Source organism: Gasterosteus aculeatus, chromosome 17 (assembly GCF_964276395.1).
Source record: "Gasterosteus aculeatus chromosome 17, fGasAcu3.hap1.1, whole genome shotgun sequence".
Classification (NCBI taxonomy): domain Eukaryota; kingdom Metazoa; phylum Chordata; class Actinopteri; order Perciformes; family Gasterosteidae; genus Gasterosteus; species Gasterosteus aculeatus.
The window spans coordinates 5,049,951-5,121,265 of record NC_135705.1 but is presented as its reverse complement, the minus strand read 5'-3'; the positions used below and the strand labels follow the sequence as shown (position 1 = coordinate 5,121,265).

Genomic DNA, 71,315 nt, shown 5'->3' with positions numbered 1-71,315 from the left:
AACAGACATGCCATTACACATTTTTCACACTTGATTAACAGCACAAGTAATTAAAGGAATTGTTATGTGCGACTCAAATGTCAAACGTCCCACCAGAAGATGAGTCTTCAGAGCATCTCGTTACCCACTCTATGAATGTCATCATCAGAATATTCTGATTTAACTAAATAAATCCTGTTATTTCCTTAGTTTGACATTTGTAAGAGCTTAGAGAAACAGTTGAGGGATAAAGTACAAAGAGGGGAAGGCATGTGCTCATTTTGTCTCTGTTGCAATACACACAGTTGCAGTGGCAAGCACCGATACACAACCCCGCACACACACACACACACACACCAAGCCTTTGCAGTCACATTCACAAAGACACACACACACACACACACACACACACTGTCCCATGTGGATGGAAGTAATTAGAGTAGAACAAAGCTGAAAAATTAAAGTGGGAAGGAAATGTTGGAACACAAGTTTGGTAAATGACCTCATAAACACCCAGTCCACCTCTCTCTCTCCCCCTCTCTCTCTCTCCCCCTCTCTCTCTCTCTCTCTCCCTCTCTTTTCCTGTGTTACGGTTCGTACAATCACTTCAGTTTGTTTTCACTCCGTTTTGTTGTGAGATGTAAATGAAGGACATCAAAAGACTGTGTCCCTCTCTTCTCTTTCTCTCTTTTTCTCTCTCCCACCGTCAGTCCTGCTTGGCTGTTTGCTCTCTTCATCTGGTACTCATATGGGCTTCACCCCCCCCCCCCCCTCCCCCCACTGCAATCCAGCCCAAAACTATTTCCTCTTTCAATTTCCAGGGGAAGTTGTTAAATGTTTTCTCGACCAAACAAGCCTTTTTCTCTCTCTATCTCTCTCTCCCTCTCTTTTTCTTTTCTTTCTCAGCTCCCTTTTGTAAGGCAACTCATATGGGGGCCACAATGAACCCCAGCGTTGTTTAGCCAGCATAAATCAACTGCCAAGCCGTAAAGCAGGGCCAGAGGAAATAAACATTTCCACGCTAAAATGATAACAAATTTGGGGAAACTTACCATTGAGAAATCTATGCACCTACATACACTTAATACGTATCGCAAACATGGAAATAGACCAAAGTGAAAGCGTCAAGTAGCTGGAGCATCCTCTCAAGCTTACACACACACACACACGCCGCCTCTTTGTCACGAGTATGTAGTCAGGCGGGAAGGCGAGCTATAGCCACAGGGCCGAGCATGCTCATCTGAAGGACGAGCGCTAACCGGGCGGACTTTCCTCATCGCCCTCCACCGCTCTCCCTCCTTTCCATCCCGCTCGCCGCCTGCTCTGTGCCCTCTAACCTCGCTACCAGTACAGAGAACAGAGAAAGAGAGGATCTATAAATCCACCCCCTCCGCCCCTCTCCTCTCCTCTCCATCTCCCCCCCTTATTTGTCGGTGGAGAAGACGAGGCCAGGCGAGGCTGGAGGTGGTGTGTAGCAGGTCTTCATAGTAAGCTGTGATGACAGGTGTCACTGAGTCTCATGGGCGGACCTGTGACGAGTGTCCTGCTCACTTACAATCCTCACTTTGGCGCTTTTCACAAGTCGCGAACTGATGAGTGCCAAAAAGAGGTGGTACGGGGGATTAATTCGCCCGATTTGTCTTCCTTTACGCTGGTGTCTGTCTGTGTCTGCGCGCGCGGCGCATACGAGCACGTGCAGATGGGAGCGCATGCAGGCCCATGATGCCAAGCGTCTGAACCCCTTGCATCTCGGCACCAGGGAGATTTAGATACGGGTGTACGTGAGTCGGAATCCACACACACACACACACACACACACATTTTCCCTCAAGCCTGGCACTGCACACACGCCGGCTGCCAAGCCAGTTTAGTGTAGTCCAGGAGAGCTGCTCTGTCTCAGGGCAGGGACACTGCAAACAAAGCCTGTGGCCCCCTCGATGCAGTGGATGAATTTGATGTGCCGGAGGAGCAGAGAGAAGAAACTCCCAGACACGTCCGTGTTGTTTAACGTGACGTACAGAAAAGCTTCGGCCGGGTGCAGAGAGGTTGTTCACACTCCCTAAAGTCTCAGTCCGATGGTAAGCGACGACCAAACAACTTCGATTAGGGCCGTTTGTGTTCCTAAATGTACAGCGCTCCATGTGTGAGCTCCTCGGGAAGGCGTACAATTGGCTCCATGAACCAGATTAATTGTAAAAAAAAAAAAAAAAAAGAAAACAGCATTGACTTGTTGCCACTCCTTTAAGCATCAGGCATCCATTGTTAAACCCATTTGTGTTGTTGTCATGTGAGATCACAGGGCTTTCATGCTGTTTTTCACACTATAGCATGTGATGAAAGACGGTAGGATGGAGGAAGCTTGACCAGACTCAAAAAACAACTGTCACACGTCTGTCCAACTGGCTGGGAATGTGCACACGGTTTTCACTTTCTCAGCTTCGATGCAAGGTCCTGAGGGCCAACCTGCGCGTTTCTTCTGCCCCAAGGACCGCGGGTCCCTGTGCCTCCAATCACATGGTCACAGCAGGAGCTGGGAGGAGCTGACCATTCATTAGATCATGACAATCCCCTGCATTTCCATATCACTGGGACCCCAGTGGGGATACACATACTCATGAAGACCCCCTCTTTTGTACGTCCAACAGGGGCTGCCCTGCCTCCTTTTATCCCGCAGCCTTGGATCGAGCCGGCTAATGAGCACAAGCCCCGTACGTCTGTTCTCCAGCAGGGAAGCTCTCATTCATCCACCAGTCCTTCTGTGAAATCCCGTGCACACACGCCACTCCTCCCTCGCTTTCCCTCGCCCCTCCGCCGCTCGCTCTCGCCCCGCAGAGGCACACAAACAGCCAAAGCCCAGTCCCACCTTTTTCACACTGTGCCGGGCTCAGAGGGAGGCTGGCGGGGGGGGATGTAGAGTGGAGCTGTGTTTGTTTAAACGTGTCTTTAAAAAGCAAAGGGGGAGACTTGTTAAACGCAGGCCAGGCACCGCACACCGGGACATGAAGGAGGGAAGCTGCAGCGCCGGGGCTGCTGCTGAAGGCCTCTCAGGGTATCACTGCCACTCAGGCGCTTCGTAAAAAAACCTTTAAATGCCACCAAAGCTATTTAACACATCTGTGTGCTGTGCGCGCGTGTGTGTGTGTGTGTGTGTGTGTGTGTGTGTGTGTGTGTGTGTGTGTGTGTGTGTAACAGAGAAAGAGAGTGGTCAGGGAAATCAATGTAATCTTCTTCTATTATTTTCTTTGCATTCACTTTTCCTACCCTTATTAATTTGTTTATTTAATTGATGACGTGAAAACAAATGAATGATATCCTAAATTATCTATATTTTGATGGATAAATATTTTATGAAACTTCTGAATTTTAAAAACAACATTTTTTTTACTTGAAATATGTTTTCAGACAGATTATTTCTGCCTTTTTCTGCAGGCTTATTTTTAGTTACACATCCAAAAGGTCACACATATTATTTCACTAATTAATTTTCTCATTTGATAATCAAATACATATCGTAGTGCCTGTCATGACTTGTAAAGTGAAGTGAACTCAGTATTTTGTGGCCTTTCACATTTCAATATGTGTTTCATCGCAATTTCCAAGAATAACTGACTGAGAGTTAATACGGCCAGTGACATTTTCACCATCCACTGAGTGCAATTCATTAATGTCTCCAAATGCCAAGCAAGTACTTACCACCATGTTTTACGTAATCTCTCTGCAATAAATTCTAATTCATTCAATTAATCATTTTTGCTCCAGAAATTCAGCATTTGTTTTTATTTTATTTTATTCAGTGTTTTTTATTCATTCATCTTCACGTGTTTTTCAGACTAAATAAAAATGCAAAAAAACTCTTAACTCTGTTTGACAGATTCACTGAAGATATTCATGTAGATTACATTTGCTTTCACTTAAAAAATCCCCCTCTTTGCGTTGATGCAGGCTATGAGAGTAAACATGTGTTTAGTTATTTTGCATGTCTAATAGCGGTAGGTTTTCACGGTTGACTTTGTGCAGCGCTGCAGGAAGACACAGACATGTCCCGTTTGTCACGCCTGCACTCTGTCTCAGACTTGTCACTGCTTTGATCTGCGACTGCACAAGCGCCTTACAGGAACCTCAAGAATTAGGTTAATTTGCCCCAATAACGAGGCTGTTTTAAATGCCCTAATGAGGGTCAGTGACGAGTGTCCATTGTCACAAAATAATTAATGATGGGCCCGGCTCAGATGTGTCATACGACTGCATGTATAAAGGAAATCAATTATATACAACTGCCATGCTGCAACTTTACTGTAACATACCTAATGAACCAATCATGTGCTAATGACTTTTTTTAAGGTTTATTTGTCCTCTGGTGCTTTCTTATTTATTTTGTCTGCTATAAACGATAAAAGGTCTCCCTTTTATTACATATTTGCAAAATGATATCAAACTATTTTTGAAGTTTTCAAAAAAAAAAAAAAATCAATGCTTTTGTTTTATGTGTGCCGCGTTAAATTGTATACAACTCTATTGTACCATAAACGTTGCTCGACTCTGACTCTTGAGCAAAGCATCTCCACGCACGCGCAGGACGCTCAGAGAGGACATTTGCATTTATGCAGATTCAATTAATCTGTTGATCTTTGTGTCTGTCTAATGAAGGAGGCATTGTGGTGTGTGGATATGAATGTCTGTATGCATGAGGAGGATGGGTTAATTAGGGAAACTGCGCCCGGGCTTCCCTTAAAGGCCACACGTTGCCAAAGGCTTGAATACATTCTCTGTGCTTGACATGCAGCAAAGTGACAAGTGCAATGACAGATTTTTATTTTTTTTTACTTCAGAGAAAGAAGGCGAGAGAGGAGGAAAATGTTCAGGGCTTGGATAATTGTATGTATATATATATATATATATATATATATATATATATATATATATAGGTTGTGTTCCAGTGGTCCCTCTCATTAATATATCGCCCATGGAGAGTTAATTCATTACTTTAATTCATTCAGGCCTATTATGTGCATTGTTGGAGGACTCCAGTCATTTAAAAGAAAAAAAGCCATAGTCTGCCTCAGATTAAACAATCTTCTAAATAACAACATGTCTGCTATTTGAGAACACAAATGTCAAGTGTTGAAAGCGCACAGTAGTCATCATAAGTCTCAAACATTGGTGTGAAAATATTTTTGTGACCTAATGGTCAGCGACTGATATTCATGCACATATTTGTGTGGCTTCCTACCAACAAATGCAAAGGAATCTAAAGGCATGTAAACTTGATTCAACAAAATGAGATAATGAATAGAGCATAGTGTTGTTTAAAACATGTGTACCATTCGGTTATGACGTGCAATATTGCAGTGAACCCCCCTTTTCATAAACCATCAGCCCCAGATGGAAGGAATGATGAAAATGTTCTTTCTTTCATAATGTCTGCATTAGTCTGTTGTCATGTGTTGGACCACAGCTTTTTGATTCCTCCCAACCTTACTGTAACTTTCGCAGAGAGATGTAACCTCTTTCATGGTTTAATGTTTACGCCCACATGATTGCTTCTAAAGACCTGTGACAGAGACATGGACTTCTATAAATATCCCTTCTGGTCTCATGGTGGAGGAGCTCCAGCCATGTTGGTTTGACTACTAACAGATACTGTTTCTTTGTGATCGAACACTGATGTGAGTTGTTGCCTCATCACATGTTTACAAAACCGTATTCCGCGCACAAAGAGACGGTATAATGAACCTATTCTTGCCTTATTCTATCATCCTAACACTTCTCTGGGCCATTTTAAACTCACTCATACTGTACAAATCCAAAGCGAAAACACAGTTGCTCACTTCAAATGATGTTTTGTGAAGCATTCAGTCACAACAGACGAGCTGCATACAGTTTTTATTTAACAAGGTCAAGAAGGAAACTCATTTTTGCTTTTCTTTAGTACATAATTGAGAACATGTTGTAGCCTACAATAAAGCATCTTCAGTGCTTCAGTAACGGAGACACATAAGTGATCAATTCTACAAATGCTTTTGTATTGCTTGGTATTGCTATAAAACTACACTCCTATTGTGAAGCTCATAGAAGTTGGTAGTCAGCATGTGGTGAAAATTAGAGGCACGACACAGAACCAATACCAACTGAACCACACAACTGTCACACTGTTTCTTCTTACATTTCTCTTTCTCTCAGCCCTCCCCGCCCCCCCACAAACCAAATTGGCAGAAAAAACTTCAAAGCTCACCGCTGCTAAATACCCTTCAGTGCATCCGACTGTTGTCTTCAAACAACATGAAAAGTTGCATTCAGACAACGAGTGAAAAAAACACAGAGACAAAGAACTCGTCGCAACAAACAAGTCGTAACAATCCTGCTCGGAGAGTTCGTGAAATATATGAGAAACGGTTTACGTGTAATAGTGTACACACAGACAGTAATTTGATGTTATTTCAGTGTTTCACTTTAGATTAAGGATGCAATCAGCAGTGTATCACAATTGACCTCAGCGTTGATTTGTTGATAGATTTCTGTCAGTCAGCTGCAGTTTAAGTAAGTCGGGCTTTTCTAAACACACTTCTAATCATCCTTAAAGAATTGCTTTGGCCCCGTCGTGGACTCCCACTGAGCTTTGCACCTGAAAACACTGCGATGGGAACAAGTGGGCTGGTATCAACACATTTCATGCGCGCTATTGTGACGCTCGGTGGATCTGGACGAGCCAAATCCCTGTCCGGGCCGAATTAACCCGACCACAGTGTCTCACTTTGTTTGAATAATAAAAAAAGACAAGTTCGTGCTGACACTGAATATGACACAAGGTAAACAAGCACAGTGTAAGTGACACAAAGGATCCAAAAGATAAACACGTATGGCTGAATAAATGGATTACACGTTCCCCTTGACAAAGTAGCTTTCTGCACCTCTGGGATTTTGGAGTTTGCCAAGTGTTGACTGCCACGCCCGGTCGAGAGAATAGATTTGGAGGGAAGGGGGATGTGCTGACTGATTCCTGCAGTTGCGAGGGCACAGTTAACTCTCCGCTGGTCATCAGATTCATGTCACAGCATCACTGCTTACATCAACTGCTTGGGCACGCAGGTTTTTGGTGTTGATCTTATTGGACCAGCATGACACACGGTTGGGCCTCTTGCAGCAGCGACCGTGGTCATTGGCCAAGATTTGATTAGAAAAATAGTCGTTTCTGGATTTTAGTAGTGCAAGTGGGCCCTAGTGTGGAGGTAGAGTGAAGACAGTGGCCGTATGGGAGTTTGTCAGTATTGGCAGCTGCACTAGCGAAGATGAGATCAGGACGCGCTGCAGCTTGCCTCTTTCACACATGCATTATTTAAAGCACTGGGAATTTGACACAGGAGCCAAGCAACTGCAGGCTTCACTATATGTACTTAGGCCGAGAGAACTGTAACTTGTTTGAAAAATGTTTGAAAAATGAACCTGGAGGCTTCAGAGCTCGTTTCACCCCTTTGTGCAAACTCTGCTCTTCGTAATGTGAACTGAGAGGCAAATTGTTTTAAACTCATCAAACTAAACATGCACACACCATTGAGTGCACGCGTACACACAAGCTCAGTCTGCTGCTAAGACCCCCCCCCCCCCCAAATCCCCCCTCCCACCACCACCACCACTCCCTACTGTCCCTTTGAAGTGTGGACCTGGCAGTAAATTCTTGGGTTCTTTTATGCTCATTCCCTTTTCGATTAGTGGGGTTAACAAGCCGCTGCAGTTGGGGCTAATGAGACTGTACCACGGAGAGGGGTCATCGGAGGTGGGGCGAAGGATGGATGACTCAGTCTCCTTCCTACCCAGGAGTTAAATGAGATGCAGGGGAATCCGCGACATGATGTGTCGTTATAACTGAACAGGCTCCATGTTTCAGGAATAGGCAGAAAGTGACAGAATAAAAAGGCCCCAAAAACCGGAGGAGGGGGGGATCCTCCGGGGACATTATCTGTCCTACAATCCGAACATCATTACCTCTAAAGAGGATGCAGTTGCTCTTGCTTCAACTGAATCAATTACTCCCAAGCACATCTCCCCTGCGCACACACACACACACACACACACATACCTCCCCACTAACACGGGGGCCCTGTGCGGCCAATCCCGCTGGGGACAGATGGGCAGACAGAGAGGGGGGCCTCATTAAGGCAGGATGTACCGGGAGGTAGTAAAACCTCTACTTTCCTTTCCTCTCCTTCCCCTGTGTTTTCTTCCCCTGCGCTCCTTCATGGCACACGGTGCCCTCGGAGATCACTAACAGATGGAGAGGAGATAGAGCCGGACCACTTCATGGGCAAAGAAGCGACCTTCTGGCCGTCTTTTACCGTTTCATTGGTCATTCACGTGTCGCAGAAATCAGGTTCATTACATCAGCATGTGAGACGAGCGGTTTAAGTGAGGGCTAATTGTTCTCTCTGATCACCTTTTCTATGTGCTGGTGCAGAGCCGGTAATAACTTCACTAACGTAATACTGATTTAGGAAAATCCCTTGGTTGGGTGACATGTCAGTCACACAGCAGCCATCTGAAAAAGGTAAACGTTGAACTTCAAAGATTTTTTTTAATGTGATATCAGTCTTGGTGTTTAATTTAAGATTAACAGCCCGGGCGTCCCGAAGGTTTTTGTGTTTGCAAATCTCTCTTTGCAATTAGGAATAAATCAACATCTTCGGTTTGAACATAAGTGGATCATATTCATAAGAGTGTATGAGAGTTAGAAATCATAAAAAACCTGTGTGAAGTCTGTACACGGAGGTTTCCAGTGACCTATGGAATTCTGTGACATTGAAGTATACAAGTAAGTGACTATTCAAAGTTTGATGAGAACAAAACAAAGTTTTAAAAAAGTGAAGACGAGAGTAAATCGCCAATCCTTTTGCTTCAAGGACATTGGCGTGATTGAGTATAAAAGAGTTGTGCGCCTCGGCTTGGACATCATGCATGAAAACATTTGCCAGTTTAATGGACCGGCCCCCGGGGCTCCTGTTTTGCACGTAAACGCTTTGTGGGGGGTCATCGCACTTACGGACCACAGCTCTCCCACGGAGGTTAAGCGTCTCGACCAAGAGGTCAAGCCGTCATTTAACAAAACTGATCTGCATCCCGTCCTATCCGGGTCACACGCCGGCACGGAGATCTGCTGTGATGGCTGACCAAGTGAGCAGACAAATGAGGAAACCGCTGAGAAGCAGTGGAGGGGCGGGGGGGGCTGTCTTGTCTTGTCTCCGGCAGCATCGGCCCTCCCCTCCCCTGCTGTGTCCGTGGCTGTCTGCAGCGTTTTCCTAATCAGGCCAGTCAGCGCTGACACACAGCATACTGTGCTGCGGCCCTTCGCGGCCCACAGTCCACCGGCATCCCGGCTCCTGTCAGTCTGCGTGCGAGAGGAGGGCAGCGAAAGAAATGGCATCAAAACGCGACACATTTTGGGTGAGAATTTCCGGATTCAGGTGTTTCCTCCGGTGCGTCCTATCATCCCTCCGTCCCTCCGTCTCTCTATCCCACGCCCGCCGCATTGCGTACGAGTGTGAGACAGACATTCCCTTCAGGTAGATTTGCAGACACAAAGCTTTCCAGCTTGTTGCTCGGAGCGATGGGATGAACGTATGGAGCTCTGCTGGGAGAGAAAGACGGAGATGAGTGGAGGAGAAAAAGGCCGGTGCGCCTCTGCGTCCTTCATAAGCCGGGGTTCTCCTTAATTTCATCAAGCGGCACCTCGGGGGGAGATAGCAAGGGCGAGAGGAGGGCTTAGAGAGGGCAGAGACAGTGGACATCAGGATGATAATCATAATTCAATTAAAAGGTTACTCACCTACGCGGTCAGGGGGCGGATGAGCGCCACTATTAGGGCCGCGACTTTTAGTCAGGGAGGCCTGTTACAGCAAAGCCTAATTGCGGCCCTGTGTCTCTCAGTGTGCGTGTATGTGTGTGTGTGTGGGGGGGGGGTGGATGACATCAAGAGGACCCTCAAACGCCTCCCAAGGGCTCCACTCCTAATTGGTTAATTAATCCTCACAGAGCTCGTCTGCGAGGCCAGGGGCGCTCAGAGGAGGGAGGGAGGGAGGGAGGGAGAGAGGTAAGGACCCACGGCCGGAGGGATTTGGGGGAGTGCGTGTGTGTGTTCTGTGTGTGTGTGTGTGTGTGTGTTACGGGAAGGGGAGCAAGTTTGAAAATGACATCAGCAGCGGCATAGCGGATATTATCCCTTAAAGCGCCACATGTTTCTCACTAACTCTGAAACAATATGCTTCTTTTGTGAGATCTTGGTTTGTTTCTGTCAGCATCGGGGGGGGGGGAGGGGGGTTAAATTCATTTTCATAAAGGCATGAAAACTTTTCTTTGTGTTCCTTTGTCCCCTTCATACCCCAGTCTGTCTCTTTCTCTGTTTGTCCTCCTCTCCTTTCTGTTTTGCAGAGAACGGTTACAGAGGGCTGGAGGGAAGGGCAGACATGTTTAGTGCTCGTCTGCCTGATACTCACTGAAAGAGACAAGTATGTAATTTGCCCTCAGATGCAACTCAACACAATCCACTCTTGCATAATATGCTGGTTGCATTGGGTAAAATGAGGACTGTCGAATATATGTGCTATTTTTCCACTCAAGAAACACTGATACAACAACCCATGTGTTTCCTTTCATTGTCATCTTTTTTGGGAATACTTTAAAAAGTACAAAAAAATCTTTAGACTCTTTAGACTTTTGTGAGTTGAGCTCCGAGAACACAGAGTGTTTAGTCCTCTAAAACAACATGCAGTTAATGTTTGTTTCTGTTTATTTTGTAAAGGAATCACAAATATTCGCAGAAAGGAAATGGAGGAAACAACTGCACACCTGAGCTCAGCTACACAAACGCACACACTGAGGGAAACCGGTGTACCTCATTCACATTCAGACAGGAGTCTGAAAGTCCAACCCACACGCAATCTTTGTATGGCATATACACACATGTATGCACATGGGGAATGTGAGTCTGTGTGCAGCATTGTGTATGGGAACTGGTTCAATGAATTAAGTTAAAAAGGTTTGATGACTGAGGGAGCCTACACACACACACACACACACACACACACAAAACACTGCGTAACCGTATTCACACAGATGGTTAAACTAACAAAATCAGCGAATACAACATGATGACGGTTCTGTTTATTGGGGGAAACACTTGGTTACATTATCCACAAGCACCACAACGTCCTACTCAAGAAGAGTGTGATGGTGTTTTTCCTTTTCTTTGTTCATGGCTTCACTTACATGGAAAATCTTACTGTGATTGTGCAGTTTCTTTATTTACACCGCTGTAAATCAGGGTAACAGTTCACATGCACGACCCCTTCACTTTACTGTTGAAAACATTGAAATATGAGGGAGGGACCCTCGTAGCTGAGAGATCGTAGCTGAAGACTTCGTGGTGATGTACCAGAAAACATGGCCCAAGTCAAATTGAGTGCACGTCTCGGACGAGTTCCCCCCGAGGCAAGGACAAGCGAAGCAAGTGCAGATTGTATGTGACAGGACAGTATCAAACGTACCTAAATGGACACACACCGACTGCCCAGACGAATAGTTTGAACGCGTGTAATGTGGTCTTCAAGTAGCAAATGATGTACGTGCACACATATGTTTGGTGTAGACGACACACATTAGAAGACGGAGCAGAAGTGCAGCTGAAGTCCCGTTCCTTCTGTGTGCACGACTTCATCTGAGAGTCCTTCTTCCTCAAGCCCTAGTTCAGGTCAGCAGCGTTAAAGTAAAGCACAAATGGATATAAACGAGTTAATACAAGCCAACAGCAATAGTCTGTCGTGTTTGAGACGATGGAGCCTCAAATTTATTTATTTATTTCCAAAAATGTGAAACTTTTTGACAAATGCTCCTGTGTGCACGTTTGTATCCGGTCATGTGTGCGTTGAGGTTAATGTTGGTGTTCCACTTATGGCCTAGTGTGTGCGTGTCTGTGTGTAGGTGTGTGTGTGTGTGTGTGTGTGTGTGTGTGTGTGTGTGTGTGTGTGTAGGTGTGTGTCTGTGTCGTCTTGTCTCCTCAGACATCAAGGAACAAGGCGTGGAGTGTCAGAAGTCATTTGGCCACGATGGAGCCACGCGGCACGCTGCCATTCACTTTGAATCAGCCGCACACTGAGAGATCCAGCTCAGCCTGGGGGGGCATGGCCACTGACACACACTCACACACACACACACACACACACACATGGCTCCTTCACCCCACCTCATGCCTGCCTCACAGACACACCAAATACAGGATCCCTACCACGCCTCATCACCCAGCCCGTGGCCACCCCTCTTGACCTGCCTGGACACACACACACACACATGCACAAAGGAAAACACAGGCACCTATAATCTCCTATATGCACACACTGGCACTGGAGATGTCATGAAACACACATACAATTAATGCACATGCACAAGCACCAGACAAGGCCTGTCTCTCCCGCTTATTTTACCCTGCACCCTCTACCTTTGCAGAGATTTCATTCCTTCCCGACTGACTTTGCTGTCTCCCTCCTTCGTTCCTCTTCCCCCCCACCAACCCCCGCCCCTCCCCCCTTCAGAGATTTCAGAGAAAATAGCTGAGGGCCAGATTAGAGGTTGGCTGCCTCTTTGCGTTACCAGCAAAGATAAATATTCCCAGGATGACTCCCATTGCCCGGAGGATGTTTATGTGTGTACATGCTGCTCTACAACCCCTCCAACCCCAGAGACCCCCACCATTGACACATGTATGTGAGCACATGTGCAAGTTTGAAACGGGCATATTTCCGCTGTGCATCGTGTGACACAGATTGAGCAGAGGGAGATCTCTAATATTCCTCGCCCTGTTACCAGCTTAATTCACTGTTACCTCACTGAGGTGCCGTTATCTATTAATGAGTGTTCATTAGGTTTCAAATGTTTATAGTGCATAATGTTAACGTTATATAAGGTATAGCAGATAGTCCAAGGACTTGTGTTCTGAAATCCTGATAATTGCTGACAATCAGATGGACGGCATCTAGCGATTTTTATCCAAAGCATGTTGAAAATTAGCCACAATAACCCAGCTGCATATGTATGCATTGTCTTATGTCTGTGCATATCAGTGTGTATGCCTTCATGAACATGTTTTGGAGGCCATAATTTGTGTAGTTATTGTGCATGTGAATGCATAACAGCAGTAGCTATATAGCAGCGTAGGTTCCCGTTCAAAAGACTTGACTACAGAGGTCAGGGCGACGGGCCTGTAGTCATTAGGTCCTGTGATCCTGGGCTTCTTGGGAACAGGGATGATGGTGGAGCTGTGGGGGATGGAATCGGGACACTGTCTATCTAATGTTTGAGGCCTCTCCAAACCGAAGCAGAGTCGTTTGCTATGAACTGTTGTTGGAGTTTCTCGGAGCACAGACGTTTAACATCTCTCACCGCCTTGCTAAACCTGTATTTTTACTCTGCGTACAAGTCTTTGTCCCCGCTCCTAAATGCCTGATCCTTCTGCAGGCGTAGTGTTCTGAGTTCCGCTGTGAACCAGGGTTTGTCGTTGTTGAAACTCACCCTGGTGCGCGATGGTACGCAGCTGTCCTCACAGGAGCCGATGTAAGAAGTTACAGCCTCTGTGAACTCATCCAGACTGTCAGTAGCAGTCCTGAAAACAAAGGACTAAACCAAGCACACCCGAAGATCCTCCAGCGCCTCACTGGTCCACTTCTTTGCAGAGCTTTAGTTTCTGCCTGTATGCAGGAATCAGGTGGACCACGACGTGGTCGGAGTGTCCCAGCGCAGCACGCTGGCAGTTTGTTAAAGTCCTAGAGGACAAAAACTGAGGAGTCCGGGTTGGTCCGCTCCACGCGCCGTATCTGGTCGGCGAGTGTCCGCTGTGCCTCCTGCACGTTGCCCGCCGGCGGCATGCAAACACCGCCCAGGATGAATGAAGCCAATCGCCTTACTTTTTCTGTATTTTGTCACCATAAAGGACAATAAAAACACATTCATTATCTTGCATTACTTCCACAGATCCTATCCTTTGGTTTCATATTTGTTTGGCAAGTGTTTTATTTGTTTGTTTATTTATTAGATTATTTTTAAGTAAAGTTCCAGCAGTGTCTAAAGCTAAAGGGGGGGGTAAATGTTTTGTATGAATAGGTATCTGTTTCGAGTCGTCTCATTTGATGAGCTGGTGGAGCGCTGCTGATTTCAAGCTGCTCAACAGACAGCTGTGCTTTAAGTGAGGCCGTTGGTGTAGAGCAGAAAATGATGAGACGTGTCAGAACAAGACTGATATTTTCAAGCTGCACATTTTTTTCTCCCTGCTTGAGACTTCTGTCCTTCTGTTTGCACAAAACACTGAACACACACAGACACACACATATACATTCAGACTTATACACACACACACACACACACACACATGTGTAAGCTTACACTCAGGTTCTTATTCCTTCTCACTCATGCATGCACCGATGAAGAAAAACACACACAAACAACAAGGCTGCCATGTTTTACTTTCATTACAAGAGTCTGTCTGTGTTGCATTACATTCATACTGAATATCACTCTTGACGCGAGCCCGTGTGCTGCGCTTCATCTGTGCGCTTCAACAGATGGGACGAATAAATCTCCGCAGCCAGGCGGCATCATAGCTTATCCGCAGTGTGAATTGTGAAATGATTTCAACGTACTGTGTGACTGCGTGGCATATAACTAGATAGAGTGCGTCATGCCACTGGCGCACACATGTAAAAACACATAGGTGTGCACACACACCCAAAACAGGTGCTCCCACAGCAGGATGTGTTGCATGAACTCCTTGAATCTGATTCACAAGTCTGGGACAAATGTGAATTTTTAAAATGTGTCTTCTTTTTCTTTTTTTCTTTTTCCATCAGAGAAAATGTAGCGTCACATCCTGTGTGAGACGGTACTCTGATTTCATCAGTATTTTTTGAGGATGGCTTGTTGGTGTGCAGGGTGTTGACAGCTTGCCTCGATGGGCGTGACGCCTCAGATTCTCACCAAACAATCAGATACAGGAGCGTTTCTCTGAGGGTAAACATGCTGAGATATGAGCTTTATTGCCCTCATATCACAGACATCTGGGATCCCGCTTCTTCTCCCCTGGTGCTTTATGTTCTTTTGTGTTGCTCCTCCGACGGGCCACTTTTCTCCAGTTGCATCAGCAGAAACGTTGTCAGTGGCGGTCGCGCTAATTTAGCCTCTTCTCTTTTTTCATGCCGTGGATAAGCAGGTGCATGTTTGTGTGTACACAATACAATGCAGTCACTCACTCCATCCCTCACGCACTGACTTACAAAACCACATGTTTTAATGGTAATGTTTGAAAATGGTTAATCTACTGTACTATCAAAAATAAAACACATAAAACATACCGGCAGTTCAAACGTTTAGAGATTTCTTCTTTAAATGCTTGTTTGCATTAAATACAGATATAAAAGTGTTCATGTATAATAAATATATAAAACAGAGATTGAACTTTTGCATATGAAATACTAAATTGTCTTTGCATCCTTTAGCCTGTTTCTTAACTAAAACCACAGCATAAAAATAGCTGTGCTGCTCCCCTCTCCTCCTCCTCCTCCTCGCTCTCTCTCTCGATTTCTGTTGTTTAAAGAGCAGTTACGCCAATCTGACAGTGGACACTGACACCTTTCATCACCACCTTCCCTCTTTTATGCACAAACAGCATTGTGGCCGGATGCCATGGGTAGGTACTGTAAACATCGTTCCCTTTCTCTCCCTCCCTCCAACACAATAGCGTCCAACATAATTGAGGCATGCAAGTCTGTGGCTGCCATATGCCAAACTTTGGATGGATAAACTGTTGAGGAAGGAAGGAATAAGCAGAGGGAGTAGAGGGGTAAATGTCTCTGTGTCTCTGATTAAATCCATGACAGATTTACTCCAATTTAAGATGAACAATTACTGTGGTTTATACTCCTTTAATGCTGATTAAAGGGGTATTTGTAAAATATAAAGCCTGGTCTGAAAGTGGCCTGTTGAGATACACACATTTCTAACCGGTAGCCATGTGGCTGTCAAACTGCTATTCCTATAAGTATTACTACAAGTTGCTTAAGTACGGCCTGTCCCTGTCTGCAACGAGTGCATCTTTGTACAGCATTCAGCACAGCACACTGCAAACAAGTCTGGACAGCTTTGTATCTCATCCCTCTTTGGATAAACACAGGCAGGAAATGAATGTGGTTTTACAATGATTCACTCCATACTGGAAGCATTTGCTTTCAAAGAAATCCATTCAAAGCAGCTTTGGCTTCACATGTTTACTATTTTCTCTTGCTTTGGCAGATATGTATCTTTTCATTTGACTATTTTGTACCTCTTAAACACACCTCAGCATTTTGGGTCTCTGATGGGTTTGACCAAGTAGTCCTTTCGATCGTTTTTATTCTATGAAAATTGTCGAACAAAATGTAATACCTCACTTTCTGTGCTGCCCAAACGCTCTCAAATTCTCATCATTACGATCTTTTATTCACTCTGCTGTTTTTAACTTTTTTTGCCTCATCTTCTACCCCCCCCCCCCCCCCCCTCCTCTCTATGCAGGATCTCACATATTTACATGTTTCTCTTCTGCTCCGCTATCTTTATTAGTGGAAAGTCAAAGGGCCCGGGGGCCGAGGCTTAAACCGTGCGGTGCAGCTGGTTAGGGACTGCCAGAGTAATGAGCTTTACCTTTAGCTGAACCATAAAAGTCTGGTGCCTGCCGATGGGCATTCCCGCTCTGGAGTGTGGACGACACACAAACACGTGAACGCGTGGACCCCCAACCACCGCCCCCACCCCCGCTTGTAGCGACTCCCGTTCTGCGGTTTTAAAAGCCCCTTCCCCTCCTTCGTCATGTGCGGCTGAAGACACGAGTTGCTGTCGAGAAGGGGGGGGGGGGATCCGATTGTTGAGTGGCCATGACTGTCCGTTTAGTGTGAGATGATTCACTCCTCATGAGAGGTTGTTGAGTCTGTGGCGTACGAGAGCGTCCAGGCCGACGACGAACCGCGAAGACGATTAGAAACGGGGGAAATAGACGTGGAGCGAGCGAGTGAGTGTGACTGAAGAGGTTGACACTTCTGATGCCTTCGATGTCACTGCAGTCAGGTCTTGTGGTTGTTATTGATCTCGCTCGGCGACTGTATGTAATTTGGATACAATGTGCATGACACTTGACAAAAGACAAAGGCGAAAGAGGGAAAATTGTATCAGCTGATTGTTTGGTTCAGTGCATATTTCCCGTCATCCTAATCATTCCATGGTTTTGGGCCTTGGGAGGAGGTCAAGGTAAATAGGTGGAAACCCAAAACGCAATATTGACTCGTTTTTTTTTTTATGAAACTTCCATCCGTACGAAAGAAACCTTTTGTAATTTCAACCAAAATTCTTTTCCTAGATTGATTTTGTGCGGGACAACTCACAACAAATCCAAGAAAATACAAAATCATACAAACTATCGAATGAGAACAGCAGGCGTTTTTTGGAGAAACTCGTCATCAATGCAAACGTGGCATTAATTTGGCCTTTTAGCCCCACAATCCCACCTCCATTCACTGAGCTTGGGAATCAACCATGTGCGGGTCAGCGATAAATCCAAGCACTGATGAACAGCCAAACAAAGACAGATCAATAATCCCTGCTAATCCATAATCCCATCAACAGCAACAACAATGGAGGCATTTTTCGAGCCATATTTTCCATTGATCCGTGATAGAGAGTCATCAACAGCTGAGCTCCGATCGCTTTGCTGTTGTATACTTCAAGATCCTGATTTGTGACTCTGGTAAACGCGTGTAAGAGTGCAGCGCCTGTGAAGCTCGGCCATGTGTTTACGGGCCTGTTTGTTGACCAAACAGCTTGTTCCCATTACTGCGCTCGGGCCTAGGTGAACATAACTTGCTTGTATGTTGCTCAGCAGACGGCAGATGCTTTTCATCAGATAGATCAGCGGCGGCCGCCATCCTGTGTAATTCATCTGTGTTTGTGTCGGGGTAAATAAGAAAGAAGAAGAGGCTCTTCCCTGCGTTGGACTGTGTTTGTCTGCGAATGTGGTCTTATTTATTTGTGCGATGGAGAGCGGTTTGGCCTCTGCAGCGGTTAATCTCTTTCCTGTCAGCTAATAGGCCTGGTCTGAAGAGACGGGGGGGGGGGGCCTTTTTGTGGCAGAGGCTGCGAGAGGACAGCGAAGAGACGCATGTTCCCTGAGAAACCAAGACATCTGTTGTCTGTGAGAAGAGAGCACGGGGGAAGAGCAGGGATTGAGAGGTCCCTGCAGTCCCGTCCACGCCAGCAGCGGCTGCACTGCGGACTAATTGGCAAGAGGCCTCTGCGTGAGTGAGCGAGCGAAGGAGGGGCGGCCGGGCGGGCCGGCCGGCCGAAGAGGAAGGAAGACAGGCCACCTCATTCCCACAGGATGAGAAGAAAAGAAGAAGAAGAGGAAAAAAAGCAGCAACCAAAATTTAGAAAACGACAGAAGCAAAGGCTGCGTCCCCTCTTCTTACGCCGTCTCTCTCTCACCCGTCTTCCCTCTGTAGGCCTTCCAGACCCAGACGCCAGACTAGCCTCGTCCTTGTAATTTAGATTAATTTCTTCCACATTTTCCTCAGGGATTAGGCCTCAACCCATCGAGCCCCCTCCCCTCCCTCCTACAAACACACACACACACACACACACACACAGCTCACTCCTACCATAGCTGCTTATTGCGCTCATTATTAAACTACGCTCCCCACACAGTTACACCCCACCCCCGCCCTCCACACGGTTGGATTTAACATCAGTTAAAATTGTCTAAATCATAGGCAATTTTTGTTCATGGAAGGAAAACTCAATTTTATGCTGGTTAGATATTTTTAAAGTAAGGTTTAATGAAACAAAAAACACTTAATTTGGTTTAAAAAAAAAAAAGGTGCCGGCCATTATCGATGGAGAGACAATGATATATATGTGTGTCCGGATGTTATAAAAAACGCCTCACACTGAGCATACGCCTAATCAGCAGAGTACTGACGGCACGGTGGGAAAATACCAGCGCGAGTCACTCACTTTGACTCCAGGTGTGTTTTATGCAACACAGGAGCGAGTCACGCTGGGAGTGGACACGACTCAAACGTTCCTCAGCACACGTAACACCACAACAAGGACAAAGCAAAAACTGAAAACTGAAATGAATGTTCAGCCGTTTTCTCAATGCATTCTTGTGTCTAGAGAGGCAGAATTTAAAAAGCCTTTTGAAACTCAATGCTTGTTTTTGGCTTTTTCTTTATTTGATGAATTGCACACCACTTTCTGCATCTCTTTCTAGGAGCTCTTCTCGCTTTCATTTATCTCCTATTCTTACTGGAAATAGGCCGTAACTTGCTGGCATCAATTCTAGATGAATGAGGGGTTTTAGTATGGCAAATAGATGTCAACATGAATAAATGAATCACAGTGCGAGAGGGAGGGAGAGGAAGAGAACCAGGAGTCAATGGAAAACTCTGGAGTTACGTTGCCAACCGCAACAGTCGGGAGTCGACGCCTAAGTGGCTTCGTTTACACCTCCTGGTCCTGCTCTGATTGAGCTGAACCAATTCAATCATGTGATTAGATCAACCACAAATTCCCATTTGAAACAAGCACATCAATCTGCGAAGTAAAACTTTACTTATTTAAGGAATTCTTGATCAATTTAGGACTAAATCACCATCTAACTAGAAAGAGCTTGGCCTGATGACGGCGATTGCCTTTGCAAGAAGAATTGGACTATTTCACTTAATCTGGGTGCCAAAAGAGACACTTTTCCTGTGACTTTACACTTTATAGTAAGCACAAGTAATAATGAATTTTAGTAGAAGTACTTTTTGAATGTGAAATTGAATTCCTTTTAACTTTTGACCATCTCCTCATTTTCAACACATTCAAGTCATTCTCTTTGTCGCTTTTAAATTAGCTGGAGATTCCATTCCCGTACAATAAAACCATAATATGAACCACGTTTTGAGGGAAATGCATACCGTCGTGGATTGTGCTTTTTTTAAATAGGTTTGCGCTGCAGGAGGTCAGATACTTCATAATGTTAACCACTTTTTCTGCGACCGTAGTGAGAAAATAAGTTGATCTGGAAAAACAAGTGCAGTTTAGTTGTATGAAAACATCATTTTGTAGGAGTCAGTGTTTGATTGATCTTCATTTTTTTTTCTCCAAATATTAGAACACATGGTTTGATTAGAATGATCCTGTACTGAGCTGGGAATGAATTTCACTCCTGATTTGCACACGAGAGTCAACTGTTGTCTGTGTGACTTGTCACTTGTGACATGGGATGTTAAGACTATGGTCTAACTCATAAAGTGGTTTCAGTGGTTGGGAACTATAACCAAGCAATTAGTCTGACTGCAAATGAGCCTTAATGTACAACAGATTTTCAAGGCAGTCGTTGAAGGGAGGTGGTTGGGCGAAATGGAAAAGTGCTCAGCGGGAACATGGAACATGGATGAACTCAATCACATTTGTGACGGAAGTCAAGGAAATTCTTTTTTTTTTAAATATTTTTTGTTTTATCTGTCACGGATACCTGAAACTGATTTTTTTTTTTTATAATTCAATAATAATTATGCTAATTTTGACTCATTTCTAATCAGGTAAAATTGTTCCCTTTTGAAGCGACACAAGCAGCAACATGAGTAGTGGGTGGAAGAAAAGAACCGCAGCGCGGTAATTCAAGCTAATGACATAACCAGAATGAATTTTAAAAATAAAGGCACATTGGAATGACAGATTCAAAAAAGGACATAAAAAAAAATCAGGTTTTTACTGTTGCCGCCTTGTTTCCCTCACAGCTTTGTCACGTGACTCGAGGTGACCTACATAAAAAGGTCAGTCGGAGCCGACATGAGATACGACTACAGTTCAGTGAATCTGGAGTTGACAAGTAGCCGCAGGCTTCCTAATGAGATCAAAAGAGTATATTAGCACGTCAGATATAATCTCTGGAAATAAAAGAAGTGTATGAGTTTCTGTTTTTTTTCATTAGGCGAAGTTAACGGGTTAGCTGAACAAGTCCGCGCTCGCCTCTATTTCCCAGCTTCGTTAGGCGTGTCAGAGGCGCATTACTCACACCGTCTCACAGTTGGGAGGGAAAATGTTTGACCAGTTGCCTTTGCTTTGGAAAAATTGTGATGTGGGCGTGAGACCTAGGAAACAGGTGCTTGGTGGTATGATTCTAGACAACGGTCTGGTAGGATGTATCTAAAGTCACAGGTATTCATGTTTCCACTTCATAAATAGTTTATACCTGCGTACATGCTTTATCTTGCCTGCTACTTTGTTTGGAAATGTTCCTGAAATTACACGGTTTTGATTGGACACAATCATCAGTTTTGATTGGACACATGAAGCACTAAACTCCACCCTTAAAGTTATATTAATTCAGTTACTCCTTGCGTGTTACTTTGAATTTTTGTAGAAACGTTTTTATCATTAGTGGAAAAAAACAGAAAAAAAAAAAATAATGTGCCAAAATCTTATGAGCATACAAGTAAATAAATTAGACTTGGATGACACTGCGTAAGTTGTGTGTTGTTGAGTTCAAGGTTACGCAATGTGAGCGTTTGACACAAATTGTCATTTTGTCAAGTGTTCCTTTGAGATCCTCATCTGACTCATCGCCCCGAATGCAGAACTCCTCAGCTGACAATAAAGGTAAAAAAAAAAAAAGCGAGTGAGAGGTGCGTGTGTCTAATAACTCACTGGCTGCCAAAACAAAAGGCCCGTCATGTGACCGACAGAGAGAGATGACATGAAAGACGGCCGTGCCCGGAAGGGAAAGAGCGAATAACTTAACCAATCGGAAACCTCGGTCACGGAAAGGCTTGATGTCTCAACCGTGTTCAACCCATCATCCAAGACGCTGAAAGTCCACTGCCTCCCCCCTTCTTTTATTCGCTCTCACAGGGCCGAGCGCACAAGCTACGAGCAACTGAAGGCAGTTAAAATCAACCGCGGAGGAGGCCAGTGAGCCACCGGGGTGACAGGTCTGGTTTAACAGGTTCTGAGGGGAGAGGCTGATACTTGTCTAACCGATAGGTACGGCACACTGCTGCCTCTGCAACGTGCAGCCTGGAAACCTGCTGCAGTGGTTTCACCTTCGAACCTGCAGTTGCTGGATGCGCGGCTACGGCCCAGTGCAGCCCATTCGGGGGCAATACATCATATACATTTGGGGGATAACAAAATCGATACCACTGATAAATCCAGCGACGAGTCCAGTGCTAAAACGCAAGCTCCTGGAACACGTGGACCACGTGAATCAGCAGGAACTGGCTTGGCAAGTGAGGATTGAGCAACCTTGTGCTCCATTCAAATCGGCTCTGCAGTTTTGAAACGTGAAAGCCTTTCCCTTAAAGACATCAAAGGGATTTTCTGCACTGGAAATCTGGCAGCACTGAATTTCCAGAGAAACTCACCTCAAAACCGTAATCAGATCGACACTTCACACCGAGGCCCCACAGCTCTTAAAGTCTATTGAGTGTGCGTCAGCAACACAAGTTGTCCGTGTCCAAGCATAGACCGCCATTTGTCCACCCTCAGCTGTGCATCTTTGTTCATCACATGATCTGTTTTTTTCGAGGTCTCTTCCCTCACTGAGCCACACGGAACTATTTGTGACTGAGTGAGAGCAGATAATGAGGGTCACTGTTCCCATTAGTTTGTGGGTTTTCTTTGCAGTTTATTAATAGGAAAATCTTCCAACCCATGACTTGACCATCATCTGCGAAACACTGCTGAAAAGAGCTCAACGAGACTATCGGGCACAAATATTTGTGTTTTTTCGTACGGCCCATGCAACATCACTTACTCACTGGATCAAGCTCGAGTCTTTCATTTTATTTTAATTTTTTTTTCCTGAATTTTTGTAAAACAGTTTTCTTTCTCAACACATTTTCAAAAAAAGGTATATCATGCCCACTTCCTAACCTCTACTCGATAGAAAACTAACCCATTTATAAAAGTGAAACACAAGGTCATAAAAAGTGAAACCATACACCAGATACCAGTATTTACACAAGCCCATTAAATTACAACATAAATTAGAAAATATTTACATCCAGGACAAGACACTGGATAAAATTCTTAGTTTGGAATTTAATGTCTAATTAAAATTTGTTCAAGAAAGAAATATATACATTTACACACATTCTCACAACAAACATACACCCTGGGTAGACGGAAGGGTTTTTTTAGGTGGGTCGTAACTTTTTTTTTTTTTTTTTAGTACAATAGAATTATGAACCTAACGTGGCCACAAGAAGAGGGTTGGCGGGTTTAAAACATGAGAGCAACAATGGAAGCATTGCTGCCTGTAATCCACATGAACACTGAAGAGGCCGTCAAGTCTCTGGTTTATGACCATACGCAGATTGAAAAAAACTAAAAACATTTGTTCTTTTCGGCTCAATAGGATTCAAATCATCTTTCATGAATGAAGCACAATAACACTGATCCATTTTGAAGTGGTTGTACAATTCAGGCAGAAAAAAAATGGAGTGGATTTTCTTCTCTCGCTTTCTCATATAAAAACTGTCCTTGCAAGTCCATTGAGACTCAGGAAATCAGAGGATTTGCCTCCAGACGGAGCCGGAGAGGAGGAGAGGAGGCCGAGAGGAATTCACAGCCACAGCAACTCATCTTGAAAAATGTCTTTTGAGAAGAAAAAAAAAAAAAAAAAAACAGTACGCACTTTTGTTCTTTTCCTCATGTTGTCAACAGGGAGTAGGTCCGATGGCCGTAGCATGACTTAATACCCCCCCTCCCTCCCCCAGCAAGGTGGGCTCCCAGTCAGACCAGTTCACACAGGAGGTTGCTATTTGTGTTGATTTGAAGCAAACAGGGACAAGTTCTTAGGAATCATCCGCTTCTCAAAACATTTAATTAAAATTCAACAGTGCAATTACACAAAAACTCTCTCTCTTTCTCTCACATACAAATTCAGCTCTCAAAATGACAATACGCATCAATCAACATAGATTTTTTTTTTTTTTCAAAAATCCAAAAAAAAGCCAAAAAAGGGCAGACGGGGCGGCGAGATTAAGGGAATCTGGGGGTCTCAAGTTCACAAGGATTCTCCTCCGAGCGCTCATTTCCTGTGCTTGTCCATTTTGTCTGCAGATTTGCTCCCACTGTCTGAGGACCCCTGGGTGTCGCTACCGGAGCTCAGGTACATCTTGTCCACTTGTTTGAGCGCCTCGTTCAGGTAGTTCTGGAGCGAGGTCATGGCGGCGCAGATGGCCGGTGAACCGAAGCCGTGAGTGATGAGGCTGAAGTGGGTCAGGCAGCCTTGGATTCCGGGCTCCACGATGGGCGCCGGCCGAGAGTTCCCCAGAGGCGAACGGTCCTGAGTCAGCAGGTCCGTGAACTCTTTGCAGATTTGCCTGTTGGGTAGAAAACCGAATGATACTTTCAGACAAAAGCGGTTTGGACGTGACTGAAATGCTTTGGCAAATCAACGAAACCCGGCAACGTAAGTATCTAAGAAATTGTTCTTACGGTAGTTACGGAATGTCCTATTTTGCTAGTTTCCATGCACACTAAAGTTAATCTTAAAGGCGAGGACACTTACTTGGCAGCAAGGAGCATGTTCTTGCGAGAGTTAACCTCGTTGCGTTCCACGTGCGGCCTGCCCAGGTAATCAGCAATTGCCTTCGCTGGGAATTCCGTCTCACACACGTACCCAAAGTCTCTCGCTAAGTGAACAGCTTCACCTAAGACAAGAAACGAAACGAAGATCCTCTTTAGACCCAAGACAGGACTCTGAATAGAATAAATATTATTATTATTATGTCCCGTGGCCCACTGGGCAAAGATCAAATGGTAAGCTGGCCGGCTTCGGCAACTTATCAATTTAGAGCATTTACACGAGCAGCGTTTTGGACCCAATACACAGAAGCATCAAGGCACATGAAGTGACTACAGAATAATCAGCTGTGCTCGGTCCTCCAGCTTGAGGGAAGAAGAGCTTGTGAGATGAATATATTTCCATCTTGAGGGTGGTTTTGACTCTGCATGGTCATAATGGGTTTATGTGGATAAGCGCTAGCACAAAGTGCCCGCGGCGCCGGCAGCGCCGCCGCTTATTGATGGACACGCACATCGCTTGAGGATGCGGGCAGCTATTCACAAGCGCAATCTTTAAGGTCAGCAGGCCCTCCTGGCGAGTCAAACGCAAGATAACAAGGCTTAATTCAGCTTTGAAGGTCTCTAAATAACACGCGCCTCCAGTCATTCTGCGGCACAGAATCATCCGCCCATTTATGAAGAATTAGGCGTGTAGGCAGCAAGAGAGGAGAAAAATATTCTACCTCAGCCCGCGGCCGGTGGAGGTGATTAAAGTGATAAAAGTTCTCACGGTGAAGCGTCGGCGTTCGGCTACGACTGAGGTTTTAGCTTTCGAGGCATTGACAAGGACAGGTGATCCTTATAACATAGACATCTATACACACACACGCACATATAACTACGTGATGTTAAATACCTGCAGATCTGTGATCGGACAACGTATCGCTCACAGTACAGTGTGATGCTGAATAATACCATCGTTAGTGCGGTAGTTTGTACCGAAAGGTTTTTGCGAGCGGTCGGAAGTAAGTACTCAAAAGTAAACCAGCTTGCCTTCAAGAAACTCCGGGCCGAAAAGACAGCATCGCCATGGGAACAGAAGGAGCGCAGATATGCAGCCAAAAGTTGCGTTCCTTTCATGTCATAAACACTTTCGACGATGAAAAGTGTCGCTTGAGACGTTGCACAACCACACACTTAAACGAGGTGGACATTCTCACTCCGAGGCAGCCACATTCCAGCCGATGCAAACAGCAATTAAATGCGCGAAGGTGCGGATGCACTACTGAGTGACGTGCCATACCTTCGACTAGTGACGTGAGTAGTGTGACATTGGCGGCCTTCCTTCTTCCTGCAGGCAGGTTGAGCCCGATCTTATCCAGCTTTTCTCTCAGCGAGCGACCTCCGTTCTTTGATTTGGCTCTGCAGAAGAACAACAGCACAAGCATGCACATCACACGAAAGCAATGCGCCTTTTTTGTCGATCCCTGCACACACAATATTTGGTCGACATCTGCTTAAGAGCGCTCATTTGAAGAAGAATACATGTGCGTGAGTAGTGTGCTGTCAGCTGAGATCTAGACATTGCAGAAAGTACTGTCAGGGGGTCTCATTGTGCGCTCTGGAAAACAAAATGAGTCACACCAACACACTCGAAAAGCGCTGCACAGAAAACACTTACACTCCCCAATTGCAATGGCCGATACACATGACTGGATGGCACTGTCTCCCTCCCCATGGCGGGTGAGAGAGGGAGCATCTTTAGGGAGGCGTGTGTGTACGAGGGCCCCCACCCCCTCTGCTAACGATCCCCCTCCTAGTGCTATATGACCTACTTAAAAATGTCTGTGATTGTACGTGTGTGTGTGTGTGCGTGTGTGTCAGCATTAACACAGGCACATGGGAAGTGGCAAACGTGCACTCAAAGCACAAAATGCTGTCGTCGGGGGCCGTTTGTGTACATCCTGTAACCGCAGTCCCTCAACAGACGGCCGCACTAACATATGTGCCATAAGGTCAATTGTGCTGCCACGGATGAACCGGCCGACGCTGCAAACCCCGACAAACACGCCAACGCACACACACACACACACACACACACACACACACGCGGTCTTAAGAGAACTGGCCCGGCATGTAACCTATTCATCAGTGGAAGCAGAGAACCAAAATCGAATACCAAAGTGACAAAGAATGTCACAAAACGAGCAGAGCTCTTAGAAAAGCTCCTTGAGCTTTAGACAACCTTCCCAAGCAGGGAGGTAATAGAGCAATTGATTTAAAAAAAGCTATAAAATTATGTTTAAATTAGATCCCCTTATCCTTTGTGAGTGACATCCTACCGTATTCCTTGTGTTATACTGAAGACTTTTAACAGACAAACAACAAATCGTATCAAATCCAACTTGAGTCGGAGCTCTGACCTGCGTAAAACGCCTCCCAGGAGCGACGCGTTGAGGCACTCGGGGGGCGACAGACGTCTCTGGACCTCGGCCACGGTAACCTTGTACTTGGAAGTGGAACTCAGCAGGGAAAGGCGGCCCGGTACGGAGCAGAACACCTCCGTGGGGTTTGATACCATGCCCAGAAGAGACTCTTTCTGGAAAGGAAGACCCAGCACGTTGCCTTTGGGTAGAGTGACAGGCCCTGGAGGGTGAGAGGGGGGGGGGGGGAGAAAACGTGGGTAAGCTGAAGAGTGAAAAACAACAAAAGGGAAGACAAAAAGATACTGGTTGTGCAAAATAATGTGTTCTCGAAGCATTTCTCCTGTGTATGCATATAAACGCTAATCACACTAATTTCTTCTTCTGTGCAACAGAGAGAATGTTTTCTTGTACGTAATCACAAGGAAGCGTGTGCATGCTGATCTGCACAACTGACAAAAGAAATATTGTGTGGTTTTCCCCAAACATTGGTTGCCTGATGGTAAAAACATCTAAAACGCCCTCGTGCCAAACAGGTACACACACACACACACACACACACGCACACGCACACACAGCCCGTCACCTAAGCAACAGATACACCTCAGTTCTGTTTATTTGGTCTCAAAGGCTCTAGGTTGAACAATGTGTGTGTGTGTGGTTTTTATTTTGCTGGTTTTAAAAGTTTTAAAGGCAAGTTTTTAAACCCAGAAAAGCAGTGACAGTCATCGGACAAACAAAACAGTACAGCACAACTACAGAACATCAGCTATCTCACCAGCAAGAATTCCCCCCTGATAATAAGTCCTCTGTAAGCGATCAAGGTTCCTGCCACCTCGTAGTCCTAATACTGAGACAGAAATCACAGAGTCACATGGGTGCTTCGCGGCTCCTCCGGGGCACGTGGCTGGGAGTGACATGCCGTTGTTTACAAGTGGAAGATCTAGATGGCCCATAGCACGGGCACATAATGAGCCATCACTTATTTCCGTAGCCAGTGGGGACTAGTTGGTTAAATGCGCCGTGCTAACGGATTTCTACTTCCAACGCTATGCAGTGTTAATATTTCAACAAGATTTGCTATAATGCTTTTGGAACGTCACAGTATTCACGGTGTAAAATCACAAATGTCATCGTATTAAAAAAAAAGTATATTATTACAGTATATAGTTGTATGATTATTGTGTAGATATTTCCAGAATCTACCAACGTATTCATCCACATATCTGCATGCGTATGGTTCAAATAAATGAAGAAAGACATGCAAGCAGTGGAATAATGTTACTCAAGCGGATTTATGAGTCAGTCTGTTTGATGAAGCCCTGGTGACAAAGCAAGGGGGGGGGGGGAGAAGTTCTCACTCAAAACACAGTTCATGTCCCGACAAATAACTAAACTGTCCTTCACATGCGAGCCTGATGCCACACCCCGCCAAAAAAGCTGGTTCTGCAGAGCAAAACACGGCTCCAAGACCAACTCATAATTTCCTGTTAACGTGAACTGAAAAGAGCTGCAATTGCAAGCTTAACCAGCCTAAAGATGATCCAAAGCTTTCCTCTTCTCTCACAGTCAACACCGAGGTTGTGAGATTGCTCAATCTTCATGTCCTGTCAGCTGGAGTCTGTCGGTTTTTTTTGAAAAGGGATCAGTTCTTTCCTACCGGGCACCCATTCAAGCACCTTCACCAACAGAAAAGGCGCAGGATCACAGCCAGATTAGATAAGTGCATCTCATGGCTAAGGAGGATTATCAGTGTATGCAGTGCAAGTACAAATACAACACTCCTCTTTTGCTGTACTGAGTGCCCTGACATGCCACTATAGTAATTGTTATGACAATTCCTGTATATAGAGAGTGAAAAAATATGGCCCTTGCAGTAAATTTCCAGCCACTGCCAGAAATTGCTGCATATGTGTTTGCCTGCACAAAGACGCATTTCCAAAGAATAAATCGGCCTTTGGTTAATTTTTTCTTTTCAAATTAAGAGAGTTGCTGTTGTTGTTGTTTTTTCGATTGAAGATTAGATTAAACATGCAATGAACTTACCTTTTTTTATGACCGTCTGGTCTGCCATTATAACACTGTGGTCATCTACATGCTGACAGAAAAAGAACAGAAGCATTAAGCAATTGTTTGTATTGTAAACAATACAAACAAGTAGGGACAGCAAGTACAAATTTGTTTTTGTCTTTTCAAAATGACCGTTCCCCTTTTTTTCCTTTCTTGCTGAACAAAGAAAACAATATAGATAAAGCAATATCTGTATGCAGAGTAACCAAACAACTTTAACTTAAACTTTAGTTTTAACCTAAAGCGTTATACGGTATTTGGCTACTTGTTTGAGCACGCAAACTCACGCACGTGCAGTGTGCGCACACACACACACACACACACACACACACTCACACTCACACTCACACTCACACTCACACTCACACTCACACAGCTGCAAGTTCAAGTACTCATCGGTTCCATCCACTCACTTGAACCTCGTCCAGTCCGTGCCCCATGTCGTGCATCCCCATGCTGTCGCCCCCAATAACCGACGACTCAATGCCGTGCACGTGCGGGGGCAGCAGCTCGGGCCTCCGGAAGCCTTCCCTCCTCACCCCGGACGAGCCCTCCAGGCCCAGGATTTGGCTGGCCAGGCCGCTCCTGCCGTGCGCGACGAGCCCGTCCTGGCCCTGCCGACCGGGCCATTGCTGCTGGTTCGACGACTGCGACTGGTGCAAGGAGTTGATGTTGAAAGGGTCCCCGAGGTGGGAGTACGGGTCGCTGGACTGCGGGTAGGAGATGGGCTGGTACGGAGGCGGGAAGTACGGCGGCTGGAAGTCCGAGCTGGCCGGGTGTGAGAGGGAGGGAGACGGGCTGTAGAGGTGCTGACTGACCGCGGGCAGGTGAGGCAGCCGGGGGTTGCCGTTGCTGTTTCCGTCGTGCCTTTCCTGGGGGGGGAGGATACAGGTCACGTGATATAGCTGATAACCAAGTGGCAGGTTGTGATGGCATGTGTCCCTTAAGGGACTCGAAGTGGCATTTATCCACTGGCATGATGCCTAATGGTTCAGTGAAGAGCGTGAATATATGCAGACGTTGTGTTTAAATGAACTGAAATTATTATTATTATTACAGTGTAAATGGACACAATTTAATTGCTTACTGAATTATATCACAAGTATTGGCCCAAATTGATAGCGTGGTAAATAACCCGAAGTTTCTAGGAAATATGTTTATTTTATTCTTATATTAACATTGATGTGCTCAAAATAAAGTATAAGCCTGGTGTTGCTGCCATCGAAAGTTATTTTGCATTTATTTGGAAAATACTTTGTGTAGTGTGCTTTGCTTCCACAGCTGGCGTTTCGGCTATTTTTTCAGAATTAATATACGATCTTATCTCCGTTTATCTTATCGTGCACATTAACACATGATAGTAATACAAAAAAAGACCAACAGTTACACTCGTCCGTTAAATGTTACTTTTGTAACACGCCAATCCAAAAGCCACGTCGCTATCCCTCGTTTTGTCACTTTCGAAACTCACCTCGCAGTCATCCTCGTACTTCACGTTGTCGGCTAATTTCCACAACATTCTGACAGAGAAAAGGGGCCCACTGCTTTAAAAAAAAAAAAAACTAAATACAAATTATTAAAAAAAAAAAAAAAAAACTTAAATCCAGGTATGACAAAAAGCCCAAAAGCTTCCTCGGTGCCCGCGAACAGCCGTGTTCTTCAGCTGCGGCGAAGTTGCGCGTGAAGGCTGAAGGGGCGAAGTGACCGAGCGACTGACTATCCAACCACAGATATGACTCCCGCAACAGCCACTAAGGGAGAAAATAACCGGTGTCACGAAATATCTCCAGCGAGCAGCCCCCCCTTCCTCCTCCTCCTCCTCCTCCTCCTTCTCCTCCTTCTCCTCTTAGTCCGGGCAATGCGTTCTCTGGCTCTGCCGTGGAAGCGGGCGACGACGGCGCATGCAAGAAACTCGACTCCCTCTTATGGACAAAAGAGCGATGTTCATAAGTCGTATTGGTGCACGCGTTTAGCACCGAAGGCTACTTTATGTGCACAGTCGCTGCGAGGGGGCGTGGCCCTGCACGGTGTCGGGGGGGGGGGGGGGGGGGTTAGGGAAAATATTGCTGATTGGCGGGATTTTGCGGCCAATCAGAATTGGGTCCGTCTTTGAAGCGTCAGACATTGACTTTGCCAAAGGGAAACTTCCTGTGGATGAAGAGTCTCTCAGCACCTACTTGCGTGTTTGTGTTCATCTCCCCAGAAGCCTTTCTAAACGTGTGGGAGGACACCTGTTGGCTCCGTGGAGGATTCTATTCCTTGCAGGCGTGCTCGTGGGCAGACATTTTCAAAATTACAGTTCTTAGTATATACATGTTAGAAAAAAAGACAACATTGAATTACGATTGCTATGTGTTGTTTTTTTTTGTCAGAGCGAACTCAAGTCGCATAGTTGCAGAGAACCTGATGGGGAGGTTATGAGGCTCAGGAATGCGTCTTGGGGTTTTTTTTTTTTCCCCAAAGGGTTCGGTTCAGTTTATTGGTGTTCTTAATTTAACAAAATAATCTAATATACTGCACAAAAAAAATTCTAAGCAGGTTAACAAAAACTATTGATTTTATGACTGATGTTTACATATGTAAAGTATTTGCACAGTATATATATAAAAAATAATTATTAATTATTAAAAATAAATTATTTGACCACTTCAAGAAGGCCTCTTAAACTGTCATTCCTGTCTTATAATAATAATAATAATTTATAATAACAATCCAATGAAAACAATACATGATTATTATTATAATTAATTTATATTAATATTGTTAATTTCGCTATGTAATCAGCACAATGAAGTAGTAGAATAATGACTGCATAGCACTTCATTTGACTGAATCCTCAGTGTTGCTAACTAACTTCTTAGAAAATCATTACAATGTCAAGTTATTGCAACTCTGATTGAGATGCATGATTACAATGATAGGCCCTCAAATAAAGCAGTGACATTGTGATGTTGGTGTTTCACAGTGGTGGCTAAATGCTCCTTTCAAACCGCAACAAGCTCGAGGGGTTTTGGCAGCATCATTCTCTCCAAAAAAAAAACTCCGAAGCTCAAAGGATCTCAACAAACAACTCTTTCTTCACCTCATTTACATTTTTGGTGGAGCTTTTCTAAAACAAGGCTGCTTTGAAGCTCTGATATGCATCAAAACTGAGAGAACAAAAGATGTTCGTTTTACTCTTTTCCATTTATTCATAACGACCCAACTGTCCATTATGTTGGTACCTTTCAGTCCATTTTACACCTCCTTCCTGAACAGAACGTCCGTGCATCATTCGGACTCATTTTATTGATGGCTTTGGTGTCATTTGACAAATTTTAAATGTCAGATTATAATTTTCGGAGATAAATGGGACAGATCTTGGTATTTTATAGGGCCTGTGGCGATCGGCCGTGCGTGGGAACAACAGGACGTGGACGTGGGCTGCTGAGGATTACCCTTCTTCTTTTTCTAAGTGTTGGTCACTCGCTGTGATGCGAAGCAGAAGTGAAATGCGCGCTGATTAAATGCTGCTTTACGTGGGTGAGCGCGGGGCGACCTCCTGAAGGGATTCAGTCACGCTTGCTTGGCCTGACGGTGATGTTTGGAACAATTCTGATGCTCAGCAAGTCGTTTTAATAACAGTCGTCTGCGGTTCAGCTGCTGCCAGGTGTAAAGATTAGATGGAGCCATGCTGGGATCCTTCTGCTCAGTGATTTCTAAATTGGTTTGCCACACCGATGTCCACATAATAAGGTGCATTAAATGAAATGATGCCATGCACAATAAATCACATTAAAGCCCCAAATCGCCGGAAAAACCCAAACACCAAATAGGTATATTGTATGTAGGTTTTGTTCATATACTGTAAAATGATGCATTATTTTATCTTATCTATTAAGTATTAAAGCAGGCGATACGTGCATCACTCGGCGGTAGCCTACTGCATTAAATCCTTCATGATATCGGTCTGTTCTACGCAGCAGGACACTGTTACAGTTTAATAAAATAAATAATACATCTGCGATGGTCATCTTGTTGAAAGAGAAATAAATTTCCAGTTCTGTTTCAAATACATCACTGATTTATAATAAATTTGCCTCAAGCCAAATTACTTACTACGTTTCTGAGTGAATTAAGCCACGGCCATATGACATTAATCACCGGTTATTCAAAAGCTGCGGTACCGCAGACAGGTGACTATTGGTGGGAAGCAGTAAAACAAACACCGCCCCGGCGAGCGAATAAAACCCCACGCAGGTCGGCTGTAAGAGGGAAGAACTCACCCTCCAGTCTATCCTCTCCAGCACGGACATCTCCACGGCTCGAGGCGGCGCAGCGATCCCACCGACACGCAGCGAATGAGTGAAAGCGCGAGAGGTTCCCGTGGCCGACTTCACCTGACAGCCGCGAAGTGCGCATGCGCCCGCCCGGGGTAACACACCTGAGTGGGATCGAAGAAGCCATCTGTAGTTCCTCGGCGGAGACACGCAATGGACGCGTTTTGTCTAAATCAACGTGCATATTAACATTGATAAGATGGGAAGAAAAAAAATTAATATCTCTTTATATTTGCAAATAAAGTAAGCAGGACCTATCAGATGGCAAAGATACTTGTTTTTTTTTAAATGTAATAATTATCTGATATTGTTGAGAGAAAAAAGAAACAATGTCATAGAGGGTAAAAGGTAAGAAAAGGTGAAAATAAGACGTGGGGAAATTTCAAGATGAGGTAATCCCCCCCAAAAGCCACGTCGCCTCAGGCTGACCAAAAGAATCTGCTTTCAAAAGCCTCTGAAGCTTTTTAAGGCCTAAAATGGCTGTTGTTATCTGATCCCCTAAATACTTTGGCTTAAACTAATGAACACATCAAAGTGTTTTTCGCTACGTGGTTTAAAATGTAGCTTACATTTCTTGTTCTAAGAAAAATAATCGTACCTTCCCGATCCGCCAGACACCTTAAGTCGCATCAAACAATACCGTTTGAGCAGTAGGTAAATATAATAAAACAAGATCGTGCGTGTCTCATGCCTATATTCTGATTTACATATTTTAATTCCTATATCTTAATATCTACAGATCAATTCATTTCAAATGGTCAGCTGGATTGTTAGTTTATTGTGAAAAACATGGTCGGACAATCCAACTGCATGTGTTACAGGGATATGATTTACAGCTTAATTTACATTATAAATGATATTTTAGTGCTCCCAAAATTATTATGCCACAAATGATGACAAAGCTAATGATGTGCTTTTGAAATAAAATGCTACTGAAATATATGCAACAAAAGAAAGATAATGTTAGAGTTAGAATGTTAGTCTTTGGTCCCGCGCAGACATGGACTTTCTTTGTTGACTCACAATTAATAAAAAAAAAGTTCTTACGTGAGCTTATGTGGTTGTTATTATGAATGCATATTTTTTCAAGAAATCACCTAATGATGAATGCGCAGAAAGAAAAAAAAAAAATATATATATATATCAACAAAAACTATTTAAAAAAATGTCATCATGCTGCTGGATGGGTACGAAGTATTTATTTAAATGTTTAGCCACACTGATTGGAATATTTATGGTGTAAGTTGCATGTAATGACAAGCAGGCAGGCTGCCCCTGTTAATTCACCCTGCGACCCCAGTTCAAGGCTTTTCATAGCAGCGTGTGAAAAACACTCTGCTGCCGCCTAGCGGCGGCGTCATCACATTGCCACGCAGCTGAACGTAAACGGAGATTTTACTTCTGGATTATTTAAACATGGTCAAATATTTTATAGATTTCTATAATTATGACTAGATTCTAAACTTAACGTCATGTCACGAATGTCATGCTTTAGTTCCTGAGAATTTTAAGGGATTTGCCACTTTCACCGAAAGCAGAGGTTTGTTCCTCCATGTTCCTCGGTGAGCAGAAGCTGATCTATTGCTTTATTGGAGAACATGCACAATAGTACACACTACGCGTGACTGCAAACGATGTCTGCTTTAGTACTATTAAAGTAGAGTCAGACGCTGCCATTTGGGTGCGCTGAACAACACTGAACTTCATAGCCGCGGCCTTCCTGCTTGTAAACACATTCAGGCCGCTGTACTTAATAAAACTCAAGTGTTTTTGGGTGTGAATTTCCCGTCAAAGGCAAAGCGGGGAATTGTTACATCGCTCTTGAAATAATATGAAATCAAAATCTCAACTGGACTCAATATAAATTTATTTTTTGGCATTTACTTGTTACATTCAAAGAAAGAAAACAAACAATCCAACTGAAAACCAGAGGAACAAATTCTGAATGTCCTCAAAAAGACAACTGTTAAAATGTAATGATTCAATATATTTAGTTGTTAAACTGAAAGCCAACATATATTTAAATATGTTCATGTCAATGGTCTTCCTTTTAAAAGAAAAGTTTGCTGATGATTCTAAAGTATAAGAAACATCTGTTATGCAATACATAAGAATGTTTGTATTTATTCTGCTGAGGGCAATATTCTGTTGATTCATGAGCTTTAGAAGCTTCAGCAAGTCCAGCAGATTAAGTCAATAGTCCATAACAATCGTTCACTTGGTGATACAAGCACCACATTTGGTATGATTAATGCCCAAATACGACTCTTTCAGAAAGGCCCGGTATCCACTCCTAGATGGCGGCCATTTTTCAAGATGGCCGTTGCCAAAAAAGGTAATAATGGTGTTTCAGTGTAGAACTAGAATGGCTTGACATATTTTGTTGATCTAGACATTAAAATGTATGCATTTTGACACAAGAAATTCAATGGTGCCAAGGAAAATTCAATGTGGCTGCCATTTTTCAAGATAAAGGTCATTTCTTTTTATTAATTGCTCTTTTTGTTAGTCTGCAGCTTCCTTTTCTTTCACACGTTCACCGGCTGTAATGTTGTATCAGCCTTTTGTGGTAGGAGGCAAATAGACTGCATGGCAAACCTGGGAACCTCAGCCAATACCCACCAGTCACACATGATGCAGACGTCAGCTGCAAGTTTTTTGTAACAATGGACGACAAGAACAGCACTGCTGATGGGGTTGATGATGCCAGACTGGACCCATTTGCTCGGAAGCAGAAATTCAGAGTTAATCAAAATTGGATAACCCAATTACATATATATAACCGCATCTGCTGGTGGCCATCTTGGAAAATAGCGGCCATATTGTTTTTTCCATTTTTCAAAAATATAGGTCTCGAAAATTTCTACCAAAATTGATGCTTGTATTACAAAGTCAAAGATTTTTTCGCTAATCTGTGTGGCTGTTAATAACCAAGATGCTTCCAAATGTCGTCATGTTGCTAAACAAATTAAACCTTTTTTTTTTAAAGAAAATAAACAAGCATGGCGATGAAAATATATCACATTGTTCTGTGTTAAATAGTATAACAAGGGTGACCAAGCTAACACTGGGTGAGCTAAAAAAAAAAAAACCTGAAGACCAAATAACAGAAAAAAATGCTTTAAAGATGTAGAGATTCTACTTTATTTTGCCTTAACGGAATATTAAAATTGAGAAGCCCCTGATGAAGGAATCCCTTAAAAAACTATGCACTCTGGCCACAAGGAGACAGCAGAGTGACAGAGATTAAAAAAAATGTCACCTGGCATCAATTCTCAGAGCCCCTCTGACTGGGGACATGGAGAGGTTGGGGAATACACAGGAGTGAAGTTACAAAACAAAAGAGGCTAAAGAGCTCGGGGAGCCATTAACAAAATATCGACAACACACAAACACTGAGCTACAGGGGACTGAAGAGACATATTGGGACCCAGTTTTCACACGTGTGTGTGTTGAGGGACGGGAATGTAGGACTAGCTTCGTCATTAATGGGTTTTTTTTATTTCTGGAGCAATCTTTGCTATGAGCGATGGTTCCTAGAAGTGATACGGGGTGTGCGTGACCCAGTTGGAGGTCTGGTCTTTGGTGCGCTTGGCAGAGCTGTGGGTGGTGAACAGGGATTTGAAGACCTCAGACTTCTCTGTCATTTCCTGATAGGACCTTTTGCTGTTGGAAGACATGGAAGACTTGCTGCCTTGAGAGGAAATGGAGGATCCAGAGGGTCCGGCCACAGCTAGGTGGGGAAAGAGAAAAAAAGAAAAGCTTAAAATAAGGGAATATTCTACTACTTTCTCTGTTCTAAAACATATTTACAATTGCTATTCACCTAGTTCTGTAATAAACACATTTCTCCAATGGAGTGGTGTTCATTCACTGACAAATGACATCGCTTGGTCTCAAATTGTGCACCCTAAAGTCCACTTTGTGTGTCTTTATTTGTGTGCTTAGCTACCTGACTGGCTGCTTTCACCAGCATTCTGCTCTGAGCTCCCCGTCAGGCCCACTTCTTCAGTTTGTGTGTCCTCTGGGGGAAGAAACAAGAGGCAGTTTGATAACTTCATTTGACGTTTTATTTAAGTAGTAAATTAGCTAGGATTTCAGAAACTGTATAAATAGTAAGAGTTAAACACATGATACGGAATTTCAAAAGGTTGCGTAGAAGCTCTCTCATTCAAGGTGAATTAAACAATAAAATAGATTTAAAAACAATGAAACTGGGATCTATGTCAGTAGACATGTGGAGATGATAGGTGGTAATAATTGACTGTTTTCCAATGTTCCATCTAATAAGCCTTGCCTAGCCTCCTTGGACTGTGGGAGGAAGCCGGAGAACCCGGAGAGAACCCACGCAGACACGGGGGGAACATGCCGACTCCCCCGCATGTTCACTGGGCGGAGGCGAACCCAGGACATTCTTGCTGTGAGGCGACAGTGCTAACCACCTCGACACCGTGCCGCCCTCAAAAGCGGCAGTTCGCCCTTTTGAAATAGTTTCATCAAAAAACGTTTGATTTGTGCAACAGATATAAACATCAAGGGTCTTTCAGCAACATCCTGTTCACTGGGGAGGATGAGAACCACGTGCGGCTCTGAAGAACTAACCAGGAAACGGAAGATAATAACTTCAATGAGTGAGCTAGGAAAGTACCCCCACACCTAAATGATGTAATGTGTGGAATGAGGACAGAAAATTTGCCCCTCAGTTGGTGAGAACAGAGAAAACCAATAATAAAAATACTAAACGACAAATGAAAACCCTTTTATGAGAGGAAACATTAACCGTCTGTCAGATGATGATGATGATCTCAAAGCACATGTGAATTATTTAAAAAGGGTTTGCCTATTAGACTCAGCCACTGGCTCAGAGGAAGTTGTATCCATCATCCACGTCTCCCAGCAAAGTCTAAAGATAGCTACAATATCTACCGACTCAAGTGGTTCAAAGGTGTTTTTATAGCAGACGATGGTGTCACATTCTACTGCGTTCTTCTCACACAGAATTGTAAAAATATATCAATGCGTAAGTGTGTACTAAGACCTCATGCAAGTTGAATGTTTGATTAAATAAAAATTCAAAACATTATTCAAATGTCGTGTTTTTTTAGCCGCCTGCTTTTGTTTGTGTAAAAAACAGATTTGTCTGAATATGACGGACGAAGCCTCAAACAGGCTTTGCACAAACCTCTGACTTCCAACGCTGTGGACACCAGCTGGGTCTCAGCTGCTTTGCTCTTCTTGGATTTCTAGAAATGAAGCCAAATGCATTGATTAATGCAATTTCAAAACTCTTATTCCGGCTAGTATTGTGATTGGACAAATCAGTTTACAAAGAAACATCCGGATAGCATCCAAAAGATAAAAATACGTCGCTCTCAAAAGTATTTCTAAGTTCCTCCGACCTGCTCTCACATCATGCCCTTCAAATATCAGTATTTCTTTTGAATTAAAACCCCACCTTGGTTTTGGCTTTGGCCCGCTTCTCTTCCATCCTCTTCCTCAGCTTCTCCACCTCCTCCTTCGTGCCATTGAGCACAACCAGATCCTCCACTTTAAACCCGTCGCCACACTAGAACAAAAACAGGAAAACTCAACTTCAATAAAAACAGTGAGAAGAATGAATATCGGAAGGTGGAACAAGGCCGATTGTTTAATCGCATCAGAACACATCGATATCTTCAAATGTTTTTATCTCAGGGAAGTTGTATAAAATCAATTATTCTACGTAGCTTATTTACAGCAGCTGCTGTAAACCAGTGAGGTTGCAGACGTACCGCCAAATGGTTGCATAAGAATAAAAAAGTGAGTGTCAAACAACCCTGAACTTGTAAAAGCTCCAAAGCACGTGGCAGAACACAAATCTGAAAACAATTAACTTGAAGTCATTATTTACCTTCATTGGCTGGCAGCAGCAGTACATATTTTAATCCCCTTCTATTTTTTCCCTTTTTATGTCATAACGTTTGTTACTTATTTATTTGGGGTCCTGGGACATTCCTTTTCGAAGGGCTGAAAACCCATAACTTACACAGGAAAGTGACAGGAATACCTTTAATGTGTTATCTTTGCACATACATTTAACTAATAAATATATTTCGGTATGCGGCTACTTTAAAAAGGTGGACTTTTCAGAGGTTACCCTGATTTACAAAACAAATTATCTGGATACATCCCGACATACAAATGGGCAAACAGCTGTAAAAACAAATAACGACAAGGGGAAAGGTCCACAAACTCTGCTTAGAGGTTCAGGTGCACCACAGATAAGGAGATGTGCTCCTACTTTGACTCGCAAATCCATGTTTGGTTTTTTTCCTGCTTAATAGGAAATGTTTCCACGTTCCGTGTAGCAAAATATTTGAACAGAAATAGCAGATCCGCTTCATTGGTCTCAACACGTTTCTGAACACAATTATGAAAGTAGTCCAGATCACGTCCATCACTCATACCTTCTCTGTCAACTACATTTGCATGCAGGAGTGTAATTATTTTACCTACACAGCGAAGAACATGGAAATAGGCTTAGACTAAACTAACAAGTATTACAAACATTATCACCTGCCAGAGCATCCAGTCAGGAACACACTGCCGTCTATTCCACTGCAGTATTCTACTACACGTTTTTGGCTCCCGTCTACATTAACGTAGACGTGCGAAAATTCGTAGACTCTCGAGTCTCTTCAGAGACTCTCTACCCACCGACCGATCAGAACCATTTGAGGTCGATACCTTTCCATAACCTGGCGGTTATGCAAAACACACAACAAAGGAGCTTCCATTTTTAAAAAGGGACCTCCACCCATTTTCAAAATCAACACATGTTGTTCTTAAAACCATCAGCAGCCATGAGAAACCCACTAACAAACCCAGAAAGTATTCACAGTCTGCCACTGCTCCGTCCGTGACATGGGAAAAATGTAGATGACAGAAAGCACACAGGGGAAAGCTCCAAGTATGTTGGTATATTTTGGGCTTTAGAGAGGAGAGCACTACAACGGAACATTTGGTTTACAAAAGAGGAACATTATGTGAATCAGTTTCCTGCTCGTCAGCATTAACTTTTGATTTGGACCCAAGATACTCTGACTTACTTTCCTGGTTTCTGGCACTGAGAGAGAGCAAAAAAAAACATGTGCCAATGAAAAGTTGTTAACCCTCAACTCTGCTTGTTAATCGAGCTTTGGAAACGGTGGACAGGGCACCGAATTTCATTCATTCAAATCAGTTTTGAAATGAACAAAATGGAACGTAAAAGTGTCAAGAAGTCACTTCTGTATGAAAGCCACACGGAGAAAGCAAACATTGCTGCATTTCCCCTGGACACGCCGAGCCGGGAGGAGATTGAGAAAAATCTCCCCTTTTATCATATTGTGTATTACTCAGATGCAACAGCATGGTTGCTTCAAAGGAAGGTAAAACACACCCATATCCAAACACAAATATTAAACCCCCGTGCAGCCACCAAGGCGCTCTATTGTGTTGCCGTAATGCAGGCTGTGGGCTTGGAGGGAGGAAGGGGGGGGGTGAACTCTATGTGCTCTGTCCAACACAACAGGGATAATCTCAGAAGCTGACCAGGCAGCAAACAAACTCGGCGAGTGCTGCTCTGAAGTCAGTCACTCTGCCGCCGCCATTAACACGCCGGTTAGCGGGGGAACACAGGGAGGGGTACTCGGCTACTCGACGAAGACTGGCGCTCAGCGGAGGGTAATCAAAAGTGTGCACCTGCAACTGGGAGGGAAGAAAAAATGATGCAAAGCAAAAGGGACTAAAAGGGAAAGATGCACCAATCCACTCAGCGGGACATTTTAAGGGAAAGGGGGGGGGGGGGGGGGGGACTTAGAGAGAGAGAGAGAGAGAGAATCAGAGTGTGAGTGCGAGCGCGTAATGAGTCAGACGTGTGTGCCGCTGCCAGTAACCAGGCAGTGACAGACCTCGTCTCGTGGGGACGGAGGGGAAGCGACTTAATCAGCAATGAATACAACAGGAGGAAAAAAAAGAAAAGAAAGCAAGCAAAAGCAGAAAGCTCAAAGTACTCAATCGGTGTGCCGAGCACAGAGAGCGTACGGCGACAGACGACCAGGTTAAGGTCAGAGAAAGGACAGAAACATTGCTGCTACTGCTGCACATGGCTCCTGCTCCCCAACGCGCTGCGGCTGCTTCTCAGCAGCGCGCTCGCCGGAGCTGTTGAGGTGATCAGGCGAAGGCGCAGATGTCTAATGTTTTACTTCCTCGCCGCTGGGACGACGGACCGCGCTGCCCCCGAAAGGTAAATGGCTCACCTCGCCGTGTCTTTGGTATTCCGTCTCGTGGTGTCTCCATAGCAGCTCTAGATGTGAAGATTTAGACAGCAAAGATCTTAAATGGTATCTGATGGTAGATCGTATCTATATTTATACATGTACCGAGATTTAGAGCAAGGTCCGGGTTTTATCTCATTTTCACGCCGAGCCAGTTGCAGTTTAAGGAAGGTGTGACGAGGGGGGGTGTTGGCATCACAACAGAAGGGTAGAAACATATTTATATTTCCATGGCAACCCCGCCTACCCCCCTATGGAAAACTAGATCTTTGGTGTTGTTTTCCGAAAGCAGCGAGACTCGAGCAGCCGGAGGATTGGAGCGAGAACACTTGGGTGATTAGGACTCGTCCTCAGAGACCGGCCGTGCTCCGATGCTCCATAGCATCTAGTCTGCATCACAAAGAACGGGACGGCTCAGTAACGAAAGCTGCTTCCCCGTCTTTGTACCCTGGATACGGTTTAACTGAACTATCCAAAAGAACATCACTCGGAGTCAAACTACATCGCCGCTTCCATGAAGACCATTGAAAGAGATCAAATACTACTCATCGTATATACTTATTACAGAGGTCCTGTTCGTATGAAGCTCTTTCCGCATACCTCACAGAAATGTTGTTAGGAAAACCAAGTAATAGGTAAACTGTTATGTTTGAAATGATCGGCCAAAGGTCCTTCCCTCAGGCTCTACATTTCAATAATTGCTTTAAGTACAGCAAACATTGTTAACATTATAGTCATTCAGTGACGAGAAACAAAATGAATCGATTTGTTGAATGGATAAAATAAAACAATTGCTGAAACTTTTTTCTCAAGTTTGCAAAATGCATTAATGAGAAATTGTCTGGGTTTTTTTTAACGGGACAATTTGTTTGTGTTAAGGGGAAGCCCTGTTTTTAGGAGGTTCTACTTTCCTTTTATTGATTCATGAAGCCACATTCTGCACACTGTTACATTTCCCAAAACTGGCTGCATCAAGCGCTATGTAGGTTAGCGCTAACCTACATATTTAACCCACTTTCACATCCCCCGGGGGTCCGAGACCCCTACTGCGAATTACCACTGTGGATGTCTTTATTGCAGGAGTTGTATCTGTGGTGGTGCTGTTTGCATACGGTGAAGCAGGGCTATTATGCGCCAGCTTAAGGGGACAAAATGCAGCTTCCTCTTGTGCCTGGGGATGAGTATCATTATTTGTTCAGTTATTTACATGAGGGCCAGGGTCCCAACAGAGCTCAAGCTGCTCGAGCCTCCGAGCTGCAGACCCTTCTCCGCTGAATGCAAAGCTTTACTGCCCGGCGCGGAGGACGGTGTGGAGAGGAACCGGCGGGGCTGCCAGGTACGTCCACGTCCAAGTGAACATGCAGACGTATCCACAGTAAATCACAAATGTGAGCTGCGCTTGGACCGGTCTTAATGCGCATTCTCTCCGTCTGTAGGTGGAAAGCTACATCGTGGATAGTCACACGCAGTGCTCCCAATTGATCGGAGACCTCCACTTCATCACGAGGCCTCTCAGCCGGGAGGAGGAGGACTACCCTCTGGCATTCATTGTGACTGTTCACAAGGAGCTGGAGCTCTTTGTGCGCCTGTTGCGGGCCATCTACATGCCACAGAACGTCTACTGCATTCACGTGGACAAAAAGGCTCCGTCCGAGTACAAGGCGGCCGTGCTGAAGCTGGTCGGCTGCTTCAAAAACATCTTCCTCTCCAGCCGCAGCGAGATAGTAACGTACGCCGGCTTCTCCCGCCTGCAGGCCGATGTGAACTGCATGAGCGACCTGGCGCAGTCCAAGACGGGCTGGAGGAAAGTGGTGAATCTGTGTGGACAGGACTTCCCGGTCATGAGCAACCTGGAACTGGTGCGGTACATGCAGAGCAAACAGTGGAGGGACAGGAACATGACGCCGGGGGTCAAGCAGCCGATGTCCATGATGCACAGGACGCAGCTCAGGCACAGGGAGATAACGGGCTCGCATGTGGCTCTGATGGGCTCGAGACTGACGAAAGGACCGCCTCCACACAATCTGCAGGTTTATTTTGGAACGGCGTACTACGCTCTCACCAGGGACTTCGTAGACTTTGTTCTGAAGAGCCCGGTAGCCCAGGACCTGTTGGAGTGGTCCAAAGACACGTTCAGTCCAGACGAGCACTACTGGGTGACACTCAATCACATCGAAGGTAAACTGCCCGATTCAAATGGGTGCACAGCAGCACAAACTCCACAACCCCCCCATTAATTATTAACTTATGCGATTAGGCAGTTCAAACAAAATGAGATGTTCGATACAGAAACAAAATCAATGCAACAAGGTCAAACAGCACATTTGAACCGTAAAGGGTTTTGCAGGCTCATTGACTGTGAGCTTAGCGGCAAGATTTCAAATTTGCATGAGCTGTGCGGTAAATCCATTTGAGTGGCCAAGCGAAACACTTTGTATGTGGACAAATATTCTGTTGAAATCAGTGTGGAGAAATGGTTTGAAAAAAAAAAAAAAATCATAATTCGCCTTAGCCATCATAATTATCGCTTCGCTTTGGAGCTGAGAGATATGGCCCAAATCTGTCATCACAAAATAGTAATTTCGAAAATTTCTAATCTCTGTGACAATATATTACATAATAAAGAAGGTTTTCTGATAATTCAATTGCTAAACAGCCTTAATGAAATAACCTTGTGGTTTTGTGAGCACCTCTGTAAATTGGAAGTGCTCACAAAACCAGGTCCTTCTGACTCTCTATATTTATACTCAAAGTTAACTCCCCAACCCAAAATAGTAATGCTGCCATTGGTCTTTACCAAGAAACTGACCATACAAAGAAATAAAATGAGTATAATTAATAATAATAATAGTAAATAGATTAGGATCTATTTCCTCTTTATTTTTGCAACATGTGTCACCTCACACGCACTTGTTGATAGACTGCTGTGTTTTATGATCTTCATAAAGTTTTATTTGACTACAATACTTCTCTTTGATAAGAAGACTGAGAAGTTATTCTCCACTGCTGTTGTGCGTGAAAGTTAGAAGGATGAGAACCCACTGGACGGCAAATTCTCTTCCTCAACTCAGATGAAGAGCCCACAGAGCTTTTCTATTGGAAAGCATCTCAAAGAGGGAACTAAATTAGGTGAATAAGTCAGATAAAAATGATTGGTTCTGTCTCCTGGTGTGTTTAAAGAAGCTCCCGGCAGCCATCCAGATGGAGGATGGGAGGGGAACGTCCGGTCGATCAAGTGGAGGGATCAAGAGGGAACGTTACACAGCGGCTGCCGAGGTACAGTACAGAACTGCGCGTGTGATAATGAGGAACTACTTTAAGGATTCATCACCGTCAGCTCTGCTTGTCTAGTGCATATCGTGTTAATGATATGTAAAGCGAATTCATAATGTCATTTAGATTTATCATGACATCATTACCTGTTCCACCAAAGCCACTACTACACACGTCTACTAATTCATTATCATTTTGTGTACGCCTTAGCACACATCCTTTTCTCTCCCGCCTACGACAAACACGCTGTCTGCTCCATACTCTGTTTTATGTTTGGCTCCAGACAGGATTACAGGACCCATTACTACGGCAACACAAGATTTACTCAACAAAAGATGATAAAAGGAAGGTTTATCTCATAAGATGTATTCTTCAGTAGCGCGTCTGTTTTTAATTTACCTCTTACGGGAAGTGTACAACAAAACAAACCCAGACATTCACTTGAATACACAAGTAAAGAGTGATGTTTTTGTTGTGTTCCAGGGCGTTACATACGAGACATCTGTGTCTACGGCGTGGAAGACCTGCCGTGGATCATCAACAGTAACAGCATGTTTGCCAATAAGTTTGAGAGGGACACGTATCCCGAGGCCCTGGACTGCCTGGAGCAGTGGCACAGGACCAAGGTGTTGAACCAGGCAACGGTTTCCATAGAGCCACCGTGGCTCATGGCCACACGGGGAAACTCAAGCAACAGCTACTTCAACGGCACCGCCGGAGCATGAAATGGCTGTTGGTTGTGAAATAAAACCGCCACTTCGGCTGGTCCTCCCGACAATGACACACACACACGCACGCACGCACGCACGCACGCGCGTGAGGTGGTGGCGGCCGTTCGGATGATCAGGAGACAGTGATATTGAAATGTAATTTATTTAAATTAGACATGTTATAGGATTTGAGACAACGACACAAGACAGGGCATTTTACGACTGAATATAAACTTTATATTGTTTATAGTAACTAAATATTTATTCTTTTTTATTCATCAGTGTGTGGTCCGGTTTAAAAAAATAAAAGATTGTTTTTTTTATTGAATAAAAAGGGGACATATTATGAAAATTCCACGTTGACACGTTAATGTGCCTGTCTGGGGTGTCTCCGAACCCCCAAACGCTGGGAAAAACAACCTGCACTGTAAAGATACCTGGAAGCTCCGGGGTTTGCCGACGTCATCAGACCAAGCGGGAGTCGCTTGCACGGCCTTGGTTTCAACGTCAAAGCATGTGAACGTGTTATACTACGCTAAATACAAGTACGAGTCTTAAAATGAGCATATGTCTTCAATAAAAGTGTAGCATGTGCAAACTAAGACGATTTAAGAAATCTCCCTTCTTTCCTTTTTAAAACACGACTATTTTATGATGTGACGGAGGAAGCTAAAGTTCAAAAGTCTTAATTTATAGAAAGAATATGTAATCTCTTCCAAAATGTACATGTGTTTATCCAAAACAACATGAATCACTTTTAGACCGGTGGCCTACGGCCATGAAAGCAACTGTGAGGCTGCGCTTAGAAAAAGGTTGAAACCAACAGTCTCACACTGACAGTGCTAACCTGTTAATATTAAGCAGGTTTAGTGTTCACCATCTTTGGTTGGCATTCGGAAAAACACATTTTATAATTAGCAGCACAAAACACAATTTACAGCGAAGGCTCGGAGAAGTGAAAAACAAAATACTTCAGTATTCCCAATGGTGTTATCCAAGTCATGGTCAAGGGGGTTTAGTGCGGCAGCTTTGAGGCTTTCAAGGTAAAGCACTTACACAGAAGTTTTAAGCCATAGTTTCCGGAATACGGTTAGCGGTTATTCAACAATTGGATTCCACGGTTTCCTTCCCCATTTATCAGTTTTAAACAGGTGACTTGCTACGACAAAAGCTGCAGGCTCTGATCAGTTAAGGAAACCTTTAAACCTCTATCACACATCATTTATCTAAAACACACACAGACCCAGGGTGTGTTCAGAGCGTAAATCGCACTAAAAACAAAGGTCTGCAAAGTGCAGACATATTGCCCCCCCCCTTTAAAGGCTGTCAGGCTGTCCAGTGGGTCATACTGTCCTGTTATTTTAAAAATCATTAGGATAAAAGCAAAAGCGGCCTTCAACATGCAAGAAAAAATCTGTGATGCATATCAATTTTCACAGCACTGGTCAGTTAAATAGTAATAATAATAATAATAATAATGATGAATAAATGCTCAAATAATGTAAGGAACCGTCTACACTATGCCAGCTAAACATCGGATTAAATTAGAAGCAGGCAAAGTCTGCCTAAATGTCATTGGCTATAAATAAAATAAACGGCGTTGCCTAATAAGTCCATCTCAGAAAACATCTCTGCTGAGAGTCGGTTTCCCACAAGCGGGCGGCCCTGTAACTTTCCTCATGGTTTCAGGCCCTATTTATGGCAAAGTAAAATAACTGATCTGGGCTCAGATGCTTTCCCCTCCACAGAATCAACAACAGTAGAAACACAGTAGGCACTGAGAAATGACGCGCATAGCTATAAAATTACCTAAAATATGTCCGGTTCCCAAATTGTTCATAGGCCTGCATCGTATTTCCATGTTATTGGATTTGGATAATTGTCAGGAAATGACAGCTTAGAAAGTTGAACAGTAAACCATAATCAAAAGTAAGTGAGTCCCAGGGATATCTGGGCCTGTAACTACTAACAATGGCGAAAAGAAAGAGTGTAGCTAAACAAGGAGAGCGAGCTTTATGACAGATAAAAGGTGACCCCTTTCAAAACACCACGCAGCATGTACATAACGCATCAATAAATAATAGCTATGGGGCTCACACTCAACATTACACTTAGTCATCAACACGCACAAGTGAGAGGTCCATGGGTTGGGGAAATCGAAGGACAACAATGAATGCATTCATTTGACTTGCAAACGACACAAATGAGAGTAGGCCGCATGCTTTCTAGTGCACTACAAACAGACACCACGTGCAGACAGACAGCCGTGGCTCGGCTTACGCCACTTAGGTGTCCCTGAGCAAGACACCTAACCCCTAATTGCTCCCTGGGCAAAAATGTGAAAAGCCGTCTGATAAATGATCTGTAATGTAATGTAATGTAATGTAAAATAACACCTCCGGCTAAATTATTAAGCCAATAGTCTGCCATTGTGTTTACACTGTTGCTGTGTTCAATTATTTGAAGTGTACTGATTTTACAATAAGTATTTGTAGTCTGCTGAATACCTTAAATGGTGTTGTTTTTTTCTGGTTAGTTGAAACAATATATTCTGCTCTTCCTAAATTTCCACAACCTCCTATGGGAGCCTTGAAGCATTACACGACCAAGTATTAAGACACATTCATATTTATCTAAGCAACACATTGTGCCTCTGGCACTATGTCAATGACATTCTGGTATGGTGTTATCAACATGGATAACAATGCTGCCTATTTACCAAGCATTAGTGGTGAGAGAACCGCAGAAGCAGAAGTGAAACCCTGATAGCTCACTGATTGGCATTGGTCCAAAAGGAAAAATATCCATATCCATTAGGATGGATAATGGGGGAAAAAATATTTGCAGAGCACTGATTCATTGAAGCGATTTAAATGAACGGTGGAGAAAATAATGAAATATTTCTCACCTTGTGGCAGATTTCTGTCTTGACCTCCTTCAGTGCCCTGTCAGAAAAGACACAGCCACAGGTCTGCAGGTAACAGAACCTGAAAATGGACACATCAGGGTTTATAATAAGTTATATTTCCTGCACAAAGTCTGCCAATACAAGTATACATTATTTTTAACATTGTTTGATCTAAACATTTGGAAGTTAACAGTGGTGTTGAGTTCTGTATTACCATCATACTTGATACATTATACATGAAGCAGCCTTTTTTTCTTCTTAGCTTGTGGACCGTTACCTGTGCTTGCCGTTCATCTCCAACCCAACAACAGGGCAAATGAACATGCCACAGTGCATGTCTTCATATATGTCTCCTTTAGTATTGCTTCGCTCTCCCTTCCACTCGGGGTTATCAGTCAAGTTCAGCTCCTTAATATCCTTTTAGGGGAGTGAAAGGAATAATGGTTAAAGTAAATACAAACAAGTACATATGGATGGCAAATACATCAATATTATATCTAAATTGTGATGGAGTAGATATCATTGTAGATTTTAGATATTTATTTTCCAGACGGTTCTTTTTCTTTACCCACTCATTCATTGTATCAACATTGTTGATCAAAGCTTGTATTATTAAATAGCACACTAATATCAACAGCCACGGACACACCTAAATACATTGGGGAACGCATTGTTCAGCAGAGCTTTGACTTTTAGGGTAGCAAATATCCATGTCAACATACCTTGATCCCACGGATGTGAGTTACAGCCTCAACGTTGGGTCTCTCGGCGGTCTTATCCAAAAGATACTCGATGATAGAGTCTTTGTTATACAGCCTGAAACACAACATGGACCAGACTTTTAGGACATAGTGAAACTGGAGTAAGCAGATATTTAAAGTATGGGTGACACAAACGCACCATCTGCTGTTTGTTCATGAACGTCACCTATAAAAAAGAAGCAGGCAACTCTCACCTTCCCAAGTCACAGGAAACAATGGGGCGTCGGAGTTTTTCCTGGCTCAAGGCACAGTATTTCCATTTGGCGGCCAATTCTGCATTTTTATCAACCTGGAGACATGGGCGAATATGAATGAGCAAATGTAGCGGCCACATTAGTCAACGGCCTGACGGTACATATTTAGTAACGTGTCCATAAACGTAACGTGACAAACACTAGTTACCCGTGCTAACGTTAGCTAGCTAGCTGTCGAGTAGTTAGCCTAACAAGACGAATTAGAAGCTGGCTAATATTACCGTAAAAGTAAATAACATAACTTTATATATCACTTCATCCATGCTTCATAATAGTCGACGCAAATAGCCATGAACTAATGATTGGATCGAGTTACTTTGATAGCCACCTAACTTGCAGCTAACGACAACACGGCTAACCGTTGGCGACTTTGAAAATGAAGAACCAATAAGCGTAACAAACCTTCTCGACTTTTTTGGGTCCTTTCACCAACTCGTGTCTTTTAGGAATCGTGCCACCGTCACATCCCATCCTGGAGGCTGACTTGAAACGTTTGAGTTTGAATCACCCGAATAGCTTCGGTTAGCTTGCTGTGAACGGAGCTGACGCGGACCGGAAGTTACCAGGTTGTAAACAAACAACGAGAGATTCGCAAAGCTCGCGCGTTGTGGGGAAATTTGGTTTCGCCCCCTAGTGGCTGATTTATCTCTTCGGATGTATTTTGTTGCATCAGCCACAGTGTGGAAGCACCAGCCCAAATTTCATTCCTTTTTCTGTTCAGTGAGCAGATCAAATGGGGAATGATAAAAACAAATACAAACGTTAAATAAATATTTAAAAAATGTCACAATAGCCTAGTTCCTTAAATCATTACTAATAGTAACCTTTTAATAATGCTTCACTACTGAACTCATGCAGTTACATCTGAAAAAACAAAACAATTTCACCCAGATTACTTTACTGACAATCCATTTATTCAACGTTTTTTTTAGTCAGCTATTAAACCTAGAACTAGTAAGGGACATTAGTCTGGCTTTCAGGCCTGTTGTCAGAGTGGTCTAAAGATGAAAGTTTCCTTGGAAGATAGTTCAATGAGTGCTAATTAGATTTGTTTCCTGTGCTTTGCAGGCTGCAGATTGGTTTACTATCGATGGCGCTGTCCAAGAGTGACCATTAGTTTGGGGAATACCTTAGTGGAGACAACTCTGGCTGAAACAGACTGATCATCTGTGCGGAGAAGAAAACTGAATAAAAACACGCTATTGGACTTCAGTTTGCCTGAGAAAGTAGATTTCAACCTATTTACGCTCACCACACACAGGCAGCTGGTAGTGGTTGCCAAAATGTAGCAAAATGAACACATATCAACACAAAAACATTTCTGCTTTTTCCCTGTTGGTTCGATTGGTTCTTCCTGTAATCTATAAATTGTGTTACGTGTCTTATTGAATTTCCCCCCTTTCTCACACAGAGCTAAATGTTTAGTATGGATTTTCATTAGATGCAATGGAGTAAAAGCTCTGTTAGCAAACTGTTGAGAGAGTGGAGAGCCTGAGGCTGATAGTGCAAGCCAACACCTTAGGAACACAATGCACAATGGCCACTGGACAAAGGGAGACGAGAACAATGGTCTTCTATCCTTGTCTTGCATGTTCTGCTTTTTTCAAACTGCAGAGTTCTTTGATGTATATTATAGTTTTGTACCTGATGCACCTAATCATACAACCTATCACAACAATCTCTTTAGAGAAAAAAATCCATTTGTATTTAGTTAGACGTCATATTTTCATGTTCTAAATCAGTTATAAACCTAATCGTCAGGACTTCACATCGGTAAAAACTACAAATATCTACAACCAAATATCTAGACATCCAAAATATTCTGATGGTCAAAACATAAACCAAAAATGCGAGGAAGTTAATTGTGTACTACTGGGATCATATAATGATCACATAGTGTGCGAGTGTTATGTGTCAACGCTCAAATACAACACTGTATACTGCGTGTACATTTTAAAAATAATATGAAGCTGATGTGTTACATACAGTCCAAATTCCATTCCTTAAATCTCCCCCTTTGATTGACCTCCCCACCATACACATCTTCCGGGCCTGCAGTGGTGCTACCCGGCACGGTTGACCCAAAGAAAACCCCAACCACCAAGCGCCCATCCGACCTCATGTTTATTCTTCCATGATGAGTCCAACCTGCCCAATCAGACTTCCACTGACTGGCCTTGAACTGAAACTGTATACAACTTAACCATCCCAGCCATCCGCGGCCGGCTGTGGAGACCAAGGCTGCATTAATTGCAACGGCCGGCCCTGGTTGTGCACCGAGTCCAATGCATTTAGCGTTTCTAATTGGGAAGGAATTGGTTTGTTTACATTGGCTGCAGTTGATAGAGCTGGACCCTTACTCCCCCCCAGCCAACCGGGCTAAAGTCCTCTCAAGGAGAAAAGGCCCGGCTCCGAATCTGAGCGGAAAGGAAATGATTTGGAACAGTGTAGAGGGATATTTACTCAATATAATTTTGGGTACAATGCCACGCTGTGAGGTAATCGAAGACTCTCTATTTACTGTACAGTAGAGGAGAAACTGCTTTAAAAACCTTTAGATTCGCAGTCCGACACACAAAGATAATCATTTATAATTATATAAAACAGGAAAATTCAGTATATCCTGAAATTTAACTGCATAACTTACTACTAATAATTATCAATGTGCAAATTGATTAATCAATTCATCTTTTCAGCCCTAATCGTGCCCTCTTCATTGCATCAGCATACCCTTTAACAGTATCATGACTTATTACATTGCACTAATACAATAGTCAAGCATGATCCAAAAAAGAAGGCAGTATAATAATATGAAGGCAGTTGAGAAAACCTTTTGTACATTGTGTAATTTCCTGTGACAATACAGCAGACGAAGTGACAGCGAAATTATTGCAATTTAGCTGCAAATTCTGTCGTCGCCACAACATTTCCACTCAATAAAACGCCTCATATATGAAAGAATATTTTATTTGTGATTTTAAGCTGAATAGGGAACACCGCTGCACTTAGTCAGCTCTAACACCACGTATCAAGCCATGTGCAGGCTCATACCTAACATATAATGAGAAATCCCAAACTCTGGAAAAAGAACACCACATCCAACATGAAGCCTGCAAACGGGTTACCGCACACACACCAGTCGACCACGATTATTTTCTCATTCCTTTTTCTGTTTATGTTGAAACTCACATTGTTGAAATGATGCCAGTTGGAAACATCGCCCATAACTAATTTGTCTATCCTCTTGGTCAAGCAGTACACGTGTGATTAGCTTGCTAGAGCTTTCGCTGATACGTATTATTGGAAAGCTTGTACTGTAACTCACCCCATGTAGCGTGGGAGTGAGTGATGAACAGGGCGTTTGAAAAAAAATAGTTTGTATTTGTATTGTCACTAAATCTGATATGGTATGGATTAAATTACAAATTTAGTGGATTGTGGTTTACTATAGGTGATTCAAATTGGAATTTGGAAACCCTTTAGATGAGTCAGCAGAAAAGTACCTGGCAGTGTCTGTGTGTGACGGCTTCCAGCGTATGGCTGCCGAACAAAAACACACGTCCAACGTTGCCATGATTCTTCCAACACGCACGGTTTTCCCTCGCTGCAGCAGCCTGCTGTGGGACATTTTAAACCCATTTGGCTGCTACCGAAGTGTATAGCTCAACATTTTAATTACCACCCACTTAGACACACACACACACACGCCGTCCACCTGGACGCCTTTTTTCTTTTTTCTCACCATTATCCAGGTCGCGATTATCTTTTCCACCGTGGCGAACCAGTTCCGAACACCCGCAGACCCAAACCCATCCAGAACAGCTGAATGGACGCACACACGCACGGATGCTCCTGTGCGAGCGGACAACCGTGTGACACACACACACACACACACACGTGATCCTGCATGGTCCCTATGTGAATGGAACAATTGCATGTGCTTTGGCAGCAGAGACACAGTCACATCTCATTAGCTTAACGGGACAGGCGAAGGGTTCTGACAGGGTCCTGGCCGTGGTCGGTGTGGCCCGGGGTGACGGGGACATGCCTGTGGCTGTCTTTGTGTACTCTGCGGGCATGTGGTGAAGACTGAGCACACGTAGCAGCTGAGGCCTGGCGGCCTAAGATTCTGGGTGTCCACGCCAGCCGCCGCCTCACCTTACACGTCTTCTGTAATATCGAACTCTCACTTTCTCGTTTTTTTTCGTACTTTCCCCCGTCTCGTACTTCCACACACTTCCGCGCACACTCACATTGCACATACATGAGGGGAAACAGTGGGTGATTCTGTGTACCGCTGTGCCACGATGAGCTCAGCGCTAACTTTGAATGCTAACCAACAATCTATTTGGCTTGGAGGGATTATCTTTAGTCTGTTAACCTGATTTTATGGTTTTAATTCAGAGAGTGTCTTTGAAGGAACAGTTATACAATTTTGGAAATAGCTTGGCCTTCTTACTGAGAGTTAGATGAGGGTATCGATAGCATTGTAATGTTTGTTATATTCAGCTACCAACAGCCGCTTAGCTTAGTTTAGCTTTGGGTATGGATGGAAAATGGAGTAGATGAAGAGTGAGTCTGTCTCTGTCTGCAACAAAATCCAACTTCCCGCGCCTCTAAAGTTCACTAAAACACCTATTATGTCTCGCTCATTTATTACGGACAAAGAATGTAGTGTAAAAGTGACACGTTGTGCCTTTTACAGTGCTTTATGTGCCTGAGTTCTTCTTTACCGGCAGCAATAACACAATTTGAGGAAGTTATTGCTCTTGTCAGAGAAATAATTCCGGAGCATTAACCTCTTTAAAAGTTGACATTCTCACTTGGTTTTGTGGGGTTTAAACAAACTAAATAGAAGTCGTTCATTAGGGAACTTTAGAGGGTCTTGTCTGCAGATTTTTAGCTTCAGACAGAGCCAGGCTGTTTTTTTTAGTTTAATTAAGTGAACCAGCTACTGGCTTTAGATACACAATCCCGAAATGTTAAACTGCAACATTAATTATATAGTATAACTCTTTTCTCCGTCATGTTGTCTGAACACCAATGTTCCTATGCTGTTAAAAATGTAGGATGTGTCATTTGTTGCACATCCATGTGTCTCACATTTCTTCAAAAAAGTATTGAAAATGAGCCTCCAGGCTGCAGCACTTTTCACTCAGTGCCCTCTATAGATGTCTCCCCGAGGGGTCTTTCGAAGAACACGTGTTTTTAATAAGGGTCTTTTCGTCTGGCCTTGCATAAATGTTTAGCAGCGTTCCTTCGGGGAACTGGGGCCTGTCTTTACAGAGGAGGCTAATCAGCTGTAAATTCTGTTTTAAAAAGGAAAAGGAAGGCATGGAAGGAGTTAATCTCCAAGGCCCATTGAACCTCCTGTCTCACCCTTTATTCACTCTCTCTCCATCTCTCTCCGATGCACACATGTACATACAGTGCATGCACTCCCCCCTTCCAGAGAGGGAAAGGAGGAGCAAAACTAGGAGATGAAAACAAAAAGGAGAGAGAGAGAGAGAGAGAGAAGAAAAGCTGGAGGCTTTGACAAATGATCCAATAAACAGGTAGGGAGATTATGGGCTGGATGCCCACTGGGAGAGGAAGTGGGGCAGTAAATATTTTTTAGAAGCTGTCAATAAATGTCTGGTGTTGAATTGAGAGAAGTATCGCGACCAGGGCCAAAGGAGATTGGGCTTCTGTGCTGGTTAGGGGCCGGTTGTCCGTGGGAGAGATTGGTAAATAATATCTGGACAACAATTTAAGTGCCAAAATAATGTTTGAAAGAAACATTGTTTTAAATTCCCTTGTTCGACACAAGGCATTCATCATTCAATTCAGCTCCCTGGAGCAGATTCTACCTGACGTTTAGAGGTCAATTAAATGAAAATCAATCTTCATGCTGTCAACATGCTGACAGACAAGTTCTCAAAAACTTAATTTATGAGGTATCAAAAAGATTAAGATCATGTGCATCCGTCTTTCTTTTGGCGATGAATACAGTTATGCTTAGCAGTGCAGAAAGCAAAGATTCAAATCTAAGGATACCAATATATTTATTGAGGTTGTGGCATTTGTTTGGTAAAAAGCAAAAAATTGTATATCCTTTTGAGATAAGAAGCAGAGTAACCAAATTTCTGAATATAAGATAGTGGAGAAGATCTTTGCACTTGCTGCATTTTGAATTTAACCTTGCACGTTTTTTTTGTAGTGGGCAGCAACTTTAGATTGTATGAACCAGGAAGGAGATGTAAAATGCCAAACCCTATTTCTTTGGAGTATGCAGTGATAATTATTGGAGAGACTACTATCCCCGACTCGTCCTTTCAGCTCCATAAAGATCATCAGAACACAGTCTCACTTTCCCACAACCTTCAACCACACATGTTACTCAGCAGCCCAATTAAAGCTGATTTAAAAGTTCACCTGTGTGCCCATTGGCAAACGCTACCCTGAGGGCGGTGCATCCGCATGATTGATGGGTTGATAAGATAATGACAGACGGCCACGGGACTCTCCTGCGGTCCCGTCCCGTTCTCTAACTCTGATTGGTTAATATTCTGGTTTAGAAAGATCCAACGGTAACCTGTAGTAAATAAGGTCAGCCTGACAAGAAGGGTTGCAGAGATGAAAAACAAAGTAGTAATGAGAACTTAAAAAAAAAAAGAGTCCTATATTGTGTAATGATCATTTTTCCTTTTGACTCACATTGTTATTCAGTAATTATCAGTATTATCATCATTGGCAGGTCTAATTAGCTTCCATTCGCACTTTGAATTGTTCTTAAACCCACACTGGATGATTGCTGTATTCACAAACAGTTAGATGGTCAAAAGTCGGTGGAATGGAGAAGATAATATTTTTGAATAATAACTGAGCATTTGACCTATACTTCCATTGTTAATAACAGCTATAGGAAAATGTAACTATTTTAGATCTCTCAGTTATCAGACATTAAGAAACATTGGGAAACACAGATTAAATTCCCCTTTATTCCGGTGTGCCAACGATCATGATTAGTGGACATAGTATGAAAGTAGATCCCCTTTTTAACAATTGTATGTGTCGTCTTTGTGATCATCGCTACACCAGCACGTGTGGTCTCTCCTACACACGCACACACACACTCACACGCACAGGCTCAAGCACGTACACAACAGAAGGCCCTGCAGATATGGGAGAAGTTCCAGGATATGGATACTTTTTTTTAACACCTTCTTCCTCATCCTTGGAACAGATCCTCTTAAGTTTCTGTTTGGTAAGCAGAGAGAACATCCTCAAGTCACTCCTGTTCTCTCCTCCCCGGCTGGTTTCTCGTCCAGGGGATGATATTTCAAAGATCCGCTTACACACTGCGCCGCCGCTGCCAAGGCGTGGTGGCCAGAGGTTCAAGACCCCTGAGCCAATTAAATGCAGCGCAGACAACAAGCTTCTCCGCCGTTTGAGGTGTTAACATTTCAACACGGCTTTTACAGGAATGTGTTGCTATGGAAAAGTGCATGCAAAGTTCTGCATTAAAATAACTTATTTTAATTTTTTCCCCCTACCATATTTCTTCAAATCAATAAAGGTATACACATTATGTATCAACATTGATTATTTAATGTATATATTTTTCTATTTACTTACAGTAGATATATTGTAACTTGGGGGGAAACTGCTGCCAGTGAAATACTGTAATTTCAATCATCAAAGTAAATCCCGATAACGTTAAATTAAAAATAATTGCTGTGTCCTTTTGATACGGATACTGTAAAGTACAGTCGTTTGCTGCGAAAGCTGTTGCCAGCAATGTAATGTATGTCTAAGCAATAACTGAATACGTAATGTTGCTAAACTGTATGTAGAGATGTACTTGTTTTATTTTTAAGATCAACATGCAGAAAGAAACTCCAATTTGAATATCAGCAAACACTTTTGAAAAGGGTTTTCTTCAAATAGAGGAAGCATTTTGTAAAAATAGTTTAAAAAAAATAAATAAAAACACGTCTGGAGAATTTAGAGAAACTATGAGAAATGTTAAGTGAATTTTATCGCAGTCCCAATCCCTAATTTGATCAACTTCATCTTGGCCCAATGCACTGTTAAAGTAGCAGGATTAACTGGTTGAGTTTAAAACGTCATTCTCTAATAAACGCCACTCTTAATTATTCTTCCATCCTCCATGCCGCTTTGTGTCTAAGTTGGCCTGACTGTGCCAGAGACCAAAGGTTCAAACCTCTCTGACGTTTATGCCGCTGCCCTCGAAGCAGAAGCAGCAGCTACCAAACAGACATCACATCCAATCATCATCACAACCCCTCAGCCCTCCGTGAACAAGTAGGCGGTCCGTAGTTTCACCTCCAAAACTCCTCAGAACCCCGGCAGACTCACCGGTACCGCCTCAGACTCCCATACACTCTGCAGCTACGCTGTCTAAAACGCATGTCAGACAAAAAATCTGCATCTTCTCAACCGTTATCTTTTTTTGATGGGCAATTGACTTTGGGAGTGGGGATTTCTGGAAAGGGGGGGGGGAGGGGTTGTGTTAGTTGAGTTCATCTGTGCTTACCAGTAAGAGCTGCAGGGCCTCCTGCTCTGTTCTGCAGTGATGCCTGCGTGCTGAGTTTGGCTTGGCTTGAGTATCTGCACTTGATGGTTTATTCATATTCAGCGGTGCAGGACGCTTTGCCATGAGGCCGCTCACACTCAATATGTCTGCGAAGAAGTAACAGAAAAGAGGAAAAGAGTCCCAGTTTTCGCTGCGCAGAGATTGGAGCAGCGATCAGTTTCAAAGTCGACCCAACGCCACAGACTTTCTCCCTCTCCCCCCTGAAAGACAGATGTTCTACAGCTGTTAAACAGTGATTTTACTCAACGTCCAAAATATGGAGTCTGTTTTGTTTGTTGAGTTATTTGTTTGGTTTCATCTTCTTCATTTTCCTTATTTTGCTAATTTAGTGCTGGTTTCTTTCAACTTCCTCCCCTCCAGTCATCGGCCATTCCCGCCAATAAATAGTTTACCTGCACATGCACAAGTAAACGCCACCGAGATGCCCAGTGGCTGCCCAGCCATTGTGTCCATGGCTCGTGTTCATCAATTAACAAGCCACTTGCTATTCAAAAACAAACAGCATCAACTTCCCCTGAAAAGCCCAGTCAAAACAAGCAGCAAAGGCTGGCTTGTCCACTTAATCAAAGCCAGATGTCTCCTCAAAAACTATTTCTCTCTTTCCTCACTGCACCCCTTTATCCCATCGCTCATTCTCCCCCCCTCACCCCCCACCACATTCCCTTTCCTGTCTGTGCAGACGGCTGGTCCTCAGGAGTCGTGATTTGGCTTTCTTGTCGGCTCTCCGTCGGTCTTTTCGTCTTCTGTGTCTCTTTTTCTTCCTTCCTTCTTTTCTGTTTTCTAGAGTCAGTGTCTCGTCGAGCCTGAACGGACCCGCGCTGACCTTCTGCAGCGTTCACAAGCATTCAAGGTGAAAACTTGGACCCACGTGGCAGATGCCTCGAAAGAAGTGCCCTCTTGCAGAATAGCTTCCAGTCGATCTGCCTGCCCACTTGATGCAATGGCGATTTTAGAAATACATGCCACAACCTGTCCGTCTCACTAAGAGCTCTCAGACTCCTTTCCGTTTACTTTAGCGTGAGCCACGTCCCTTTGGTTACAGCTCTTTGAAGGGAGAGAGCAGTCTTGAGCCTGTCGACACACAATTCTCAGTTCGTTGGAGCCGGAGCCAAGCACAGAGTGAACACTAATTTACTTTTCCACCTCAGTGCCGAGAAAAAACACCATTTCCCGGAGATGCTAAACAATGCAGGCAGTGCTTTCCTGCTAACTGCTCTTCGGGGGGGGGGGGGGGGACCTCGCAGTCCTACTGCTGCTGCTTTCAGCTGGCTATCTTGCTCAACCTCTTTAATGTCAGAAGCAAATAGCCCCCAGTGTTGTCCTTAGAGCTCAGGCACAACTCGGGGAGGCTCAATGGGTCCGTGGAGAGTAGCAACAAAAGCACCGGCCGGCGTGTTTGAAGTCAGCCCTTGTGATTGGCACTAATTTACTGGCTCTTTACCCTCTCTGTTCTTTTGAACTTTTTGAATTACATTATGTTGTAATGCATTACAGAATTAGTTGTGATTTATTCCGCTGTGGCAAAACAGGAACTGCTGTGTCAAAAATGTCAAATGTTCTGCTCTTAGTTGAATTCCTGAGAGTATTTCATGATGGAAACCACAGTCTCCGACCAAATTTTGTAATTTTCTTTACAGTAGCAAATCAGAATAATCACTAATTAAACATGGCCCTACATAGCTTCTATTAACATTTTCAAAGTTGCACGGGTCACTTGTGCCCTGCACTTATTTTTTGCTTAACGTACCATTAAAATGAACTACATTACTTTGCCAGTGTTGGCCTCGGAAAAGGAAACAGGCTGATGGAGCCTATTTCAAATACAAGCAGACTGGCTTCCCCGGCCTATTTCTATCAATTCCAGACTTTGTTTTTTCTCCGCAAAGCGTAACAGCCATTACATTTTCAGAAATCCCCCAATTCTGTGCAAAACTGTATGGAAACATTTTCAGATTCAGCTGATCCGAACAATAACTTCACCTCAGCCTTCGCATATTTGAGTTCACAGCAGAAAGGTACTAAAAAACGTCACCTAAATGATCAAATTTTCACACGCAAACTCAAAATTCTGACGAATAGTACCTCTCAACCACACTGTCCCTAATCCTTGCTGTTATCACGCTGACATTGCTTCACTGGGATGGAGGCAGGGGTGGCAGATTCTTGAGGGGGACACTTGTGGGAAGGAAAGGGGGTCTCATTGCGAGAGATCAGCTTGTGTAAACATTCAGGTTAATGAAGCTCAGTGGGCCTAATCCTCAGCCCTCCTTCTCACTCTCCCTCCCCTCGGCCTCAAACCCCTTCACCCCTCCCCGGGACCTCCAAACTCCCCTCCCCTGGTTTCCACCATAATCCCTTGCAGGAGCGGGGCACTGTCAATCAAAAAGGACCCCAAGGGAAGGAGAGCAGGGTGCGACGTGTGCATGTGTGTGTGTGTGTTGGTGTATTTGTGTTTGCATACTGCACATTTAGGATTGGATATTGCGCGTGCATAAACGCTTTGACGTGTTGGGGTATTTCCATTGAGGGAGCGGAGAAGGTGGAAGCTTCCGGTCCGGACCCGGACTGGTGGGTAATAAGCAACACATGAACCGTATATGACAAAGGGGAAACGGGATGAAGGAGCAAAGAGGGGGAAGGACGTGAAGGCAGGTTTCCCCAGTCTAAGCTCTGCAAAACACTGACATCGCGCATTGTGGTCAGGCTATCAGACGCAACACACAGAGCCTGAGGACATGTTGTTCTACCCTGAACCAACACCACTTGGTCATAATATATTGGGCTTGTGGAGAAATATGCGTTGCAGTTGTGCGGACTAACAGCTGCTCCTCCAGGTGAAAATAACATTTAGACTACAGGTTAACAAGTTTGATAAACAATACACTTGGGAGGTATAAATCCTTACCCCAAAAAGAGAGCAAAATTGTGCGGTATGAACTTGAATGATGTTAGTGTGTTTTAATATAGTCCTTCCACATAATGTAGTATTTCCTAGACTGTTAGGAAGCTCATCCCATTCAAAGTTATCCCAGAATGTTCTTAAACCCATTGTTGTTCCTCCCCTTAAAAAGCCTCTTTCTCTGGTGGGAAAAATGTGAAACTCAATAGTGTTATAATAAAAAACGGTATGTCAGGGTTAGAACCTTCTGATTTCAATTTTTTTGTCATGTCTTTGTAATAATAGCTCTACTCCGAAACAAAAACAATCCTCCTTTAAATCTTCTACATGGATAATTTTGTATAGCTGGTGAGGATACCGACGGTCTTAACAGGACACGCAGCGTTAGCCTTTTAGCAATATATATGATCCACGTAGCCATGTAACATCACATTTACAGGGTTCTGGAATAAGCAGCTATAAACCACCTGGCTGGAGGCCACCAAAGGACTTCAAGACACAGACACCGGAGAACAGGTGCTTTTGTTGGTCCGTGGGTTCATACAGTGTGTACAGCAGCTTGTGAACGGATGGATGTTGTTTTCACTTCCACCTGGGCCAACTCCCTGTACTGTCTTCACAGCAACAATACCGTCACAGCCGCGGGTCAACTTCCACTGACGCCATATCAGTTCCAGTTTTACGGATTTCCCTCTTGCCTCCATCACAAGGTTCGGCTGCTGTTGTATTGTGATGATGATGATTTATGCTGTAGTGCAGATTTGGAGCCTTTTTTGGCTACATGTCACTCATGCCCCAGGAAATACTCCTTTCGGGACACGTGGTGGCTGAAAAGCACAGGACAGGACAAATCAAGCAGTACCTGAGGAAAATCAGCATCCGGTTATTTCATTTGACATTAAATTAAGTGAAAATGGTGATCAAACACTTTAAATAACCTTCTCGTCACTCAGGAAGAAAATTGGAATGAAACATATGGATCACTTCCAATTTATTGACAAAGCAGTCACTGAAGTTTTTGTAGTTACATTGAGGGAATAAAACAAGGCCTATTAGCACCACACAAACCACCATGACTGAGCTGTCTGGGCGCTTGTGTCAAAGGTCTGCTCACTGCAGCCAGATGCCAGAAATAGAAAAGGGGTGAGACAGAGCGAGATGACAGAAAAGAGTACGGTAGGAAAGGGAGAGGATAGAAAACTGGGTGGTTTGGGGTTCCCCTGGCATTGTGCATTACACAAACCTGGACACACACAAACACACACACACATCAACCAACACATGAATGTAGTATTCAGCACAGACTCTGGACTCAACGGCTGGCTGTGATCCAACGTTAACATGGTACAGTTCCATACCCGCGTGTGGCACGGTGGAGCGAGCCAACTCTCTTCTTCTGTGGTAAAGCTGCTGTGCGGCACTGCCAAACTCCTTCTTCTCTCTTCTTCTGTGGTGGCGGAGCCGGTGTGGTGACAGGCGCAGCCTGCGATGCAGCGAGGGCCCCTGACTTGACTGAATTATCTCATCAGGGTCCCTTTATTAGGAACTCAGCAGGCTTATTATTTTTATTATTAACGGCCCGTGTTTTCATCCTCAGGATGCCAGGCTTCAGTGCACACAGCTGTTTCTCCTCAACTCCTGTGTTTTCTTAACTTAAGAGGTGCTTTTGCAAAATGCCGTTCAGATATTTTTCTTTAGCATCCCCCAGCTCTATGCCTATCTTTTCACTGGTCAGGCGTACTCTTTTTTTTTTTCTCTCTTCCTGAGGCGGGATTAGGCCAAGTTTAACAGCCATGTCTCAACGATAGAGTGACAGGCTAGTAAAATGATGTTAAACACAGCGAGCTCGATAATCATTAAAGTATGAAATAATAAATTCATGTTTACCTGCAACGATGTGCTTAAACATTCAATGTGACATTGAGAAAGCAACAGATTATTGCAATGTATTGCTTTTGGTGCAAATTCTTTATATAAATTGTAGACATTAATTATGAAATGAAGATACATCATGAAAAATAAATAAATCTTCGCATGAGAAAGAGGACTAAAGGACATCACGAACAAAAAGGTGGAAACAGTTGCTTAGAGTCTACATGCCGAAATCCTACGGGGAAGATTTATGTGGTATATCTTTTGTCCATCATTCATCACGCTCCCACACTGTCTTTTAGAAGAGGGTCTTGTGAACACGGAGACATCGGGCGGCTAGCTAATAACCGAGTAGTGAAAGGCTGATCAATAGCACAGCTCAGGTTTCTCACAAAGAGAAAGTGTAGCAGCAGCAGCTGTTTTGTCCTTCAGTCTAGAATATAAACTGCAATGAGTAGAGAAGCATTCCTCAGTGAGGTATAACATATGGACACTTTGCTCAAGTAGGATGACAATTGAGCTCAAAGGGCAACGGAGCTTTTTTGGTGAATATCGGGTGCTTGGATGTCGCTTGAGCGTAAACATATGGTGTTTTGTTTTATATATATATATATATATATATATATATATATATATATATACACAGGCAACTTGATAGTCAGATAAATCAGTTCTAGTTTGAAATAAACATAGGCAGAAGGCAGATTTAGCCTTCAATTGTTAAAAAAACACATACATAAACCAAAATCAATTTATTTAATAGAGCACTGTGTATTTCTTAAGTTTAATGCAAGCTAGTAACAAAGTAGCACTATTCAAAAGACTCTATTTTGAACTTACTGCCGCACAATTAATTTGTCTGTGATTAAGACCATGCAACTCAGAGCAAGGATCCAGTGTCCGGCTGCCTAACACCATCTGAAGACGGTAATAAAGGCGGAGACAACCAGAAAGAAGCTGTGTTCAGAAGCAGAAAACATGATTCACACATGGAGACATGCAGACACCCTCCCCCCCCCCCTTCTCCAGCCGTCAGTTTTTATGGATCCCAAAAGTCCCATTACCACAACCCTCGAAGCGGCGCATATTCTCCGATGCTTTGTCACGTGGCCCAGTGACTCAGGCTCAACATTACCTATTCCACTGTGCCCGTGTTGCTCCTGAAAAAAGTTTAAACTTGTCAAAATGACTGTGGGATTTTACCGCCATCTCAATCTTGGAGGGGTCGGCGCAGTATTCTCTGCAGCCGGCGTGGAATCACAAGAGTTGAAAACACAGCATGATGCCCATTTAGGGGCAAGCAAGATGAATGGTAAACTTGAAAAGGTGGACTATAGAGCAGTGCAGCAGAGTAACAGCTTGAGCAGATTATCTGCTGGGAATGTTTTGCGCTCCTCTGGCGAATATGATTTTGATTATTGCATCAGCTAAAAAAAAACCAGCTGACGTTAAGTGTATTATGCTACTGAATTTAGATTTACACGACCAAAACTGTGTGAACTCTTACCGGACCACCATGTCGTTTAACTTTTTATGCATGCCTTTGTAGTTTTTCTTCCAGACCGGCCATGCTTAACGATTGAGACTCACTACTTTACTTCTCCTTCACCATGAGGGTAAGACTAGACTAGAAAGGGGGAGGGGGGGTCAGTCACCATGTTGAAAAAAAAACACTCAGCATCCATCACTTGTGGTCCCGAGGGAATTGGTTTTGCTTCCCATCCTGGTGGTTTATCAATAAAGTGATTACCTTAATAGAAAGAGTAGTGCCTTTTAAAAGCTTTTTTACTTGTCTGATAATTAAATCAACCAATAGGGAATTTGTTCCTGATCAGATACATTCATTATTGATGAGCCAATGGTATCTCATGCAGGGACTCATCAGGGGTTATTAATAATTGATGGGCTCCATCTGGATTATTATCTGAGTATGTGTGTTAATTCATCTACTATTCAAATCTGTGAATCCACCATGCTCTTAGACCTTCTTAGACCAAAGCCAAAGCGCAGCAATCAAGGCGGATGATTACTGAACTTTTTCCCTCAGTTGTGTGCAGAGTTATTAAAACCAAGCCTCACATCATCCAGTCCCAGACTGAGTAATAACAGGCTAATGCAGTAATTCAAACAGTCTTGTTCTAATCACTCGTGTGCAGCATTCCAGCGTCTGTCGACTGCTCGCAGAAATGACCATAAACACGCTGGACCTCGACGCTTTGCGGAGTTTCTGCACGATCCGCAAATTGATCCGATCAGGCCTTTTTTTCTCCTGTGCTTTATTTTCTGGAACAAAAACACAACAACCAAAGCGGAATGTTGTTTTATAAATGAAAGCGAGACACCTTTTAGCTGTCGTGTGATTATTTATTTTTGGTCAAAGAAATCCATTCGTGTCACAGTTTTAGCTTGCATTCCGAGTCACCTTCTATATATCTCCTTGAGGAGAAAAACCTTACATTTCTTATCCGTGGGATGTTTAGTAGGTGTGATTTTCTGCAATGGAAGAATTACGGCCATTAACTGGTATTCATGCACAATCTTTGGTATCTCTCCTAATTGCCTCATTAGGGCATTATAACACTTATTTGATATGATGTTTGTGTGATAAATCTATTAGATGTGCTGCTGCTGTTTCCTGATTTTCACTGGGAGCTGCTCAGGGTTTTGTGTACCTCATGAGTGTTAACGCTCAGCCTTCCTCTTCTCTTCTCTTAACTCTTTGTGGGTGGAGTTTTCACACACTTTGCAGTGAAAAGGCGACGTGCAACAAGGTGAGGCCTCACTGAAAATCCACTGCCTGGAGCCACCAAGCAGACCAGAGAGGAAATTAACACATCGCTCCTTTTTCACACTTTTACCTTTAACTCTTCCTGCCTCCCTCTTTCTCTGACTCATTCACCCCAGGCATCAAACTGATATAATCCAAAAAGGTCACTTGTGTGCCTCCTTCTCTCGCCCTTCCCTTTTCTTTCTCCTCTACGTTGAGAAAAAAGAAAGACAAAACAACCCTTGGGGAGTTTCAGTCCTGATCACCAAGCGCAGGTAGCTCTCCTCTTCCCATCGTTGTTTGAGATCCTTTACCTCATTCACAAATGGGTTAGAATAGAATGCATATTTAACCATTTTTCAAAATGTAGTACGCTAAGGAAGATGTTTACAAATACATGCTACATCTAACAAAAGGATAAATTGATTCACAAGTTCTTTTTAAACCTATTAGTTGACTGTTAAACATCATTGACTGCTGGCTCTTACCCGGCCGGTGGAAGCTTATCAGTTATCAGAAACATCAGTTTGGACTCTTGTTTCTGCTACTTATCACAAATAAAAGTTCCTCTCTTGATTTGCACGCCAAAGAACCGTAATAAAATTTAGTTAGTTGGTATAACTATTGCATAATAAATGACATACTGGACCGAGTGCGTCTTTCATGTCGACAGGTGCAGAGTTAGCTGTTGAGCTAGTCGCCGCTAGCAGAGCTGACGGCTAACGAAACTAAACACACAGGACCGACGGGTTCTCGTTAGAGGAGTTGTTAAACAGAAAAAAACATGATGTCGTAGACAATTAAGTACAATTGGGAGGCAAAAATACATTGAGGGTCATTCATGCGCGCCGCATACACAGACGGCCGAACGCCGCCTGTCACCCAAAAACACCTGGGGGGAAATGTGTGTGTTGTCTTGACATAGCAGCTTCCTTTGCCCCTTAATGTGAAGTAATGTCTTTAAAGCTGCCAGATGCTACAGTCTCTGCTTCAATATCAGCGTGTACCAAGAAACAAGGACGGGAAAATAATGGTATGAAGATAAAAGACTCGATTTTTTGCTGTTATTGAAGATTTGACTCTTGTAAGGAGTCACCAATGTCTGAGATGTAGGCTGCAGTCTCTCAGACGTTGTATCGTCCTCATTAAAATAGTCAGTTTAGTTGATTATACAATGAAAACAAGGGATTTTGAAATATGTTACATTACGCTTTTATTTTGCACTTGCTCACTGTGGGTGAATTTTATTTCAACCTCAAGCCAGATACAGCATGTTAATAAGCGTTTTCTGAACCTCAGCGTGTTGGGTAGGAAACACAGTTTGGTGTATACAACATTTCAAAAGTCTATAAAGTTAATAAGGGCAAGCCTTACAGTATATGAGTCTCTGTGTTGACATTATTTTGACCTATAGTTTTAATGATTTTCCGGTCCTGTGAAATGATCCTGTGAAAAGAGCGAGAAATCACTACAAAGGTTTTCTCTCTCCGACTCAAACCTGTTACGGATTCTGAGTCAGCGGCGCTGCAGCAACTCAGGAAGCCATGAGAAAGTATTTCATGTTGTCCCCTTTCATTGAAAGAAGACACCCTCCTTCTTGCTTATAATCTTTCACATTTACCCTCTCTGTGATTCTGAAGTTATGTTTCCCCCCTCTGCCTCATTTGTTTATATTCTTAGTCTCTGTTCAGTGCAAAGCAGGATTTACTTGGGAATATGCAGCAGATGCTTCAGATTGTCACAATTGACGAGGATTCCTGACTTTTGAAAGAGCAGGAGAAACCAAGAAGAGAAAATACATGTTTTTGGTACTTTCATAATTTACCAGCTAATGATTTTTTCACTTCACTTCTTCTTCCTTCTCTTCCTTTTCTGTTGTCTCTTACAATGTTATTGCTCTTTGTTTCCTACCACCTCCTTCTTTTAGTTGAACTTCATCCTGCCTATTAATAAAAAGGCAGAATTCAGGCAGACATGCACACACAGGTCATGTAATGAACCCTCGCTTCCTTTAGCCTTCCAGCCATGGGAATCAAGTACAACACGCAGGCAGAGATGACATCATGCTGTACACCAACCGGTCACGTATGAACCCCTTAATATTATAATAACAGACAGTTAAACCAACTGTTGGTAAATAATCAGGAACTTATGAATCACACAGTACTATACAACAGGAATAAAAGACAAGGGATGAAATCCTTTCTGATCTCAGTGCCAGTTGTGTCTTTTACTCAAAGAGGACAGCAAATGTTTTTCATTTAAGATTTATTCTTTGCCGCACACTAATCACAACGCTGATTGCTTTGTTCTGTCCCCACAAGACAGTCGGTTGGTACTGTCTTTAACGTTTGTTGTATTTCTTTCTTTACTTGTAATGAAGCAGATGCTATGTGATTGCACTTGGCTATACTCACATTTAGATGCAATGAGTAATATGGAGAAGGTCCAACAAATTAACAGTGGTTATGCTCAATGCAACTGCCACAGGGCAGTTGATTCAAGTGCAATTATAAAAACAATACTTAATGAAATTTGATAGTTGTGAGATTCATATTTTAAGATATCACAAGGATGAAAACCATCCTCCCCTCATTATTCCTGACGCAAGAGCACGAGTGGACGCTAAGTTCAGTGTTATTAGTGCCAAAGAACGCCATGTTTAAAAAAAAAATTCAACACAGCCAACATGTGTTCAAATTTATCCCGCTGTAATAATCTAGTTTATTTTTAGTGAAAATATATATATTCTTGATTTATTTTTATTTTTTTGCCACCGCTATGGTTTCAATATCTCGAAAACAATTTGCTGGTTGCCGTGACATTTTATAAAGGTATCCCCACAGGACAATTTGGGGCTCTTATTCCCGATGACTTTCGGTGATCGCCCACCACCTCGTCTTCAGCTGGACAACTGATTACCCACATGGTGAAAGCATCCAGGAACTGATCAGGATAAATCACAATTTGGTTGGTTTGGTTCGGGCTGAAATTGAACAGCCTCCTGACCTCATCGCATGCATTTCACCTGGAGTTGACACAGGGCTCAGATATTTTCCACGCTGCCCTTAAAAATACTCACCCAAAGAAAAACCCTTCGGTGGAGTATCATCCTCCTCCAGCGACGTCGCTCCTCCGTTGCCGCCAACATCCCAGAACTTGTGCATTGTCAGCGAAACAATGGGGTGTGTTGTTGTGAAACTATTTCACACCATTCCTCGGGTCACGTGGCTGGGGCAGAAATCCAATACTCTCACCACGCCTCGTCTTTGTCAGAAAGAGAGTTTAAAAAGATCCTGAAGTCTGTCGTTTTTGTGCCCAGTCGTGGGAACGCGTAAAGCTACGTGCGAACGTATCTGTCTCTCACCTCTGGGCCTGTGCGCAGGAAATGGGAGAGTTGAAAGTGTGTTTTGGAGCGTACGTTCTAGGTGTCGGTGGAGAGTTTCAAAGAGCGGAAAAAAGTTTTGGGAATTCTCTCGGGAGATCATCCATCATGTGAGAGTAGGAGGCTGGCTGAGGTTTTGCTTTAATTGCGTTCAGGAGGGAATTATAAATCACCAAAAGTGAGAGCAAGTGTCAATCGCCTCAGCAGTTGTTGTATTCTGTTTCGTCTTCGTGTTTAGCTTTCTTCAGGCAGACGGGAGTTTATAGCTTCTTCTTTTTGTACTTTGTTTGTTCGGTAGAAAATCGGATTCAAAATGACATCTTTTTGATCCAGTGTTGACTCACACGGCACGTAATGAATGGAACGGAAATGTAACGCTTTTTCACACAGAGGTTGACACAGACACTGTTGTATTTGTACGCATGGGAAAACATACAGAAAAGTCAGATGAATACCTGCCCTGAGGATGTCCAATTTCACATATCCGCTGAGACATTCTTTCAAAAGTTTAAGGTTGTGTGTCTTTCTCACGGGTCAAAAGGTAAACCAAGGTGCTGTGTTGTAGCCTCTGGCTTAATAAACAGAAATAATTAATAGGAATGACATGATGATGTGCAATAAACCCCCTTTTATTGTAGGAGAGGAACAATGGGCATCGAGATGGAAACAAAATGAGAATTAAACGAACAAATCAACACAATATTTTATAAATAGCAGTAGAATGATTTGCATGTATTTATCGGATAACTTTTTTTTTTAAGTTCTTATCAAAATCCTGAGAAGCTGGAAGTAGAAAGAGAATACAAAATTGCCAAAGCAGATACATTTTCAGTTTATGAATTGACTCATTTTCACTTTTATTAAAAGTTACACAGACTATTATGTCCATATTGTTTTTAGTCATTTTTTATATTTATCCCACTGATGGAAGCATGCAGAGGATGGACTATGAACACAATGCAATAGCTCTCCATTGGTTACTAAATGTGTTGATGTTGCAAAGGTTGTGTTTGGCTGACAGATCAATCTACTCATGATTTTTGATATTTGTACAGACAAAATACCATAAAAAGTGCATTGCAGCATAATTCAGTCCAAGCAACACCACACACTACAGACTTCCATATAGATGACCAGCGATGAATTATCACCTCTTTGAGACTTATTGATTTATTGAAAGTATACCCTGATTGATTACGTTGTACTATGCAGGTATGTGTTTATGTTTTTCTGCCCACCTTCTTTGATAGACTTACATTTAAAAAATGAAAAAAACGATTTGTCTGTAAATGATATGTATTTAGCTGGGAACCTTCCACACTGTACTGTTACGTGTGCATTTCTAATTTCTATTCCTCATGCTGCACACCGACATTGGTCATATTATACAGTATATCACATCAGTGGAGCAGCTCCTGCAGGTTGAGGTTTCATCCCGCTGTGGAACCAACTCTGTCTGAGTCTTTCAGCCTGAAACATCTGTTGTAATTTCTGTCAAATTGAACTTTTATTACCTGGTCATTAAAGCCGCAGCAATGGCAAAACCAGATGGGTTCTTGCTGACCTTACAACTGCTTCTTTTTTATGGTGTTGGTGAAAATTGAACCAAAGGAAGCCGTGCGCTTTATAAAATTAAGGCAATCATTCCCACATTCCTGAGACATGGGGGGCGCTGAGGAGGGCAGAGAGAGAGAGAGAGAGAGAGAGGTGCAGAGCAGCTATGAAGTATGTGTGTATGCACTATAGAACATACTCTTCCTCATTGGTTGATTCCTGTGCAGACTCAGAGAGGGAATGAATTACATACAATTCTTTTTACATTGTTGATATTATATAAGACTTAAAATACAAGATTTCCTTTTTGACTAAATAGAAGGATTGTCACAAAATGTATTTCAAAATGGGTATCAATGCAGTGGGTATTGTGTTTCCATACTGCGTGTTAAAATTAAACATTATAGATCTCAAAGGCTTGATTGTAGTATCTAGTTTTTGTTCCGTCAAATTGAGATCTGCAATCCGTAACACTTGAAAAACAACCCCTCCCCGCTCTGCACATGGGTGTGTTCCTGGTGGGGCTCCTCGCTGTTGGGTTAGAGGCCAGGTCAGTTAAATAACACACACAGCACATAACCGACCTGGGTGAGAGCTGTCTCACTGGGAGGGAGGGCTGCTCCATCACCGGTC

General features: G+C 43.4%; 3 protein-coding genes across 14 annotated transcripts; 1 reads left to right on the top strand and 2 right to left on the bottom strand.

The window, feature by feature from the left end:
* Window positions 1–22,824: 22,824 nt before the first annotated feature.
* On the bottom strand, window positions 22,825–33,478 carry tfap2c (transcription factor AP-2 gamma (activating enhancer binding protein 2 gamma)). 5 transcript variants are annotated; one of them, XM_078092948.1, is made up of 8 exons: window positions 33,350–33,478; window positions 29,498–29,956; window positions 29,061–29,112; window positions 27,793–27,864; window positions 27,015–27,237; window positions 25,895–26,013; window positions 24,596–24,737; window positions 22,825–24,407 (listed from the first exon to the last, which is right to left on the bottom strand). In XM_078092948.1, exons 1-8 carry the CDS (start codon window positions 33,377–33,379, stop codon window positions 24,113–24,115), a joined length of 1,392 nt encoding a protein of 463 aa, XP_077949074.1. In that variant the 5' UTR covers window positions 33,380–33,478; the 3' UTR covers window positions 22,825–24,112. The 5 variants fall into 5 exon arrangements, with proteins under 5 accessions (XP_077949074.1, XP_077949075.1, XP_040060680.1 ...); XM_078092949.1 differs by lacking the exon at window positions 27,793–27,864 and adding an exon at window positions 30,556–30,835 and having other exon boundaries at window positions 33,350–33,450; XM_040204746.2 differs by lacking the exon at window positions 33,350–33,478 and adding an exon at window positions 30,556–31,088.
* Window positions 33,479–35,253: 1,775 nt separating this feature from the next.
* Window positions 35,254–50,325, bottom strand: rtf2 (replication termination factor 2). The gene is made up of 9 exons (XM_040203669.2): window positions 50,009–50,325; window positions 49,547–49,641; window positions 49,314–49,407; window positions 48,869–49,008; window positions 48,592–48,670; window positions 38,859–38,969; window positions 38,586–38,646; window positions 37,356–37,427; window positions 35,254–37,136 (listed from the first exon to the last, which is right to left on the bottom strand). Exons 1-9 carry the CDS (start codon window positions 50,075–50,077, stop codon window positions 36,940–36,942), a joined length of 918 nt encoding a protein of 305 aa, XP_040059603.2. The 5' UTR covers window positions 50,078–50,325; the 3' UTR covers window positions 35,254–36,939.
* gcnt7 (glucosaminyl (N-acetyl) transferase family member 7) lies at window positions 40,946–46,285 on the top strand. Of its 8 annotated transcripts, none has more exons than XM_040203664.2 (5): window positions 40,946–41,669; window positions 42,781–43,036; window positions 43,137–43,878; window positions 44,881–44,976; window positions 45,457–46,285. In XM_040203664.2, exons 2-5 carry the CDS (start codon window positions 42,830–42,832, stop codon window positions 45,696–45,698), a joined length of 1,287 nt encoding a protein of 428 aa, XP_040059598.2. In that variant the 5' UTR covers window positions 40,946–41,669; window positions 42,781–42,829; the 3' UTR covers window positions 45,699–46,285. The 8 variants fall into 8 exon arrangements, with proteins under 8 accessions (XP_040059598.2, XP_040059602.2, XP_040059600.2 ...); XM_040203668.2 differs by having other exon boundaries at window positions 40,949–41,669; window positions 45,257–46,285; XM_040203666.2 differs by having other exon boundaries at window positions 40,968–41,669; window positions 44,884–44,976.
* Window positions 50,326–71,315: the final 20,990 nt, after the last annotated feature.

What these genes read in the sequence shown, in the direction of transcription:
- tfap2c (XM_040204746.2), bottom strand. Translation starts at nt 30,603, where the DNA reads ATGTTGTGGAAATTAGCCGACAACGTGAAGTACGAGGATGACTGCGAG. An exon ending in ACGGACTGGACGAGGTTCAA is followed by an intron (nt 29,113 to 29,497) that starts GTGAGTGGATGG and finishes TTTTTCTGTCAG; the next exon opens with CATGTAGATGACCACAGTGT. An exon ending in CCAGACGGTCATAAAAAAAG is followed by an intron (nt 27,865 to 29,060) that starts GTAAGTTCATTG and finishes TTTCTGTCTCAG; the next exon opens with TATTAGGACTACGAGGTGGC.
- gcnt7 (XM_040203664.2), top strand. Translation starts at nt 42,830, where the DNA reads ATGCGCCAGCTTAAGGGGACAAAATGCAGCTTCCTCTTGTGCCTGGGG. An exon ending in GGAACCGGCGGGGCTGCCAG is followed by an intron (nt 43,037 to 43,136) that starts GTACGTCCACGT and finishes CTCCGTCTGTAG; the next exon opens with GTGGAAAGCTACATCGTGGA. An exon ending in GTTACACAGCGGCTGCCGAG is followed by an intron (nt 44,977 to 45,456) that starts GTACAGTACAGA and finishes GTTGTGTTCCAG; the next exon opens with GGCGTTACATACGAGACATC.
- rtf2 (XM_040203669.2), bottom strand. Translation starts at nt 50,077, where the DNA reads ATGGGATGTGACGGTGGCACGATTCCTAAAAGACACGAGTTGGTGAAA. An exon ending in GAGATGAACGGCAAGCACAG is followed by an intron (nt 48,671 to 48,868) that starts GTAACGGTCCAC and finishes GTCCATTTTCAG; the next exon opens with GTTCTGTTACCTGCAGACCT. An exon ending in GGGCCAAAGCCAAAACCAAG is followed by an intron (nt 38,647 to 38,858) that starts GTGGGGTTTTAA and finishes CTTCATTTCTAG; the next exon opens with AAATCCAAGAAGAGCAAAGC.